General features: G+C 43.4%; 2 protein-coding genes and 1 pseudogene across 3 annotated transcripts; all 3 read left to right on the forward strand.

Moving 5' to 3' along the window:
* Nucleotides 1-2,053, forward strand: part of LOC129034628 (endogenous retrovirus group K member 8 Gag polyprotein-like) — a 9,915-nt pseudogene extending 7,862 nt beyond the window's left edge.
* A 30,064-nt stretch (nucleotides 2,054-32,117) lies between these two features.
* Nucleotides 32,118-41,627, forward strand: TRIM60 (tripartite motif containing 60). Of its 2 annotated transcripts, none has more exons than XM_054485614.1 (3): nucleotides 32,118-32,237; nucleotides 39,406-39,457; nucleotides 39,944-41,627. In XM_054485614.1, the coding sequence occupies exon 3, from the start codon at nucleotides 39,948-39,950 to the stop codon at nucleotides 41,361-41,363; it is 1,416 nt and encodes a 471-aa protein (XP_054341589.1). In that variant the 5' UTR covers nucleotides 32,118-32,237; nucleotides 39,406-39,457; nucleotides 39,944-39,947; the 3' UTR covers nucleotides 41,364-41,627. The 2 variants fall into 2 exon arrangements, 1 of the variants encoding a protein (XP_054341589.1); XR_008502168.1 differs by lacking the exon at nucleotides 39,944-41,627 and adding an exon at nucleotides 39,647-39,815 and having other exon boundaries at nucleotides 32,132-32,237.
* A 12,095-nt stretch (nucleotides 41,628-53,722) lies between these two features.
* Nucleotides 53,723-60,413, forward strand: TRIM75 (tripartite motif containing 75). The gene is made up of 2 exons (XM_054486403.1): nucleotides 53,723-53,805; nucleotides 58,659-60,413. The coding sequence occupies exon 2, from the start codon at nucleotides 59,007-59,009 to the stop codon at nucleotides 60,411-60,413; it is 1,407 nt and encodes a 468-aa protein (XP_054342378.1). The 5' UTR covers nucleotides 53,723-53,805; nucleotides 58,659-59,006.
* Nucleotides 60,414-65,484: the final 5,071 nt, after the last annotated feature.

A 65,484-nucleotide genomic window follows, 5' to 3' on the forward strand; every position in this document is an offset into this window, starting at 1 on the left:
TTAATAGAACACTCAAAACTTAGTTAAACAAAAAGAAGGGCGAGACAGTAAGGAATGTACCACTCCTCAGATGCAACTTAATCTAGCACTCTATGCTTTAAATTTTTTAAACATTTATAGAAATCAGACTACTACTTCTGCAGAACAACATCTTACTGGTAAAAAGAACAGCGCACATGAAGAAAAACTGATTTGGTGGAAAGATAATAAAAATAAGACATGGGAAATAGGGAAGGTGATAACGTGGGGGAGAGGTTCTGCTTGTGTTTCACCAGGAGAAAATCAGCTTCCTGTTTGGATACCCACTAGACATTTGAAGTTCTGCAATGAACCAATCGGAGATGTAAAGAAAAGCGCCTCCACGGAGATGGAAACACCAGCCACATGGATAGATAATCCTTTTGAAGTATATGTTAATGATAGAGTATGGGTACCTGGCCCCACAGATGATCGTTGCCCTGCCAAACCTGAGGAAGAAGGGATGATGATAAATATTTCCACTGGTTATCGTTATCCTCCTATTTGCCTAGGGAGAGCACCAGGATGTTTAATGCCTGCAGTCCAAAGTTGGTTGGTAGAAGTGTACCTACTGTCAGTCCTATCAGTAGATTCACTTATCACATGGTAAGCGGGATGTCACTCAGGCCATGGGTAAATTATTTACAAGAATTTTCTTATCAAAGATCATTAAAATTTAGACCTAAAGGGAAACCTTGCCCCAAGGAAATTCCCAAAGAATAAAAAAATACAGAAATTTTAGTTTGGGAAGAATGTGTGGGCAATGGTGCGGTGATATTACAAAACAATGAATTCGGAACTATTATAGATTGGGCACCTCGAGGTCAATTCTACCACAACTGCACGGGACGAACTCAGTCGTGTCCCAGTGCACAAGTGAGTCCAGCTGTTGATAGCGACTTAACAGAAAGTTTGTACAAACATAAGCATAAAAAATAACAGTCTTTCTACCCTTGGGAATGGGGAGAAGAAGGAATCGCTACCCCCAGACCAAAAATAATAAGTCCTGTTTCTGGTCCTGAACATCCAGAATCATGGAGGCTCACTGTGGCCTCATACCTCATTAGAATTTGGTCTGGAAATCAAACTTTAGAAACAAGAGATCGTAAGCCATTTTATACTATCGACCTAAATTCCAGTCTAACGGTTCCTTTACAAAGTTGCGTAAAGCCCCCTTATATGCTAGTTGTAGGAAATATAGTTACTAAACCAGACTCTCAAGCTATAACCTGTGAAAATTGCAGATTGTTTACTTGCATTGATTCAACTTTTAACTGGCAGCACCGTATTCTGCTGGTGAGAGCAAGAGAAGGCGTGTGGATCCCTGCGTTCATGGACCGACCGTGGGGGGCCTCGCCATCCGTCCATATTTTGACTGAAGTATTAAAAGATGTTTTAAATAGATCCAAAAGAGTCACTTTTACTTTAATTACAGTGATTATGGGATTAATTGCAGTCACAGCTACAGCTGCTGTGGCAGGAGTTGCATTGTACTCTTCTGTTCAGTCAGTAAACTTCGTTAATGATTGGCAAAAAAATTCTACAAGATTGTGGAATTCACAATCTGGTATTGATAAAAAATTGGCAAACCAAATTAATGATCTTAGACAAAGTGTCATTTGGATGGGAGACAGGCTTATGAGCTTAGAACATCGTTTCCAGTTACAGTGTGACTGGAATACATCAGATTTTTGTATTATACCCCAAGTTTATAATGAGTCTGAGCATCACTGGGACATGGTTAGATGCCATCTACAGGGAAGAGAAGATAATCTCACTTTAGACATTTCCAAATTAAAAGAACACATTTTCAAAACATCAAAAGCCTATTTAAATTTGGTGCCAGGAATGGAGGCAATCGCAGGAGTTGCTGATGGCCTTGCAAATCTTAACCCTGTCACTTGGGTTAAGACCATCGGAAGTACTATAATTATAAATTTCATATTAATCCTTGTGTGCCTGTTTTGTCTGTTGTTAGTCTGCAGGTGTACCCAACAGCTCCGAAGAGACAGTGACCATCGAGAACGAGCCATGATGACGATGGCGGTTTTGTCGAAAAGAAAAGGGGGAAATTTGGGGAAAAGAAGGAGAGATCAGATTGTTACTGTGTCTGTGTAGAAAGAAGTAGACATAGGAGACTCCATTTTGTTCTGTACTAAGAAAAATTCTTCTGCCTTGAGATGGTGTTAATCTGTAACCTTACCCCCAACCATCTGCTCCCTGAAACATGTGCTGTGTCAACTCAGGGTTAAATGGATTAAGGGCTGTGCAAGATGTGCTTTGTTAAACAAATGCTTGAAGGCAGCATGCTCCTTAAGAGTCATCACCACTCCCTAATCTCAAGTACTCAGGGACACAAAACACTGACGAAGGCAGTGTCTCGGTATAAAACCCTCTTGTATGTTCCATCTACTGAGATAGGGGAAAACCACCTTAGGGCTGGAGGTGGGACATGCAGGCAGCAATACTGCTCTTTAAGGCATTGAGATGTTTATGTGTATACATATCTAAAGCACAGCACTTAATCCTTTACCTTGTCTATGATGCAGAGACCTTTGTTCACGTGTTTACCTGATGACCTTCTCTCCACTATTATCCTATGACCCTGCCACATCCCCCTCTCCGAGAAACACCCAAGAATGATGAATAAATACTAAGGGAACTCAGAGGCCAGCAGGATCCTCTGTATGCCGAACGCCGGTCCCCTGGGCCCCGTTTTCTCTTTCTCTATACTTTGTGTCTCTTTTCCAAGTCTCTGGTTCCACCTAACGAGAAACACCCACAGGTGTGGAGGGGCAACCCATCCCTTCACTATCAACAGTATAAACAGAAAAACTAGAGAAGGGGAGAAAATTTTTGCAATGTATATATCTGACAAAGGTCTAAAACCCAGAATCTACAGTTGACTTAAACAAATTTACAAAAAACACCCTAACATTAAAACGTTTGCCCCCATTAAATTGTGGGTAAATGAAATGAACAGACAATTCTCAAAAGAAGAAATATATACAATCAACAAGCATATGAAAAAAGCTCAATATCACTGATAATTAGAAAAATGCAAATCAAAACCACAATGACATACCATCTCACACCAATCAGAATGGCTATTAGGAAAAAGACAAAAAACAACAGATGCTGGCAAGGTTGTGGAGAAAAAAGCTTTTACACTGGTGGTTGAAGTGTAAATTAGTTCAACCATTGTGGAAGACAGCGTAGGGATTTCTCAAAAAGCTAGAGACAGAAATGCCATTCAACCCAGCAATTTCATTACTGTGTATATACCCAAAAGAATATAAATGATTCTATTATAAAGATACATGCATTCATATGTTCATTGCAGCACTATTTACAATAGCAAAGACATGGAATTAACCTAAATGCCTATCAATGATAGCCTGGATAACAGAAATGTGGTACATATACACTATGGGATACTATGCAGTCATAAAAAGGAATGAGATGTCCTTTGCATGGACCTGGATGGAGCTACAGGCCATTATTCTTAGCAGACTAATGTAGGAAAAGAAAACCACACTTAAAAGTGGGAGCTAAGTGATGAGAACACATGGAGACATGGGGGAAACCACACACACTGGGGCCTGTCAGAGGGTTGGGGGGTAGGAGGAGAAACAGGATCAGGAAGAATAGCTAATAGATGCTGGATTAATACCTGGGTGATGGGATGATCTGTGCAGCATATCACCATGGCGCATGTTTACCTATGTAACAAACCCACGCATCCTGCACATGTACCCCTGAACTTCAAATAAAACTTCAAAATAAAAAAAGAATGAAATTGTCCTACATTGAAGCATTATATCTAATTTTCAGAACATGTTAGAGAGACATTCCTCTTAATATTAGGTACTAAAGGATACTTAACAACATACTAGAGCAGATCTAGCATAACTGAGAAATTTCACACTCATGTCCCTGTTAGCTGGTGTAAAGAATGACTGTTGAGTCTGCTCTTTTATACTTTTCAACTCAACCCTGAGTGGTAAAACATTTATAGGAGAGAAGGCTCTGTATACAGATTGTCCTCAGGATAGATGGTGGAACATATACTTTTTGCACTTTATTATGGATTTATCAAAAGATTAAGTGCATTTTTGACTTATAATATTTTGAATTTATGATACATTTATTGGGATGTAACCCTATCATAAATCAAAAAGCATTTGTATGTACTGTCCTACATAGAACTCACTCGCTATATATGACTATAGAGGAATTTAAATGTTGCCAATAAAAACTGTGTAAATTTTAATTAATCTTGATTAATAGTACCACATGGACCTGATGGAGATCATTTTGAAAAAATATGCTTCCAGCTGATGAGCTTCCACATCCTGCCTTTATCTCTATTCCTCTTTCAAAATGTATATTGACTGAATTTACCCTATTTTTTTTTTAATCTCCTATCTTTTTGTCTTGCCCTTCTGGAAAAATTTTTCGACTTTATGTTAAAAATAATATGTAGCTAGTGACTACTATGTAGGAAAGTACATACAAATGTTCCTTGATTTATGATACGGTTACATCCCAATACATGCAAACAGTAAACAGTGTTTCATGATTCACTTGATTTGCATTTTGACTCCACTCCTTTATTTTAGCATCTACTAGGATTAAATGGTGGGCCACTCTTTGATAGCACTGCTGGACTCTCTCTGACCAAACACCATGAACATCCTTTGTGTTTTCCTCTTCCCCATATTCTCTCTCTTTCCCCCAAGCATATGTTTTCCGTGTGCCTGTTTTAACCCCTTCCTGTTGTGTTTAGAAACATAACTGAAATGTCTGCTCATGTGTTTATCTTGAAGGACAAAATATTTAAAAAATTAAGTGAAAGCCAGTCAGGTATGGTGGCTCACACCTGTAATCCCAACACTTTGGGAGGCCAAGGCGGGTGGATCATCTGAGGTCAGGAGTTCGAGACCAGCCTGGCCAATGTGGTGAAACCCCGTCTCTACTAAAAATACAAAAAAAAATTAGCTAGGTGTGGTGGTGGGCATCTGTAATCCCAGCTACTTGGCAGGCTGAAGCAGGAGAATCGCTTGAACCCGGGAGGCAGCGGTTGCAGTGAGCTGAGATCATGCCACTGCACTCCAGCCCGGGCAATAAGAGCAGGAAACCTCATCTCAAAAAAAAAAAAAAAAAATTAAATGGAAACCATGAAGTTTTTTATGTATACATTTTTGTTCCACATTGAATTTCTGGATGAATAATTGTTGGGTTAAAGACAATATATTTTCTTTTCTTTCTTTTTTTTCTTTTAAAGCAATATATTTTGAATATTTTGACACACATTGTTAGATTGCCCTACAATATAGCTAATAATTTTATCTCACTTACATATATAAAGAGATTATATGTGTCTCTAAATCAATAAAAACTAAGAAATCATAATTCAGAAACATACATTAAAAAGAGTTCACACTGGGGCAGGGTGATGCAATTGAATTTTAAGGAATGATATTGCCTGAGGCAGAGATGACATAGAGAAAAAACTGATCATATACGTACGTGTATCATCGGAGTTTTAAAATATTCATTTAAAATGTGCAATTTGTGGGTAAACCACTAATTAAGATATTAGGTTAACAAACTAACTTCCCAGACAATATGTGATATTACATCCATGGTGGCTATTCACAGAAAAGTTATTCACACTGGTTTTGTTTATTGGCGTGGTTTATTTTTACTAGGTTGATTGTTTTGGCAACTTTGGCAGTTTACCATATGTTAACATTTTATATATATGAAAAGAAAATGTATGGTGCACTGCCATATATTTTATAGACATACAGATATATAGATATTAGATAGATAGATAGATAGATAGATAGACTCGCTGTGTTACCCAGGCTGGTCTTGATCTCCTGGGCTCAAGCGTGATCGTCCTGCCTTGGCCTCTCAAAGTGCTGGGATTACAGGTATGGGTCACTTGCTTGGCCCATTTTTATTATTAGCTTATGCAACTTTAATTTCTGAACTTCGAGTTTTCCCTTCAATCTGCATTCTTTACTCCCATTCTGTTTTATCCAGGTGGTCACACTAAGGTACTTCACAAATTATGAAATATGTATGTAGCCTTGCAAAATATAAAGTATTACTCTCTGTCATGATGGGTGCTTGATGGCTCCACTTTTTACCACTCTGTGTGGCCTATCAATACGTCATTTGTGAGTAATTTAAGTACACTTTGAGTAAGAATTGTTTTTAAATTCCTGAAAGACAGGACGGTTGTTTTCATTTATAGTACTAAACATCTAGGATATTAGAAGTGATTGGCCAGAAATTATTTGTTTTTGCTTGTCTACAATATGCCAGTATTGTCCAATAACAATATATTGCATTTTAGTTGTTTGATTTTTTTGTCTGGTGTAGCAGCAGAACACTGCCCAAAACAACTCTTAGATTCCTGCTGGTTTCTATTACACAGAATGCTTTGTTTACATGAAGAAAGTGATCTACTTTATATACAAAACTATTTTAAACCACCTTCTATTAATTCAACTGGCTTATGACCAGTTCTTTGGAACAAGGACATAAAAACCATGGTTCCTTTCTTCACGAAAATAGAAGGCAGACTAGTAAAAACCAAACATTGTTTTTCTCAGCCTCCTTGTGGATGGAGGATCAGAACATGCCCTAGTCTTCTCCAGAAAATAGTGTTCTGAGCTGTCACACATTTTTAGGTTTATATTGTAGGCTATTGTGTGGGTAGTGATGGGGGCAAGTCAAGTGGAACTGCAAAAATTTACAAGTTTCTGGAGAAGAGGGTAGAGTACAGTATATAACCTCAGCCTCCTGCTCACAGAAAATAGGTGCTCCCAGAAAGCCCCATCACAGAGCTCTTCATTGCCCTTGAGTGAGAGGCTGAAAATATTCTGGCTGCACTTTTGAGAGCTGAGTAGGATTTTTGTAGGTTGCAATCTCACTCTCCATCTCTTAATATGGGCTACCTGTGAAGGTAGTGATGGGGACAAGTTGTGTGGACCTACAAAAGATCACAGGTTCTGGAGGAAGTAGAAGAGGTAGAGTGCAGGATGTGACCTCAGGCTCCTGCTCACAGGAACAATGTGCTCCGAGAGAGCCCCACCACAGAGTTCTTCATTGCCCCTGAACTGGAGGCAGGACACACTGTGACTGTGTTTTTGGGAACTAAGTAGGATTTGAGGAGGTTGCAATCTCACTCTCCATCCCTTAACATCTCTAGCCATCAATTTTCATCTCTGAATTGGAACCATAACTGCTGTGAGGGGGCGTGCAATGGAGTAGCATGTGTAGTTCTGTGCAGGGCACACATCTTATTCATTTCGTGCACTGAATGAGCCTCCTTCAGCACCCCGACTCCCAGAACAGGTTTTCTCCCTGCCTCTCACTCTAGGTTCACTATGGGAAGAACTGTCACTGTGTGGATAAAGCCCCTAAGACAGTTCATGTCTGGCCACCTTCCATCCACCACTCATCAAGATTTGTGACCTTAAGGACTTCTCCTTGCCAGGAATCTGTAACATGAACAGGCTGGGCATGGGCTGGGGAGTGTTGAGTAGAAGAGCAGGACCTCAGAAGGCAGCATCAGGCAAAGTAAGTACGTGTTTTATTGAGGGCCTAACTCTTGACTCTGATCACATAGGGATTTACAGACAGGACAGATGGGCTTCCTTTCTGGCTACAGCAACACCTATAAAGACACCAGATTCAGCAACGTGGGCTTCCATGCCACACGCTCAGCCATGTGAGTCTCTTAGGAAGCTGCAGATCTGCAATCTTCTGCCTGTAGAATGCTCCATATCTCACCTAAAATATATTCAAAAAAATCTCCTTACACTCCAGTGACAAGGTTTATTTTATAAAAATGAAATTTACTTTTCATAGATTTTCCAAACCATTTTCACTGCTCAGTGAAAGTTGAAAGCAGAGAGATTTGTGAAGCCCCATGCAAAAATTGAGCCATTTACAGATTTGTCAAGCTCAAGATGTTTACTCAGTCTGAGTAGTCTGCCCACCTGATATTTAAATATTTATATTTTATAAGATTAATCTTTTTTATACATTTGTAGCATAAAATTAAATATTCGTTTTTACAAGGTTGTGTGTGAATGATTGCTAAATCATTGCTAAAAAGCAACCAGTTAAGAATCCAAATTTGTTTAATAAAATTCTGCCAGAAATAAACTGTAAGATGTCACAGATTTCAGAGTGCAGAGAATGCTTTCCAGAGAAGGTAACATTAGGTTGGGATATAAAGAAAGAGTGTGTGGAAATAAGGGAGTAAACAATGTGTTTGGGACATGAGAATTCTCATGGACAAAAGCTCCCCATGCAAAGGTCCTGTGGCAGGAGAGTTCCCTGTGCTGAGTGTGGAAATAGAGGTGAAGGGTGAGATGGAGATTAGGGGGTACCAGACTGTTAGGTCCTTTGGGGACATGGTAAAGAGCTTGATTCTTTCCAAGAGCTGTAAAAGCTGCTCCAGTGTATGAAGGAGCATGATTAAAATTGCAATTTGAAATCATCACGTGCAGGGAGTGGAAAGGCGTGAGGTGGAGTGAAGTGGAGCAAATCCCTGAAGGGGCCGTGCCGTGCAGTTGTGTGGAGACGGTCATGTGGAAAATTGACTCAAATGGGACCTGGGATCTGCCTCAGGATGGGGGTGGGGCGGGGCATGGGAAAGAGTGCAGGTCATTCTAATGGCGGCCGCATCTATCAGGTAGGCCAGGCCTCCGCATCGGGCCCTGCTGCCTCCTGGCCCTGGGACTTCCTGCTTCATTGCGGGTGTTCTGGGGTCTCTTTTTCTCCCAAGGCTTCCTTGTGCCCAGGTCATTTCTTGGAGACAGTGATTCCCGGAACGGAAACCGTCAACAGCTGCATAACTCCTTGGCTTGGGACTTTTCAGTTTCTCTTTCTAGATACAGGAGGGCCCTGAGTTGGTCCCTCTGTATCTCCCCCTGCTAGTTGGGGAATTCTGCAGCCACTGGAGTAGGTTCAGCTTGTTGTGAGGGGCAGGGAGCAGGAGGTGGACTCAGCCCAGGCCTTCAGAACTGAAGGGCAAAGTTCATTCCTCGTCCTGCAGTGCTAGAAATTGCATCAGGGAGACAGGGTGAAACTTCTGTGCTCCAAACCTGCACACAGCTGGGTGGCACTTGGAGAGGCCCCATTGAGCCTTTCAGAGGTCCTGAGTCCGAATCTGCGAAGATGGGATTAAAGTGCTTTGGGCGAATTAAGGAGGATTAACAAGGCGTAAATTAGATCATGTATATTCGCGCCACCCGCATCTACCTGCCGAAATTTAATCACAACCGATTCCCACTCACCCATCAGGAGCTCATTTACAGCCTGGCCCCGCCCAGGCCCCTCAGGGGCGGGGCCGCAAGTCCTCGGTGGACGGGGCCCTAAGTGCCACCTTGCTGCTGGTGCATATAAATCTGGGTCTCAGCGCTGACCTCAGTCTGGTGCAAGAGTGTCCTCGGCCGACGCTCTCGGAGGTCCGTGTCCAAGACCCTCCTGAATCATCTGCTCCAGGTAAGCCGGGAGTAGTACCTGGGGAAGATGGATCCTAGAAAGACCCCTGACTCCCTGCGTGCCTGCTCTGCCTAACGGGAGCCGGCAACTTGTGAAGGAATCCAAACTGGTGATCTGGTTATTTTTAAATAGATGCCGTTTATTATGGTTCCCAAGGATTGACACTGCAGAATCACGGTGGGGAGAAGATGGAAGTCACAGTTACTGGGACTGCAGATATCCAAACAGGGGCACATTTACTACAGTCGTAGGGTTAGTAAGACAGTCACGGTACTGTCCCTGCTGCTCTGTAACAGTGTCAGGGAGGTGAGTCCTCATGGACATCAGGGGATGCTTGGGTCAGGAGGAAGTAACAGATGAGCTGAGAGCTGATGACAGCATAGGAGATCTGCTTGTACAAAAGTGCTGGGAGAACGTTAGGGAAGGTGGGAGCTGCAGAGAGCTGGGGCCAGGAGACGTAGGTGGGGGCACACTGTCCTCAGATGGGAGCAGCAGGTCTGTGGGAGAGGGGCATGAGCAGACCCTTGTGCCTGGACAGTGGATCAGAGGCAGCCCCAGTGGGGGCAGGTGGGGTGGGCAGTCAGGGGCAGGGGCAGGTGCAGGCATCCCGAGGGACAAGTTGGTAGTTTGTGAAGGGTGGTATTGGGGATGACCGAAGGTGGGCTCCATGTCAGTGGGATCCTGAGTGTGGACATCCTGGGGTATGATATTAGACACCACTGAGTGTCTTTCTACTGCAAGGAACATCTTCTGTCCTGAATTAATCCTTCCTGGCTAGTCAAGTATCACATAGCCACAAAGGAGCTAGGATTTTGGCCCAGGAAGCCTAGCTCAGCCCCTGCTCTCACCCCACCAGGCTTCCTCTCCTTCCTGCTTCACTGCGCTGAGTCTGCAATCATTTTAACCTTGCCAATCCGATGAGGCACAAAGAAAAATCTCTGCTGTTCTCCACTCTGATGTGTCTGGATTATATAAAATGATCTGCTTTGTTTTTCCAATTGTGTACTGGTTTCTAGGATTTACATTTTTCTTTTTTTTAATGAATCTTCCTCTGTTGCCCAGGCTGAAGTGCAGTGGCATGATCTCCACTCAGTGCAACCTCTGCCTTCCCACCACACGTGGCTAATTTATTTATTTATTTGTTTATTTTTTGTTTATTTTTTTTGAGACGGAGTCTTGCTCTGTCGCACAGGCTGGAGTGCAGTGGCGCAGTCTCGGCTCACTGCAACATCCACTTCCCAGGTCCAAGCGATTCTCCTGCCTCAGCCTCCCGAGCAGCTGGGATTACAGGCACCCACCACCATGCCCTGCTAATTGTTGTATTTTGAGTAAAGACGGGGTTTCACCATGTTTGCCATGCTGGTCTTGACCTCCTGACCTGAGGTGATCTGCCCGCCTCAGCCTCCGAAGTGCTGGGATTGCAGGCTTGAGTCACGGTGCCCAGACAACTTTTCTATTTTTTATAGAGATGGGGATTTGTTATGTTGACCTGGTTAGTCTCGAACTCCTGAGCTCAAGCCATCTGCCGTTCTTGGCCTCTCAAAATGGTGGAATTACAGGCATGAGCGCCCAAGCCCAGCTGATTTACATTCTTAGCAGCTCTGTATGAACCTTCCTGACACACCGCACCTTTAGTTTTTGGCCTCCAGCTGTCAAACCCAGAATGCCCTTATGCCTCCAAGGGTTTTGAGATAATTGAATCAACAGTCTTTAAGGGCTGGCATTATTTTGATTCATTCTTCCTTCTAGTGTGTAGCTGTTCTCTCATTCCAATTTAAATATCGGGATTTAACCATAACATGTTCTCTGTGGGGTGCTCTGAATTTTCCTCTACACTGAAAGTCAGCTGAAAGTTCTAGTAAGCCTCTCAGGCTCTCAGCTTCCATTTCAGAATCAGTACCTGTTTCTAAGAGTAAGCACCAGCCCTTCTCAAGATCTTGTTTGTACAAATCCTTTACTAGGTGATAGTCCATACATTACTTTAAAGACAAGTCATGTGTCTTTAAGTGTGTGTTTCCCAGCTTACTTCACACTGAAATCCTGACCTCCAATTTCATTCTGAGCATTATGTGAAAAATCACAGTTTTCTTACTTGACACTCATCAGAGTTAATCAAATCTCACCAAACTTCTAGCTGTATATGTGCACAATTGAGTGCACAATTGATATATACAGCAAATGAAAAGCTCAGATGACCAAGTAAACATTGGGCTATTATGAATCTAGTACTATCAGAAATATCTGTGGTTTAACCCTAAAAGTTCCAGATGCTATTGTAGGTTTTTCACAGGATTTCAATGATTGAAGTTGGCATTTTTATCCTTCTGTAGTTGATTCTGCTTGAATCCAATATGTTAAGTTACTTTCTCAGGTACCTCACCAAGGATGTGACTAAGACTAGAATCTAACCCAAGGAGATGGCATCTAGTTCACAATACCAGGTCATTTCCACAAAACCATGCAACCCTGTGTGGTTTATTTAGATGTGGGTGGATTGCTGAGAGTGAAGAGAAGAATCAGTGGTTGCCTCAAATGTGGCATTGAGCAGAGCACAAAAAGTAGGAAGTTCTGCTCTAAGGTGGGCCCTCTTCAGCAGGTTGGGCTCTGTGGGTACCAGGAAAATGGCAGCCTTTTGTAAATGAAGAAATATTTTCTCATCCCCAGGACCTCACAGGCATTTTAGAGTCATGTCTGCTTTCTGAACAAGAGAATTGCTGAACTTGGCTTTGAATTCTCTCTCCTTCGCAGCTACTTGCCCAACTGCTCTGTGACCTGCCACAGGTGGAGGCAGAGCTGCTCTCAGCAGCTGAGGCTGGTGACCCCAGAGGACATCAAGGACTGACTTTAACAGACAGGGAGACCTTCAGGACAGGAAGGTCAGGGAGATCTGAGGGAAGAGTAGCTTCTCTGTCCAGACCTTCATTCACAGCCTGATGGCAGAGGCAGCAGCCCTGGCAGGACTCCAGGAAGAGGCCAAGTGCTCCATCTGTCTGGATTACCTGAGCGACCCCGTTACCATTGAATGTGGACACAACTTCTGTCGTTCCTGCATCCAGCAGTCTTGGCTGGATCTACAGGAATTGTTCCCTTGCCCTGTCTGTAGTCACCAATGCCCAGAGGGCCACTTCAGGAGCAACACCCAGCTGGGAAGGATGATTGACATTGCCAAGCTACTCCAGAGAGCCAGAGGCAATGATGTCAGGCAGGACAAGACGCCCCTGTGGGAGAAGCACAACCAGCCCCTGAGCGTTTTCTGTGAGGAAGACCTGGTGGTGTTGTGTCCCCTGTGCACTCAGCCCCTGACCACCAAGGCCACCAGGTGAGCCCCATAGAGGAGGCTGCCTCTCATCACAGGGAGAGGCTCCACAGTTACCTTGAGCCCTTGAAGAGGTGGGTGGCTGATGTTAGGAAGCTGCGAGCCACCCAGGACAGAAAGTTGTTGGAGCTCAGAAAGAAGATGGAAAGCCAAAGGCAGGAATTACCCTCTCAATTGAAGCGCCTAAAGAAGTTTGTTGACCATGAAAAGCAGGTAGCTTTCTGCAGATTAGCTGAGGAAAAGAAGGACATTCAGAAGAAACTTGGTGCAAACATAAGGGCATTTTCAGAACACATTTCCACCCTGAAAGGTCTGCTCACACAGGTGGCCGAGATGAGTGTGATGGCAGATGTGAAACTGCTGATGGATGTAAGGACCGTCCTGCACAGGTGTAAGGCCTGTAGACCCCAGCTGTCCACTCTGCGCGGCTCCAGAAGGAAGGATACAGGCTTCCCCTGAAGTACTCGGCTCTTCAGAAAATCATACAGAAGTTTAGAGAAGTTACTCTGGATCCTGAAAGTGCACATCCTCATCTGCGTGTCTCTGAGGATAAGAAATGTGTGACATTTGTGAAGGAAAGTCAGAGAGTTCACTGGAATCCAAAGAGATTGTTGTCCCATCCAGTGGTCCTGGGTTCTGAGGGATTTGAGTGTGGCCGGCATTACTGGGAGGTGCAAGAGGATGACAAGCCGATGTGGACCGTGGGGGTGTGTAAGGAATCCCTGCCCAGGAAGGGAAAGTGGCCCCTGTCAGGACAGAGCATGTGCTGGGCTATCCAGCTGCAGAATGGTGAGTGTGTGGCCCGAGGCGCTGTTCCTGTCATCCTTCCACTGAAGGAGAAGCCCAGAGGAATTGGCATTTATCTGGACTATGAGTTGGGTGAGATCTCCTTTTACAATTTGAATGACAGGTCTCACATCCATTCTTTCACTGATACATTTTCAGAAGTACTGAAGCCTTATTTCTGTATGAGGCATGATTCAAAACCTCTTAGAATCTGCATAGTGACAGATTATGATGATGGCTGAACTGTGACATTGCTTTATTTTCATCCTGTAATTTATACAATTGTCACTGAATTTAGCATCCATAAGTTTTATAAAATACTTTTATAAGTTTAGTCTTCTCATTCTGTTTTCTCTTATTTTCAAAACTTATTTTGTTTCAATAGCAAGAGATATTGTAGAAATTAACATATGTGAGGATAAACTATTAAGTGTTCTGGAAATCTAAAACTAGAGTGTATGAAATTGTGATCTCATAAGTCTAATCAATTTTGCATACAATACAACATTTTCTGTATCTCTACCTTTACTGTTTCATGTATCATACAAATTTCAGGTGGCAGAGAAGACATGACTGTGGGCGACAGTTCTCTAAAGGTCTCTCCCATTTCTGCATGTGTTGAGAGCAATGCACTCATTGTTCCAGACTATGTATTCAAAGAGGTTTTTGTGGGTAGATGTTATGAAAAGGCTAATATTGTATGATTCTAACTATATAACATTCTTTTTTTTTTTTACAGCCCAGAGGTCTTTTATTTATTTTTTGTTTTAACACCTATTATGCCATGAATTCATAGGGAATATGTTCTAGCAGCTCAGGCTCCTTCCCATTGGTTCTCACAAAGTGTGCTTCTCTGGGTGGAGCACTCTGGCACTTTAGTTAAACCCAGGTACCTTTCTCTTTGGCTTCTTTCTTTTTCTGATCATTTTCCTTCACGTGTTTCAGGAAGCTATCTCGGCTCAGAGTGTTTAATGTGCTCAATACGCACATTAATTATCTTGGCAAGAATCTTGCCCTTAACTTGTTTGTTTACAACAATGCCAACGGCATGCTGGGTAACATTGTAGACGCTTCCAGTTTTGCCATGGTAATACTTGTGGGGCATTCCTTTTGAACAGTACCCATTCCCTTGGTGTCTACAATATCACCTTTCTTATAGATTCACATATACATGGCCAAAGGAACAACTCCATGTTTTCTAAAAGGCCTAGAGAACATATATCGGGTGCCTCTCCTCTTTCCCTTTGTGTTGGTCATTTTGGCAAATTACTGGAAGATGGTGGTTCTGGCTGAAAGGCATAACATTCTTAAAATGGAAAAACTATGAAGACAGTAAAAGAATTAGTGGTTGCCGGGGTTGGAGGGTGGGAGAGATGAACAGGTAGAGCACAGAGATATGCTAAGTGCAGTGAACTACTCTGTGTGGTGCTGTGATAGTGAATACACACCATACATTTTTCATCTGCCACAAAATGTAAAAGTGAAATCCTGTGTAAACTATGGACCTTGTGTGATAATGATGATTCAATGTAGATTCATCAGTTGTAACAAGTACGCCACTCTGGGTGGGATGCTGTTAGTGGCAGAGGCTGTGCTTATATAGGGGAAGGGCATATATGGGATATATCTGTACATGCTGCCCAATTTTGCTGTGCACCTAAAATTTATCTTAAAATAAAATTTATGGAAAATACAAAGAAAAGTGAAAAGAAAAGTGCCTCTGTGAGAAGCACAAAGGATGTTTTTCTGATATTCACTGTGAGAACCTGAGTTTCTGAAAGGTAAATCTCATAGAAATATAGGGCTGGCTCACCAATAACAAGGTCCTCCTGGAGTAGAGATGAGCCTGGACTCAGGGAAGGGGCAGGAACCTTAGGTGGGGTTTGGGGGGTGGGAGGCGACCTCACCAGGCCAGTGGGCCTGTGGAGTGATCCTGCAAGGATGCCTCACAACAGTCCATGAGGATGAAAATGGTTTGGTTTGGGAGGCAGATTTGAGGCCAGCAGTGTGGATAGTGGATGATGCAGGCTCATGAGACAGAGATGTGGTACACCTCAGTTTCCCAAGTAGCTGGAACCACAGGTGTACACTGACACGCCTGGCTAATTTCTTGTATTTCTTTAGGTTTCACCATGCTGCCCTAGCTGGTCTCACTTCTGAGCTCAGGTGATTTGCCTGCCTTGGCCTCCCAAAGTGCTGGGATTACAGGCATGAGCCACATTGCCCGGCCTATACTTGTTTCCTAATGTTCAAAAGCCAGGAATTGCGTGAGAAAATCTACCAGATTTATAATATTAACTGGAGATGTAATCTCAAATAAGAACTGTGGAGTCAGTAGCTCATAGGATGAATGATGTGAGAAGTTATTTGATGGCGACACAAAAAAATATTGAGGGTGCTATGGGAAGATGGAGAAGTGATAGAAGAATCTGTGACATTGGATGAATTACCCATTCTAGGACTCACTTTCTTCTTCTTTATAAAGAGACACTCATAACTACCTCTCAGTTCTGATGTGTAGGTTCCAGTGAATGTTTAGGTGAAGCACTCGGCCCAATGCATGTATCATGGTTAGTAACTCAGTAAATGCTAGCTCTTCTACGGGAAAAAACCACAGGGCTGACTACATTGTGGGAAACACTAATCTGGAAGACCAGATAGCCTACAGTATGTTCAGGACCCATCCATCTCACTTACAGTATTCCCCACAGAAGATTTTCCTCAAATTTTGTAATCCATTTTAAAATATCCTGAAGTATACTTATGTATATTCATATAGGACAAAATAAAGAATAAATAGGCAATTATAGAACATTCAGGTAGCTCCTATTTGGAGATTTTAAAAAAGCAGACTCTTCGTACATAATTCTGAGACTCATGTAAATGTTTCCTTGTACATGCATACTCCATTTGGGAACATTTACAAGAAGCCAATAACAGCAATTAACTTTTGGAAGGTAAATGGATGACAGCAGGTCACTGTGTAACTTTTGTGCCAAGTAGGGTATTCTCTCCTATACAGCATGCAAATTTACTCCTTGAAACCTTTTACAGTGGAGCCTTCTGCAGTGGAAAGATTGGTATTTGTGCTCCTGACAAAAAAAATATATATATATGCATATATTTTTAATTCTTTAAACAATTTTATTATTTATTTAATTATTCTTTAAATAATTTTACTTTAATTCTAAATATATGTGTGTATATATTTTTTATTTTATTTATATAATATATAAAATAAACAATTATTCTTCAAATAATTTTACTTTAATTCTAAATATATATGTGTGTGTGTATATATATATATACATATATATGTTTTCTTATTCTCTTCTCTGAGTAGATGCTCTTCTCATGAAGACGGGGTCAAACTTTTATTTCATTGCTCTTCTCTCTGCCCTGCACTGCAGCTCCCTGCTGGTGAGAAATGTGCTGTTATCTTTGTGTTCTAGGCTTGTAGTCAGAGCCCACAGACAGCTGGCAGTCAAAGAATCTGTTGCAGAGTTATCCGAGTGAATGAGCTCTCAATGAATGAGACAATGGGTAGACAGTGTACATATTAACATAAAGGTCCTGACTGCCATGGGATCTGAGGTGGACATTGTCCCATGTGAGTAGTAGCTGAAACCATGGGCTATGAATGATTTTACTAAGGATCTCACAACCTGCCGGAGTCACCAGTGGAGACTTCTTTAAACTACAGCCCAGATACCTGAAAGGTAACTTTGGAATCATCTCACCTAGGGAAGCCTGCTCCTACACCTGCCTGGCGCTGCCCAGGCATAGCCTGTCTTTTCTCCACACTTCTACAAAGCAACCACCTACAGAATGAGCAGATAAAGTATAAATGTCTCTACTGGCAGGTTGTTCATGTGTCTGAGGCAGTGGAGGCTGAAAACTACTGGAATGAGTTTGTGAATCCAAAAAATAGAGGCAAGGACTGATTCTGAAATACTTCTTTCGGCCGGGCGCGGTGGCTTACGCTTGTAATCCCAGCGCTTTGACAGGCCGTGGCAGGCGGATCACGAGGTCAAGAGATCCAGACCATCTTGGCTGACAAGGTGAAACCCTGTCTCTACTAAAAATACAAAAAAATTAGCCAGGCGTGGTGGCGGGCACCTGTAGTCCCAGCTACTCGAGAGGCTGAGGCAGGAGAATGGCGTGAACCCGGGAATTGGAGCTTGCAGTGAGCCGAGATCGCACCACTGCACTCTGGCCTGGGCGACAGAGCAAGACTCCATCTCAAAAAAAAAAAAAAAAGAAAAAGAAAATACTACTTTCAAGGGGCAAAAAAGAATTAAAATGGCTGAAAAGAAAGAAGCCAACACTAGCCAAGAAATTTTGCATCTACCTCCCTGAAAAAATAAAATAAAATAAATTTTAAAAAAAACCATGATGAGAACTTTCCCAATATTCAATTAACCCAGTACAAAATCACTGATTAACTTAGAGGAGTTTCAATGGAGTAATGAGAGAAAAATCCAGTCTTCAACCCCTAATCCCCTTATGCTCTGCCCACCCCTTTTCCCAGGCCGAAAGTGGAATCAGAGAGGAAGGTGGAAAATGCTCATCCGACCCTGTGATTGACCAGAGGCTAATTGCATCTGGAGTCTGTCCAGTTGGAAAGTAGAAAGAAAACTCTCCACAGGGTTATAAGCTCAAGAGCCAGGCTTAGAACTTAGAAGGAAGAATACGCGCCTGATTGAACATCCTTTTAAAACGAGAATCATCTTCTCCACATGAGCAATAGAGGACTTTCAGTGGTGACTCTTTCCTGAGCAAGAGGACTCACAGTGGACCTTCAATTCCTGAGGACCAGTGAACACAGCGGAAGACAGGAAAGTTACTAACTGGCTACAGAGGGGCTCTTCTTAGAAGTTGTCTCTGGAATTGAAGGAAAGGAGGCAGGAGGACCCTTCAGAAGGTCCAGCTCCATAGGTACTGACTTCCAGAAAGGAGAAAGTTGAGTTATCAGTTTCTCAAGTTCCTTACATGAAGAAAACAAGGCTTTCCTTAAGAAAGAAACCTCAGACACATCCTTCCCGGCACAGGGGTCTCTACAGTGCCCTGGGGCCGACACCAAGCCAAGGTCAGCTGCTACATCTGCCTGGATTACTTGACAGACACAGTGACCACTCTGTGGGCAGAGCTTCTGTCACTCCTGTCACTTCTGCATCCACAGTGCTGGGAGGACCTACAGGACATCTTCCCCTGTCCCATTTGTCCTCACTACTTCCCTGACCAGAACCTCAGGAGCAACACCCAATTGTGCCACATGACTGATACTGTCCAGCAGTTTCAACCCCCAAGAGGAGCAAGAGGGAAGTGCAGGAAGAGGAGCCCCTGTGTGGGAAGCACAGTCAGAGTCTGGCCCTGTTCTGTGAGAAGGATCTGGAGCTGTTGTGTCGGTCAGCTCTGGCTATGGGAGTTACTTTCTCTTACCCATCGAGCAAGCGGCAGCCAGGCACAGGAGGAAGCTCGAAAGCTACATTCATCCCTGAACAAGTAAGTTGAAGGTGCTAAAACGGGGTATGAAACGCTCACTTCAGAATCTTGAAGTTAAAGGGGAAAAGTGAAACAAGGATGTATTCTCTGAGTTTGAATGATTGAAGTGTTTCTTGTCAAAGAAACAAGTTGCACTTCGTGCCAGTTCAATTCTTATTGAAGAGGATGTTGAAGAAAAACTAAAAACAAAAGCCAAATTTCAGACCACATTTTCTCATGAAAAGATGTGCTTTATGAAAAATACTGAGAAGTGTTTATTTTTCTTTTTAAGTTCCAGGGTACATGTGCAGAACATGCAGGTTTGCTACATAGGTAAACATGTGCCATGGTGGTTTGCTGCACCTATCAACCCGTCACCTAGGTATTAAGCCCAGCATGCATTAGCTATTTGTCCTAATGCTCTTCCTTTCCCTACCCCACTGGCTTCCAGGCCCCAGTGTGTATCATTCCCCTCCCTGTGTCCCTGTGTTCTCATTGTTCAGTTCCCCCTTATAAGTGAGAACATGAGGTGTTTGGTTTTCTGTTCCTGCATTGGTTTGCTCAGAATAATGGCTTCCAGCTCCATCCATGTCCGTGCAAAGAACATGAACTCATTCTTTTTATGGCTGCATAGTATTCCATGGTGTATATGTACCACATTTTCTTTCTCCAGTCTACCATTGATGGGCATTTGGGTTGGTTCCATGTCTTTGCTATTGTGAATAGTGCTGCAATGAATATACATGTGCATGTATCTTTGTAGAGATAAGATTTTGCCACATTGCTCAAGTCAGTCTCAAACTCCTGGCCTTAAGTATTCCTCCTGCCTCAGCCTCTCAAAGTGCTGGGACTACTGGCATGAGCCACCATGCCCAGCCCACCCTAAATTTATTATCCTTGAAAACAGAGAAAGTGTGACATCTGCAGCAAGGAATTTAACTGTACTAATAATTTCAAAGCCATTTACTCTCCACAGTCTTGGGTCTGAGGGATTTAATACTGGCAGGAATTTTGGCAGGTAGAATAATGAGGCACAGCTGTATGATCCTTCAGTGTGTGTAAAGAGTCTTTATTCAGACGGGCTCACACAGCACCATCACCAAGATTGGATGTTGGCACCAGGTGCATTTACTCACACCTGTAATCCCAGCACTGTGGGAGGCTGAGGCGGATGGATCACTTTGAGGTCAGGAGTTCCAGACCAGCCTGACCAACTTGGTAAAACCCCATCTCTACTAAAAACACAAAAATTAGCCAGGCATGGTGGTGCGTACCTGTAGTCCCAGCTACTTGGGAGGCTGAGGCAAGAGAATGGCTTGAACCCAGGAGACAGAGGTTGCAGCGAGCCAAGATCATGCCACTGCACTCCAGCCTCGGCAACAAGAGCGAAACTCTGTCTCAAAAAAACAAAAAAAAAAGGAATGGATGTTGGCAATTCCAGCAACTTACTGAAACATGCAGCATATGGGATCTAGCCCCAGGCAAACAGATTGGGCTTTCTCTGACCAATGAGTCAGTAGAGGGTTTATTTTCTAATTTGAATAATGGATCATACTTGTTTTCACTCACTGACATATTTATAGAAAAATTTATGCCTTATTTCTGCTTTCAACCTTTTTCAACATCTCTTACAACCAGAATAGTCAAAGATCAATGGTATCCTACCTGAAAGACTGTGGTGTATGATATATTCTCTTGCTATATTCTTGGCGGGTACTCCAAAATGGAGTGTGACTCCAAAATGGAGTGTGACTCCATTTTTGATGTTTGACTGCCGACGTCTTTTAATCCTCACCCCTCTCTCTTCTTCTGCTCTGCATCCAGGCTGGCTGATAAGCCGGGATTCCTCCCTCTGGCACAGGTGGGAAGTAAAATAAAATGCAGAACACTGAATACAACTTGCTCCCACTGGTATGAAAACAAACTGTAAACGGTTTCTTTGCTTGTATACTGATATATCCATAAGATTTTCCTGGAATGATATGGAAGAAACTTATGAATGGCAACTCTGGAGAGAAGCCTTGGTGTGGGATGAGAGAGCAAATTTGCTTTCCACAGTGTCCTATGGTGACACTGTATTATACCAAGTTCATCTTTATCATAATTTTTTAGTGTCTCAACAAACACTTTTCTATGATTGGAATAGAGAACCCTGGCCAGGCACAGTGGCTCATGCCTGTAATCCCAGCAGATTGAGAGATGGAGGCCGGTGGATCACCTGAGGTCAGGAGTTCAAGACCAGCCTGGCCAACATGGTGAAACCCCCATCTCTACTAAAAATACAAAAATTAGCCAGGCATGGCAGCATATGCCTGTAGTCCCAGCTACTTGGGAGGCTGAGGCAGGTGAATTGCTTGAACTAAGGAGGTGGAGGATTCAGTGAGCCAAGATTGCACCACTGCACTCTAGCCTGGGCGATAGAGCAAGACTCGTTCTCAAAAAAAAAAAAAAAAAGAAAGAATCTGAATACATCCCATGACGTGTGACTGCTGCCAGCTTTTAAATTTTAGCACTCCTCGTCTTTTTCCTTCTGCCCCACATCTGGGCACCATAATAGGAAAACTCAGGTGCTCTCTCTTGGTGAAGGTGACAAGTCAATCCACACAAGCCCCTTCACACACATGAAAACACTCAGTTTCACTCCCACCCTGTAAACAAAATAAAAACCACCAGCTGGTTTCCCTGCTCACAGGCCGTTTCAAGTCAGATAGAGAAACCTGTCCTACTCCTCCCTAAAAGCCTAATCAGACAATTAGATTTCTTTACATAATCTTTTGGTGTGTGTGTGGCATCATCAGTCTCAATATCTGAACCGAATTTTGGATGGGGATCCATTCTACTTCTATGAGATGATATTCATTAGAACCCCAATTTTAGTGCTGTTGATCAGATGAAAACCTTTGTCCTACTCCCTGATAGGACAGATATAACACCTGTAGTTAGTCGAAAAACCATAGAGTTTGCTACCTCTCTATTCTTTGGACTGTCAGTTTTCTTTTTATTATTATTATTATTATTTTTGAGACAAGGTCTCACTCTGTCATCCAGGCTGGAGTGCAGTAGCACCATCTCTGCTCACTGCAACCTCCACCTCCTGGTCCCAAGTGATCCTCCCATCTCAGCCTTCCAAGTAGCAGGGACTGCAGGCATGCAGGGCCACACCTGGCTAATTTTTGCATTTTAGATAGAAACAAGGTTTTGCCATGTTGCCCAGGCTGGTCTTAAATTCCTAGGTTCAAGTGATCCTCCCACCTTGGCCTCCCAAAAGTGCTGGGATTACAGACATGAGCCAGTGCACTAGGGTGCAGTTTTCTGATCGCAGGGACTCTAAACCCATGGGGAAGCCCAAATGCGTTCCCCCCACCAAAGTCTCCCTTGAATATCAGTGCAGTGTCATGAAGAGTGAACCGTCTGGTGGAGCCTGTTCTGTCTGGGAGACTTAGGAGAAAGACCCAATGATGTCACCTGAAAGGAGAGCCAGAGAAAGAAACCTGGGAATCACCCCCATCTAAGGATACTGAATGGGGAAAAAGTAGTAATATCTTAAACAAACTGACAAGGTACAGTCTGAGACCAGTCAGCAATATCAAATTGTTGAGAGATCAAGAAAACTAAATTTAGACAAACTGTTTCAATGCCCTTGGACACCAGATGATTATAAAAGTAGAAAATAGTTGGCCGGGCACAGTGGCTCACGCCTGTAATCCCAGCACTTTGGGAGGCTGTGGTGGGCAGATCACTAGGTCAGGAGATTGAGACCATCCTGGCAAACATGGTGAAACCATGTTTCTACTAAAAATACAAAAAAAATTAGCCAGGCGTGGTGGCGGGCGCCTGTAGTCCCAGCTACTTGGGAGGCTGAAGCAGAATGGCATGAACCTGGGGGGCAGAGCTTGCAGTGAGTGGAGATCGTGCCTGGGCGACAGAGCAAGACTCTGTCTCAAAAAAAAAGAAAGAAAGAAAATAGTTTTAGATCAATGACAGACGAAAATGACGAATCATCTGTTTTTGGGAGGGACAGGGAAAGAGGCAATAATTTTCGTTTTCTTGGACCAGAAGATGTATTTAATCTGGAAGTAACTGTGGGCTTATTTTTTGTTTTTTGTTTGTTTGTTTGTTTGTTAACACACTGTTATGGGTAGTATGATCAGGTTTCTGTATGATCTACTTTCTGTGCCACAATAGAAGCCAAGGAAATTTTCAGCATTCAAAATAGTAGTAACTTGGCTGGACACAGTGGCTTATGCTTATAATCGCAGCATTTTGGGAGACTGAGGCAGGCAGATCACTTGAGGCCAGGAGTTTGAGACCAGCCCGGCCAACATGGTGAAACCCCGTCTCTACTAAAATGCAAAAATTAGCCGGGCGTGGTGGCAGGTGCCTGTCATCCCAGCTACTCAGGAGGCTGTGGCAGGAGAACTGCCTGAACCCAGGAGGCGGAGGCTGCAATGAGCCGAGATCGCACCACTGCACTCCAGCCTGGGTGAAAGAGCGAGACTCTGTCTCAAAAAAGAAAAAAAGTGATAACTAATGTGTATTTTGGGCTGGGAGCGATGGCTCATGCCTGTAATCTCAACACTTTGGGTGGCTGAAGCATGAGGATCGCCTGATGTCAGGAGGATCGCCTGATGGCAAGACCAACCTAGGCAAGATGGCAAGACCCTGTCATTAAACACACACACACACACACAGAGACACACACAAATCAACAAATAAAATGTTTCGATAACATATATTTTGTTCTTACTTTGGGGCAGGCACTGTTTTAAGTACTTACTCTGTATTGGCTCACTAATCTTCACAGCGTTAATATTTTAGTCATCTTCCAGCCTGGCCTGAGATCAACCTAGCAGGTGGTAGATTCAAACCCACAAATATATATGATTGGGAGCTCTGCCATTGGCTTCTCTTCTTAGAGCAAAGTAGCTGTGTGAGTAAGTAGCTGTGCAGGTCTCCAGGATGACTGACAGTCTAGAGAACATGTCCCATGGGGTAAGTACAGGTTACAACACTTTTTGTCCACACACATCTAAAAGGGGTGGGAAGGGATTCAAGACATAAGGTAAATTTTTAGGTACTCTAAACATTTCATCATTTTGAGAATGTATCCTTAAAATCAGTTATCATCAGGAAAGACACATCAAAGGAGTTCACCACCACAGTTGTCTTGGAAACATTTCATCTATGCCATGTTAATTTTTCCTACCTTACCTCTTTTCTAAATTATACAGTTCTTTTTTTTTTTTTTTTTTTTTTTTTTTTGAGACGGAGTGTAGCTCTGTCACCCAGGCTGGAGTGCAGTGGCGCGATCTCGGAGATCTCGGCTCACTGCAAGCTCCGCCTTCCGGATTCAGGCCTTTCTCCTTTCTCCTTCCTCAGCCTGCCGAGTAGCTGGGACTACAGGCGCCCGCCACCATCCCCGGCTAATTTTTTTTTGTATTTTTAGTAGAGACGGGGTTTCACCGTGTTAGCTAGGATGGTCTCCATCTCTGACCTCGTGATCCATCCGCCTCGGCCTCCCAAAGTGCTGGGATTACATAGGCTTGAGCAACCGCGCCTGGCCCACAGTTCATTTTGGTAAGTGCTAGCTTACGAAAAGATTGTAAACAATGACAATGATTTAGTAATTATAAAAGTAGCACATGTATAATTTATGCAAGAGAAAAAGAGGATCAGAACAAATGTCCACTTCACTACAGCGGTCTCCCAGGCAGTACAATTTGGTCCCGCTACCTCTTCAGCTCAGCTGTGCCTCTTTCCCTTGATTGCTCTTCTATAGCCTTGAGGCCTCCTTCCCAGGTCTCTGATAGGCCACACAGGCTCCCGTCTCAAGGCCTTTGCTCTTTGTTGCTCCCTCTGTGTGGACCATGTTTCTCTCAAGTTTTTGCCTAGAATCCTCTCACTTTTTGCCTAGAATCCTCTCACTTTTTCTTCAAGTCTTTGCTCAGATGTCAATTTTGTTTATTTATTTATTTATTTGAAACAGTGTCTCAGTCTGTCACCCAGGCTGGAGTGCAATGGTGCGATCTCAGCTCACTGCAACCTCCGCCTCCCGGGTTCAAGCGATTCTCCTGCCTCAGCCTCCCAAGTAGCTGGGACTACAAGTGTCCGCCACCATGCCTGGCTAATTCTTTGTATTTTTAGTAGAGACGGGGTTTCGCCATGTTGGCCGGGCTGGTCTTGAACTCCTGACCTCACGTGATCTACCCGCCTTGGCCTCCCAAAGTGCTGGGATTACAGGTGTGAGCCACCATGCCCGGCTCATTCTTTATGTCATAGAACAACACTGCAGGGGTCTTCAGATTTTCATACCTACTATGGATACTTTCAATACCTCTCAGAAACCCTGAGTAAGCTTGCAAATACTTCCCTGTTATTTCATAAAGCATTTTTGGAGGGTGGGGGACAGGGTCTTTCTAAATTGCCTAGGCTGGGCTGGGCTCTAATTCCTGTGCTCAAATGATCCTCCCGCCTCAGCCTTCTGAGTAGCTGGGACTATGGTCACCCAACATCCTGCCCAGACACAAAGCATATTTTTTAATGTGAAAATATGGTCTGAAACTTGGCTTTTGTTTTCAGTTGGTTGGGGTTTTTTGTTTTGTTTTGTTTTGTTTTTTGAGACAGAGTTTCGCTCTTCTTGCCCAGGCTGGAGTGCAATGGCGCGATCTCGGCTCACTGCAACCTCTGCCTCCCGGGTTCAAGCGATTCTCCTGCCTTAGCCTCCCGAGTAGCTGGGATTACAGTGGAGTTACAGGCATGCACCACCACACCTGCTAATTTTGTATTTTTAGTAGAGACGGGGTTTTTCCATGTTGGTCAGGCTGGTCTCAACTCCCAACCTCAGGTGATCCGCCCACCTCGGCCTCCCAAAGTGCTGGGATTACAGGCTTGAGCCACTGTGCCTGGCCTGTTTTGTTTTTCCCAACATCCTTCTCTTCAAGAAGAAGCCTGGCACAACTTACAATGTGCTCTTTTCTCAAGAAATACTTTAATTGTTCAAATTCAAAGAATATGTCCCTCCTCCACTTTTCCGCCTTCCCCATCACTTCAAAAGTTTCTGAAATGTGCATTTCACACCCCAGTTCAGCAACTTCAGCTTGCTTTTTCAGAGGCTCAAGGTAGCTTTTGAACTTCCTCCTGTGCATAGCTGCAGCTTCCCCAATGGGCATCAGGGGCTGATCTGGGTGGTCAGAGACCCTGCACCAAGGACAGAAAGGCTCCAGGCCCTTCTCAAGGAACAGGGCCGGATTCTGACTGTGTTCCGCACACAGGGGCTCCTCTTCTTGCCCTTCCCTCTTGCTCCTCGTGGTGGGAAGCTGCTGGACAATATCAGTCATGTGGTGCAATTGGGTGTTGCTCTTGAGGTTCCTGTCAGGGCAGTGGTGGAGGCAGACGGGACAAGGGAGGACGTCCTGTAGGTCTTCGAGGCACTGGTGGATGCAGGACCCACAGAAGTCGTGCCCACAGTGAGTGGAGACTGGGTCTGTAAGGTAATCCAGGCAGATGGGGCAGCTGGCCTCTGCTTGGAGCTCAGCCAGGGAGGCTGCAAAGGCCATTGTGCCGTGAGAGTTTCTGCCTTAGGAATCTCCCTTAGAAAGCCTTGTTCTCTAGGAGCCAAAAAAATTAGAAGCTGATGACTCCTCAATTCTTCTTCTTCCTGAAAGCCAGTAGCCCCCACTTAGCCACAAAGGATATGTCTCAAGACACCCAAACTAAGGATACTATCAAATCCTATATATGCACACTATGTTTTTCCCTATTCATACTTACCTATGAAAAATTCGGCTGGGTGCGGTGGCTCATGCCTGTAATCCCAGCACTTTGGGAGGCCAAGATGGGTGAATCACCTGAGGTCAGAGTTTGAGACCAGCTTGGCCAACATGAGGAAACCTCATCTCTACTAAAAATACAAAAATTAGCTGGGTGTGGTGGCAGGCGCCTGTAACCCCAGCTACTCAGGAGGCTGAGGCAGGAGAATCGCTTGAATCCGGAAGGCGAAGTTTGCGGTGAGCCGCGATTGCGCCATTGCGCTCCAGCCTGGGCGACAGAGCGAGACTCAAAAAAAAGAAAGAAAGAAAAAAAGTTCAATTTATAAACTGCACACAGTAAGAGCTTAGCAACAACAATAATAAAATAGAACAATATAACAATACATTCAATAAAAGTTATGTGAATGTGGTCTTTCTCGCCAAATCTCTCATCGTACTGCAAATCTTAGCAACTTCAGCATTTGATTTTTTTCTTTATTTATTAAATGGAGAACTTTCATCTTTTCATTTAAAGGAAGCACTTTAAGGCTTCTCTTTGGCATACATCAATTGCCAGCATCACTACTTTTGCACACTGGGGCCATTATTAAATAAGTTAAGGGTTACTTGAATCCAAGTACTATGATATTGTGACAGTTAGGTTGAGATAGCTAGGAAGTGACTAGCAGGTGGGGAACATCTACAGCATGGATACGCTGGATGAAGGGATGATTTTGTCCTGGGCAGCATGGAGCAGGATGGCAGGAAATTTCATCATGCTACTCAAAAGTGACAAGCCAGCTGGGCGCGGTGGCTCATATCTGTAATTCCAGCACTTTTGGAGGCCAAGGCAGGCGAATCACCTGAGGTTCGGAGTTTGAGACCAGTGTGGCCAACATAGTGAAACCCCGTCTCTACTAAAAATACAAAAAAAAAAAAAAAAAAAAAAAAAAAAAAGACAAGCCACTTAAAACTTATATTTAGGAATTTTCTATTTAATATTTTCAGACTATGTTTGACCTCAGGTAACTGAAATCATGGAAAGTGAAATGGATGAAATGGCAGATGGGGACTGTCTTTAGAGGTATCTAAAGACATTGCCTCCTCAAGATTACTTTTGCCTCCTTCCCTGTAGGCTCTGAAGAAGCTTCAAGAGCCACTGACCCCAACCAATTATTGATCATCCTGTCACCCTCTCCTCCTGTATTCAGCAGTCCACCCCAGTTGAAGGTTGACTGTGGAGTACTTTAGGTAAGAAAAGAACTCCAAGGGTAAGGTACTCTTGTTTCTGTGGACAAGACGATAGTCCCAGTTTAAAAGGATGTTCAATCAAGCTGATTTTTTTCCTTCCTGACATGAACAGTACTTCAGGTTTTTCAAAGGATAAGAAAAGCTACTACTAAAGCTATATTTCACTAATAATGAAAATGATTTAGAAGACAAAACCATCACAATTTTGCAACCCCAAATTTATTAATAGATTTAGGCAAATCACCGTGTTAACTAACATCATAAAAAGTGAGTAAAACAGACATTATAGTCCTCTTGAAGAAAGAACACAATACTGAGAAATAGTTTCACCAAAAAAACTGAACTCAAATGTAATGAAGCCTCTCTGTCAAATAACCTATTAGAAGATATACAGGGACAGAGAAAACTACTAAGGACCATCTCAGCAGTCAATTAGTAAAATCCAGGCCTGGTGCAGTGGCTAATGCCTGTTATCCCAGCACTTTGGGAGGCCAAGGCGGGCGGATCACCTGAGGTCGGGAGTTCAAGACCAACCTGACCAACATGGAGAAACCCCTTCTCTACTAAAAAAAAAAAAAAAAAAAAAAAAATTAGCGAGGCGTGGTGGCCCATGTCTGTAATCCCAGCTACTCAAGAGGCTGAAGCAGAAGAATTGCTTGAACCCAGAAGGTGGAGTTTGCAGTGAGCCGATTGCACTCCAGCCTGGGCAACAAGAATGAAACTCGGTCTCAAAAAAAAAAAAAAAAAAGAGATCAATTAGTAAAATCCAAACTCTTGCCAACTGCAGGAATATCCACCATGTTTCTTCAACCAAGAAAAGCAAGAAAATAAAAACATGCAGGAGAAACTTGGGGATCTATGTAGATTTAAAAGCCAAACTAATCAAATACAAAATATTCACCTAACTAGGTTCTAATTGCAAGCACATACTTTTATCAAATATTATAATTCAATTCGGAAAGGTAGATGTCTGATGATTATACAATAATTATTGCTAATAGTGCCTCTCAATGTCTTTTAATTTAATGTAAGGATAAATATGAATATAGATTTTTTAAATAGGAGTTTTGTGTGGCACAAATTCAAGATATTCTAAAGATTTTTTTTGTTTCTCATGTTTCTGCTGACTGTAATGATAGATATTCTGTTTACAGAGAGCACCTTTGATAAAATTAGAGGGACCACAAGTAAATTGGTGTAAAGCTCCTTCCAAGAAGTATAATTCTTCAATTCCCATATGATAAACAAAAGAACTTCCTCATTGAAGATTTTAGAGTTAAAAAGTGATGTCCAACAATGATAGACTGGATTAAGAAACTGTGGCACATATACACCGTGAAATACTATGCAGCCACAAAAAATGATGAGTTCATGTCCTTTGTAGGGACATGGATGAAACTGGAAACCATCATTCTCAGCAAACTATCGCAAGGACAAAAAACCAAACACCACATGTTCTCACTCATAGGTGGGAATTGAACTATGAGAACACATGGACACAGGAAGGGGAACATCACACACGGGGGACTTTTGTGGGGTGGGGGAAGGGGGAGGGATAGCATTAGGAGATATACCTAATGCTAAATGACGAGTTAATGGGTGCAGCACACCAACATGGCACATGTATACATATGTAACAAACCTGCACGTTGTGCACATATACCCTAAAACTTAAAGTATAATAATAAAATTTAAAAAAAGAGTTAAAAAGTGAACTGCACATGTTTATGTGTACATATATATGTTAACATAATACCATAAGAAAAATTTTAATTTTCATTAAATAAAATATGCAATTTTTATAGGTAATATATACATATTGTAAAATATTTACATATAATATATACATATCATGCTACTATAATACAATAAAAATGTTTATAATTATATGAAATTTTAAACATATATTAAAATATATGTGTTTCTAAAGTACATAAGTATTGCTAAAAATTAAAATACATGAGTCAGCAAGGTTCTTTCCCATGTGGCTACCCCCAGCTTAGGTCCTACTGAAGGCTCCATGCCTTTTACTGAGTCTCCCTCACCTGTACCCCTAAGGTGATTCTCACTGAGATATTCTGTTCCCAGCAGAGGCTCAGAGATGCCCTGTGTGCACTAGTCAGGGGTTCACAGAGGACTATGAGCTCCTTATGCCCTTGCAGAACAGATTCGTGATCCTCCATCCAGGACAGGAGCACAATACAATCCATCTTTTCTGTTTCTGTTTTGAGTCAGTCTCGCTGTCACTCGGGCTGGTCTTGAACTCCAGGCCTCAAGTGATCCTCCCCATTTGGTCTTCCAAAGTGCTGGGATTACAGGCGTGAGCCACCCGCCCAGCCTTTGGTTTAATGTTATGGTAGAATCTGGCCCCATTCAGCCTTAAGCCTTTAGAGTTTCCTTTCCTTCATCCCATTGGTCAGACTCCAGATCAGTGTCCTCCTGATCACATCCTTTATCATCCTCTCTGATTGCATCTTCTGCACTAAGGTGTGAAGATTTGAAGATTTCACTTATTGTTCCCACTCTTCCATCAAATCTCAGACTTCATCACAAGAGGGTATTTTTCTGGGAAGGTAGCCCTAAGTTATTTTATTTATTTATTTTTTATCTTTATTTTGAGACTGAGTCTCACTCTGTTGCCCAGGCTGGAGTGCAGTGGCCCGATCTCGGCTCACTGCAACCTCCGCCTCCCGGGTCCAAGCGATTCTCCTGCCTCAGCCTCCCGAGTAGCCGGGATTACAGGCATGCACCACCATGCCCGGCTAATTTTTTGTATTTTTAGAGAGATGGGGTTTTGCCACGTTAGCTAGGTTGGTCTCGGACTCCCGACCTTAGCTGATCCGCCCGCCTTGGCCTCCCAAAGTGCTGGGATTACATGTGTGAACCACCGCCCCTGGCCAAGTAGCCCTAAATTTTAAACAGAAAAGGGCGCCGGCCGGGCGCGATGGCTCACGCCTGTAATCCCAGCACTTTGGGAGGCCGAGACGGGTGGATCACGAGGTCAGGAGATCGAGACCATCCTGACTAACACGGTGAAACCCCGTCTCTACTAAAAAATAGAAAAAATTAGCCGGGCGTGGTGTCGAGCGCCTGTAGTCCCAGCCACTCGGGAGGCTGAGGCAGAACAGCGTGAACCCGGGAGGCAGAGCTTGCAGTGAGCCGAGATCGTGCCACTGCACTCCAGCCTGGGCGACAAAGCGAGACTCCGTCTCAAAAAAAAAAAAGTGCTATGCCAATTCTATGATTTCTTCTGCAAATATTAGCCTCTTTCAGTGTCTCATTTACCAAGTTATAAGACTTAAGAGGCTCCTCACAATTACTAATCCTTCAGCCTTGAAGATTTTACCGTCAAGTTTGTCCAACAAACTCATACTCGTCCCTTAAAATCTACTTTAAATATCAATTCCTCAGGCGAGACCTTAGTGAGTCTTAGTTGGTAGGGTGGGGCCTAATTCCAGGGTGGTAACTACGCAGCGTCTCAACCAGAGACGCAAACTGATCCAAAGAGCTGATTATTCCTCTTGCATTTTAAAACTAACCACCCTGGCCCGGCGCGGTGGCTCACAGCGAGGAAGGCGGACCGCTTGAGCCCATGAGTTCGAGACCAGCCGGGGCAACATGGCGAAACCCAGTCTCCACCAAAAAATACAAAAATCAGCCGGGCGTGGTGGCGTGCGCCTGTAAGGTGGGAGGATCGTTTGAGCCCGGATGGTTGAGACTACAGTGAGCCGAGACCGCACCAGGCCCTGTCTCAAAAGAAAAAGAAAAAAAAAGTTGCTCATAGGAATGAAAAATCTGAAAAGATGGCCATTGTGATTTAAATGACCCGCTGAAGCCATCAGGGCCCCCACCACGGAGGGAGCCGCCCCAGGCTCTCCTCAGAATCTTCTCACTCTCCCTGCACCCTGGGGCATTGAGCATGCTCAGGCCTTTCCCGCCCACTTCCGGTGGAGCAGCCAACCACCGCGCGGGTCAATTGTGTGCCTAAAACTCGAAAACCAAGGCGCCCAGGGTTGTGTGAGGGTTTCCGCTCTGCGCCCCGTGGGGTTCCATGGGTCTTGCACAGCATCAATCCTGCGCCGCCGGTCCAACTGCTCCAGGTAAGCTGGGAGGGCCGCAGGAAAGGCGCAGCAGGGCCTGGCGGGAGGCTTACTTAACTGGGCAGGGGCTTCCTGAGTATCAGCTGTGCCCAAACCTCGGGGTCGCGACCTGTCCACGACTGATCCACGACTATGGATCCTTTTTTTTTTGTTTTTGAGACGGAGTCTCGCTCTGTCACCCAGGCTGGAGTGCAGTGACGCAATCTCGGCTCACTGCAACCTCCGCCTCCCGGATTCAAGCGATTCTCCCGTCTCAGCCTCCTGAGTAGCTGGGATTACAGGCGCTCGCCACCACACCCAACTAATTTTTGTATTTTTAGTAGAGACGAGGTTTCTCCATGTTGCCCAGGCTGGTGCCGAACTTCCGACCTCAGGTAGTCCGCCCGCCTCGGCCTTCCAAAGTGCTGGGATTACAGGCGTGAGCCACCGTGTTCGGCCGGGTTCAGTTTTAGCCGCGGAGGCGGTGGGACCCCGACGATTGAACTTTAAAGAAGATTCTGATCTGAACACCAGTTTGGGAAGTGGCCACGTGATCTCCAAAAATTATGGTGGGAGCGTTAAGGAAGGATCTCCCACCCTACAGCGCCAGCACTTCTCTGGCGGATTTCGTCTCCTTCCGTCCTCACAAGGATCTGGCTGTTAGGAAACTGCTACGGATGAGAAAGTTTAGGCTCACTTACGTTTCGTATCATCTAAAGTAATAGAGGTTGAATCTTGAGATCTGGGAATCTCTCACAGGTTTGATTTATATTCATTGAGCCCACACTACGGACCAGCACAAGAATCAGAGTAGGAGCCAGGCGCGGTGGCTCACACCTGTAACCCCAACATGAGGAGGCCGATGTGGGAGGATCGCTTGAACCCAGGAGTTCTAGCTCACGCTCGTGCCTGGGCAACATAGTGAGACCCCTGTCTCTACAAAAAAAAAAAAAAAAAATCTGGGCATGGTGGGGCGTGCCTGTGGTCCCAGCTACTCGGGAGGCTGAGGTGCGAGGATCGCTTGAGCCTGGAGGCAGAGGTTGCAGTGAATGGAGATCGCACCACTGCACTCCAGCCTTGGCGACAGAGTGAGATCCTGTCTCAAAAAGTAAAATAAATAAGGTAATAGAGGTTGACTTTTTCTTTTTTAATGTGACAAGATCTCAAGCAGTAGAGGTTGAATTTTGAGAGTAGGGAATCTGCCACAGGTTTGATTTATTAGCCTAATAATTATTGAACACACACCGTACACCAGCATAAGAATCAGAGTTGGTAATTCAGTTTTGAGGAAAATAAGGAAGAATTCAGACCGTGAACTGTACTCTCCAGTGTCCTTAACCAAAGGTTGACAAAAATAAATGTAAAAATCTCAACTATAATCTGCAGTATGATAGATATGTGGGGCCAGGAAAAGAGTAATGTCCAGATGGTGGTGAGTCTTGTAATACTTAAGAGTAAGAAAAGCCATTCCATTGGAAATCGAAGGTTATAGGATTAGATTTGTGTTTGGAAACTATAGAGTTATGGAATTGATTGAGGGGATAGAGCATGTCAAAAATAAAGCCAGACACTGGGTAGTCATAAGGACAGATTTTAATCAGTACTGTACTATTGCAATAGGGAGAATTCAGCATGAACAGAACTCAACTGTGATTTGTACAGAGGTGACCAAGTGCTTCAAAGGGGAACTGGGGAATGAAGGTAGTGAGTAGGGGCTCAGTAGAGTCAGAGAAGTGAAAAATTACAGAAAGTGGGAAAGGGGTGGTTGGGTCATGTGAAACACACCCAGGTTTGCTCACTGGCACTTAAGGAAGTCAGGCCCCAACTCTCCCATAGATGCTGGGACGCAGGGGCCTTGTCTTCAGGTATCAGAAGATAGTTACTATAGTAGGCTAATGTTTATAGCTTGGACTGGGAAGAGTGGCTTACAATGAAAATGCTGTTCTTTAAACTTCATTGCCTGAGTCTAGAAGATGGGTTAGGGGAAGCTGGAGTGTGTGGGGAAGGACGGACCATTGAGTTTCAGGATCTATGCAGGAATGTTCCGTGCACCTTTTTATTTTAAATGAAATGCCTTTTTTTTTTTTTTTTTAAGACTGACTCTGTCGCCCAAGATGGAGTGCAGTGGCGTGATCTCGGCTCACTGCAACCTCCATCTGCTGGGTTCAAGCAATTCTCCTGCCCCAGCCTTTCTGAAGAGCTGGGACTACAAGCGCATGCCACTACACCTGGCTAATTTTTGTATTGTTAGTGGAGACGGGGTTTCACCATGTTGGTCAGGCTGGTCATGATCCACCCGCCTCAGCCTCCCAAAGTGCTGGGATTACAGGCATGAGCCACTGCGCCCATCCATGAAATACCCTTTTTTACAGCTATGTGGTTCTTTCTTATAATTTAAAAAATTCCAGTCATATTTTGCAATGTATTGGCTGTACAGCTTTGTTCAGAATGCTTAAAACTTCCTTTTCAAATTTACCCAGCCCCAAAGCATCCATTAAACATGATGTGTTAAAACAACGATTAGGAGCTTATGCAATGACATTGTTATTTACGAAAATGTTAAATTACATTATTATTTTATTTTAATTCCTTATTATTGAAAAATATTATAATTTTTAAGATGTAATAATACCTTACTGTCCCTTCAAAATTGGAATGTACATGACATTTTCCGCCCAACTACTGCTATGAGCAGTTAACACCTTTTCTAATTAGGAGCAGTGAGAGATACAGCAGCTTTTAGACCAAAATAGTACTATAATATATATACTACTACAACAGTTAATGACATAAATGTAGGCAGTTTGGCTAGATTTCTAAATGCTCCTTTCACTTGGAAATTTTATAAGATTTTTAAATAATACCGGTATTAGTATCCCCAAGACCACCCCTAGGTTTGGTGATTTGCTAAAATGACCACAGGACTCAGCATAGTATTATTTGAGGTTATAACTTAATTTTTTTGAGATATCTCGCTCTGTCATCCAGACTGGAGTATAATGGCACAATCATGACTCACTGAAGCCTTGAACTCCTGGGCTCAAGGAATCCTCTCACCCCAGCCTTCTGAGTGCTGGGACTATAGGCACATGCCACCATGCCTGGCTGATTTTTATAAAATTTTGTAGAGATGAGGTCTTGCTCTGTTGCCCAGACTGGTCTTGAATGACTGGCCTCAATTGATCCTCTTGCCTCAGCCTCCCAAAGTGCTGGGATTACAGATGCGAACCACCGTGCCTGGCCAACAATTATGGTTTATTATAGTGAAAGGATACAAAGCAAAATCAGCAAAGGAAAACAGTGTGTGGGATGAAGTCTGGATGAAACCAAGCATAAGCTTCCAAAAGTCCTCTCTACGTGATGTCACACAGGACCTGCTTAATTTCTCTGGAAACAAAGTGATAAAAATGAGTGAACTGTTATATACCAAGGATGCTCATTGAAGATTTGTCTTTCCAGAATTTTTATTGAGAAGAGATCATGCAGGCTCCTCTACCTAGCTTATATCAAAATTCTAGTTTCTCAGAAGGAAAGCAGCTATTCATCATAAACCTCATTGTTTGTATAAACACTGTAGGTGTAGTAAGCCACTCTTTTTTCTTTTTTTTTTTTTAGACAGGTTGCAGTGAGCCGAGACTGCACCATTGCGCTCCAGCCTGGGCAACAGGAGCAAAACTCTGTCTCAAAACAAAACAAAACAAAACGAATAGTGTGCTTAGTGATTTAGTATCACACCAGTAGTCACACCAGTTAGTATTAGGACTTTGGATACGCCTATCAAATCATTATACTTTTTTTGTTTTGTTTTGTTTTGTTTTTGCTAAGTCTCGCTCTGTTGCCAGGCTGGAGTGCAGTGGCGGGATCTTGGCTCACTGCAACCTCTGCCTCCCAGGCTCAAGCAATTCTCCTGCCTCAGTCTCCTGAGTAGCTGGGACTACAGGCGCGTGCCACCATACCCAGCTAGTTTTTATATTTTTTAGTAGAGATGGGGTTTCACCATGTTGGCCAGGATGGTCTCCATCTCTTGACCTTGTGATCTGCCTGCCTTGACCTCACAAAGTGCTGGGATTACAGGCATGAGCCACCGCCTCCTGGGCTCAAGCAGTTTTCCTGCCTCAGCCTCCGAAGTAGCTGGGATTACAGGCACCTGCCACTATGCCTGGCTAATTTTTTGTATTTTTAGTAGAGATGGGGTTTCACCATGTCGGCCAGGCTGGTCTCAAACTCCTGACCTCAGGTGATCCACCCACCTCGGCCTCCCAAAGTGATGGGATTACAGGCGTGAGCCACCACACCCGGCCAAATCATTACACATTTAAATTCCATGTTTGTAATTGAAGATAATAACTAAACTTTCAGGGTTTGGGATTTTATCTTACTTGCAAGCTATTAAGTTATCCTGTTAATATTTAATGGATACTTTCAGAAGACATAACACTCTTGGATTGGAGACAAAGAACTGCATTACTCCTGGCACAGCTGGCAGCATGAGCATCATGCTGGTGTTGGTTCCCCACACCTCCCAAGTCCCACAGAGGTGGTGCAGAGGGACCATGGTAGATGTCATACACAATGTAGGTTTGCATCATAGCCAGTGAAACCCAAGCTTGGGAATCTATTTTTTTAGCAAACTGTTCTTTGTCCCAAATTGACACTTTACATCTTCTTTCAAGGATGCTTCCTGCAAACACAACCATGAGAAATATCCTAGATAGAGTGGTCATAGTGGAATTTTTGGCCTATCCAGGAGACCAGAGAGGTACACTCAGGGCCTATGACAGATCTCCTGTGTTGTTGTGAGGGTTTAATTAAGGAGATCGATTATTGTGTGGAAAGCACTGTTCCTGACACATAGTAAACCTTACCAGAGAAGGAGACTTTTGAGCTGTTTCCAAACATCATGAGAGATCACTCTTGGGGAAAAGGTGAGGAAAGGATCCTCTAGGTAAAGGAAATAGTGTTTGCAAAGATGAGACATTTACACAGAATGGTTAAACAAATTCTGAACCCTACTAGATCAGAGGAAGATACAGCTGTGAGTCAGCGTATGTTAGAGAGTGCACTTTCACCAGTCCATTTCTACCATCCACACACTGACCTAGCACAGCTATTTAAGAGCACTCACATGGATGACAGTGGCCAGAAGATCTAGTAAGTAATTCGGAGTCAAAAGGAAAAGGAATGAATTTACCTATAGACTGGGATTACTTGCAAGTGTATCTAGGAAGGCAGGACAAGTTCAGCCCAACTTGCTTTTCACAGTTCCTTCAGGACCCTAAGCCTCATGTAGCTGTGTGTGCTACTGAAGTGTGTTGGATTGAAATGGGTGAGGAATACATGTTAAAATGTGTGACAACTACATATAACCTGTTTCGTTAATTCTTTCGTTCTTTTTTTTGAGACATACTCTGTCACCCAGGCTGGAGTGCAGTGCTCTGATCTCAGCTCATTGCAACCTCACCTCTTAGATTCAAGTGATTCTCCCACCTCAGTCTTCCAAGTAGCTGGGACTACAGACAAGCACCACCATGCCCGATAATTTTTTGTATTTTTAGTAGAGATGGGGTTTCACCATGTTGGCCAGGATGGTTTCCATCTCTTGACCTCATGATCTGCCTGCCTTGGCCTCCCAAAGTGCTGGGATTACAGGTGTGAGCCAATGTGCCTAGCTCCTGTTTCATTAAATCTAAGATGAATGATTCTGTTCATACTAGAATAATTCTGAAATGGGCTGAGTGCAGTGGGGCTCTCTTTTAATTTTGAACAGTTTCCCAACCTAAATTTTATCTTTTATAACATTGACATTATTCTCTATTTGTATTATTTTTGGATTTTATTCATTCATGTATCCACTTGTTCATGATTCCCTTTCTTGAAGATCTTTACTGATTTTCTACTACCTCCCTATGAATAAGGTAGACTAAGTACCTACTTCCAGTCTATCTCATTCACCAGCTAAGGCCAAAAGAGAAACAAATACCTGAAGAAAAGGATCTCAGATTATGATTGAGTTCTATGAAAGTAAAGAGATGGGATAGTAAGAGACTAGAGGGTGGGGTGGGAGGCAGTCAGATTGATGAGCAGCAGATAGGATTTGTGAGGTGACCCAAAGGAAAAGAGAGGTGTTTATAAAGATCATTACCCCTTCACCAGTAAATATTTAAGCATGTATTTCCTAAGAATGAGGACATTTTCTTTTGCAGCTATGGTGCAGTTAGGAAATTCAGGAAGCTTAACTTTGATGTATTACTAATATCTAATAAATAGTACATACTCCATTTTTTCACTTTGTCCTATACTATCTACTTTATTGCAACTTTTTTTTCCCAGTCTAGAATCCAAGCTAAGAGAATGAATTACTTTTTTTTTTTTTCTCTCTCATATATAAGGAAACAGGCTGGGCATAGTGGCTCACACCTATAATCCCAGCACTTTGGGAGGCCAAGGTGGGAGGATCGTTCAAAACCACCCTGGCCAACACAGACCCCCCATCTCTACAAAATATTTTAAAAATTAGCTGGGCCTGGTGGCACAAGCCTGTGGTCGTGGTTACTCTGCAGGCTGAGGCTGCAGGGAACCATGGTCATACCACTGCACTCTAGCTTGGGTAACACAGAAAGACCCTGTCTCAAAAAAAAAAAAAAAAGCCTGCTTTTTTTCCCCAGCACTGTTGTCATTTGTGCTGTTGAGAACCATTTTTGTGTTGAATCTTGTATGATTTGGATTTCTTCATTGTTATATACATACATACATTTTTATATATAGTTTTATATTTATAGGCCAGGTGCGGTGGCTCACACCTGTAATTCCAGCACTCTGGGGAGGCTGAGGAGGGCAGATCACATGAGGTCAGGAGTTTGAGGCCAGCATGAAACCCCGTCTCTACCAAAACTACAAAAATTAGCCAGGCGTGGTGGTGGGTGCCTTAATCCCAGCTCCTTGGGAGGCTGAGGCTGGAGAACCACTTGAACCTGGCAGGCAGAGGTTGCAGTGAGCCAAGATTGTGCCATTGCACTCCAGCCTGGGTGGCAGTGAAGCTCCATCTCAAAAAATAATAGCAATTGTATGTTATATATAATAGAATTTTATATACAATACACAATTGCATATAATAGAATTTTATGTATTTTAGATATATATATTCTGCAAAAGTTCTCCATAGATGGTAATGCTTTGCTCCCCATTGCAGGTCATCAGTTTGCCCCATCATTGGTTAAGGTGGTATTCTCTACATTATAAAGGTACTTATTTTTCTCTTTGTAATTAAAATATAAGCCTAGAGTAAAATTTTGAGAATGTGAATATCATTCCCCCATAAAATTTTACCCAGTAGTTTTTACAGTTAGTGATGATTCTTGCCTGAACCAGTTATTATATTGTAATTCCAAATCCAGGAGATTTTGAAATTAAAAATCTTTTCTCATCCACAGGAATGACCGCTGTATTATAACCTGTGGCTAGTTTATTGAAGAAGAAAATCATTACACTTAGATTCTGACGGGCTCATCCATAATAGAGCTGTAAGCTTTGAATTATTATCCTCCAAGCTAAGGAGCAGGGGACTAAACAAGACTTCAGTGGGTGCCATCAGCATGCCAGGCTAGTGAAACCTAAACCTGATCAATCTACAAGGTCTGGGAGGGGTATCCACTTCTCACTGGGTTGGCACTCTACGGAGGCAGGACTGATCAAAGGGAGGTTACCTTACGCACTACCTTTGTTCGCAGCTTGATGGAGTTTGTGACAGCCCTGGTGAACCTCCAAGAGGAGTCTAGCTGTCCCATTTGTCTGGAGTACTTGAAAGACCCCGTGACCATCAACTGTGGGCACAACTTCTGTCGCTCCTGCCTCAATGTATCCTGGAAGGATCTAGATGATACCTTTCCCTGTCCTGTCTGCCGTTTTTGCTTTCCATACAAGAGCTTCAGGAGAAACCCCCAGCTCCGTAATTTGACTGAAATTGCTAAACAACTCCAGATTAGGAGGAGCAAGAGAAAGAGGCAGAAAGACAATGCCATGTGTGAAAAACACAATCAGTTTCTGACCCTCTTCTGTGTGAAGGATCTAGAGATCTTATGTACACAGTGCAGTTTCTCCACTAAACACCAGAAGCACTACATTTGCCCTATTAAGAAAGCTGCCTCTTATCACAGAGAAATTCTAGAAGGTAGCCTTGAGCCCTTGAAGAATAATATAGAACGAGTTGAAAAAGTGATAATTCTGCAAGGCAGCAAATCAGTGGAGCTGAAAAAGAAGGTAGAATATAAGAGGGAAGAAATAAATTCTGAGTTTGAGCAAATTAGATTGTTTTTACAGAATGAACAAGAGATGATTCTTAGGCAGATACAAGATGAAGAGATGAACATTTTAGCAAAACTAAATGAAAACCTTGTAGAACTTTCAGATTACGTTTCCACGTTAAAACATCTACTGAGGGAGGTAGAGGGCAAGTCTGTGCAGCCAAACCTGGAATTACTGACACATGTTAAGAGTGTGCACCACAAGCATCAAAACCTAAAATGCCCTGAACTCTTTTCATTTAAATTAACAAAATATGGTTTCAGTCTTCCTCCTCAATATTCTGGCTTGGACAGAATTATCAAGCCATTTCAAGTAGATGTGATTCTAGATCTTGACACGGCACATCCTCAACTTATTGTCTCTGAGGATAGAAAAGCTGTGCGATATGAAAGAAAAAAACCAAACATTTGTTATGACCCAAGGAGATTTTATGTCTGCCCTGCTGTCTTAGGCTCTCAGAGATTTAGTTCTGGCCGACATTACTGGGAAGTAGAAGTGGGAAACAAACCTAAATGGATATTGGGTGTGTGTCAAGACCATCTTCTTAGGAACTGGCAGGATCAGCCATCAGTTCTGGGCGGATTCTGGGCAATTGGGCGATACATGAAGAGTGGTTATGTTGCATCAGGTCCTAAGACAACCCAGCTTCTGCCAGTAGTAAAACCCAGTAAGATTGGTATTTTTCTGGACTATGAATTGGGTGATCTTTCCTTTTATAATATGAATGATAGGTCTGTTCTCTATACTTTTAATGATACTTTCACAGAAGCCGTTTGGCCTTATTTCTATACTGGAACAGATTCTGAACCTCTTAAAATCTGCTCAGTATCAGATTCTGAAAGCTAAGGAACTGGTAAATGAGTCTGTTTCAGTTTTTGTAGGTAACTTAGCCAGTAAATTTAATCTCATTTCTGGAATCTTTAAGTTTTACCACTGAAAACCAGAGTCAATTTTTCTCCTAAATTTTTGGCAACTATAACAAGATGTTCATAATGCCACTTTCATATATTCCATGAATATCAGTTGTCAAGTGCTTTGATTTCTAAGATAAAATATTTTAGAATTATATTACTTAATGTGTCCAATAAAATGTTTTCAAATTGCCTATAATTTTTTGTTTTTAGTTAAGCCAATTATTTAAAGTTGCATACATTATTTGAATATCATGCTTGCCACATACCTTTCTTTTTAGTGGATTCTTCTGTTTACCTCCATATTTCTCATAATTTGTTTCTGTTCTTTCGTGTGTGTCAGTTAAAACAATTGACTTATTTTTGTGGGTAATGAGGATTTCACTTTGTTTAAATCCTTTCCCCACATATACTTACCTATGCACAATCCATAAATAATCTCTAACAGCAATTTTTTTCTTTCTGTATATCACCTGCCAATCTAGACCAACTACACTAGGCCAGTACACTTGCATTCACTACCGTTCTAGGAATTGACCTCTGCTCTTGGATTCTTTCTTGGTTTAAGCCTCTGTTTTCCTCTTTATCTTTTCATTTTGGGGTGCCATCAACCCAAATGTTGCAGGGTTGTAAAGTTTGGCAGACTACTAGTTTGCAAATGACCTTGCTCATATTTAGGTGACAGTTAAAGAGAATATTTGGGATCATTTTAATTTTTAAAACTTGATGGTTTTGACAAGTCTGATATCAGTCTGATTCTTGATGCTGTTTTTCATAATCAAAGGATTATGATCTTTTATAGCCCTAGTGTTTGAACTTTGTTTATTTTACTGAGTAATCAAAGTTTAGTTTAGTATCCCTTATCCAAAATGCTTGGAACCAGAAGTGTTTCAGCTTTCTGATTTTGGGGAGGACTTTGGAATATCTGCTTATGCACAATGAGATATCTTGGGGATGGGACCCAATTTGAAACAAAAAATTCATTTTATACACATAGCTTGCAGGTAATTATTTTAATAATATGCATGAAACAAAGTTTGTGTACATGGAACCCTCAGAAAGCAAAGGTGTCGGGTGTGGAATTTTCCACTTGGGTGTCATGGCAGCACTCAATGTTTCAGATTATGGAGCATTTTGGATTTTATGTTTTTTGATTAGGGATGCTCAATGTCTGCCTTCAATTTGGAATTGTATTAGATGAGCAAAACAAAGGTTTCCATCCTTAAGCAGCATACTTCCTGGAGGGAAGAAAGGAAACAATAAAATAATAAACACAAAGAATTGCTATAGTGTGTTAGATGCTGATCAGATACTGTGGTGACAGGGAAAAGTAGGTCAATGTTGCCTGTATGAGAGTGCTGTGCATGAGGGAGAGTTAGCTACGTGAAGTGGGTGGTCAGGGTAGGTGTCTTGGAGAATGTGTAATCAGAGCAAACATTTGAGTTGAGGGAGTAGGCTTGGAAATAGCATCCTCATCAAATTTTATTTCAGAGTGAATGGCTTGAGAAAGTATGGGGAAGGGACTGTCAAGCTGTAATAGCAAGGAAGCCAGTGACAAGTAGTGAGTGAAGAAGAATACTGGAGTAAGGTCAGAGAGGAAGTATATTTCCTCTAATTTGATCTTGGGGTTTCTCCAGAGAGTGGCTATACACTCCAGCCCTGCCCTACCTCAACTCCAGGGGATTTGGTAGTGGATATTTACAGGGTGCCTTTGATGGGATATTTCTTTATCCTGGTGGATGGCCTAATGCCTAAGTGTCCAATCTGTGACCAGGAGTCCCTCTCATAGGAAACTTGTTTATACTGGCAAACACCCTTGTGGCTCTTGTCGGACCTATTTCCAGCTTATTCATGCCAAGACAGCCCCTCTGTAGGAGAGCCCTGACCAGGAGAAAAGTTAAGTCCATGTGTTGGTAGAGTTTGACACAGAGGAGGCAACGCAACAAAAACACATTAAATAACAGAAACAGTTTTATTACAGGTCCATGAGAGAAGATGGTACTGTTGAGGGCTGATGAGAAGGCTGCAGGGACAGTGCTGCTCACCTAGCAGTTGAGGAGCCAGAGAGAGAGACCAATGGGCCAAGGCCTTTATTGGGGTCCAGTGCATTTCCCAAGGGGCATTCTAGTTGGTGGATTTGGGGTAAGCAGGCATGAGTTTTGTGGGGTCACACTGTATGAGAGGTAGTCCTTGCAGCAAATGTATACAATCCCTGGGGGGTGTGCAGGTCAGTGGAGTGAGTCAAGTAGGTTTTATCTACATGTCCCATTAGGGAGGTGGTCACCAGGAGGCTGTCGTGTCATATAAGGAAGATACCTGGATCAAATATACTGAGGAAGAGAAGTAGAAAACCGGTAACAGTATTAAGGGCAACCAAGCCCTGCTTCTGGTATGAGAAAGTTAAACCCTTATTAAAAATGGATGTTTACAGCTCAGGAAGGCAAAAAATTAAAAAAAAAATGCTGAAGGCTGGACACAGAGGCTCACACCTGTAATCCCAGCACTATGGGAGGTCACTTTGCCCAGGAATTTGAGACTAACCTGAACAACATAGTGGGATGCTACCTCTACAAAAAATTTTAAAAATTAGCCAGGCATGGTGGTGAGTACCTGTCGTCCCAGCTACTTGGGAGGCTGAGGCAGGAGGATCACTTGAGCCCAGGAGGCCGAGGCTGCAGTGAACTATAATTGCTCCACTGCACTCCAGCCTGGGTGACAGAGCGAAACCCTGTCTCAAAAAAGAAAAAAGGAAAGAAATCATAGGAAAAATATATTTACTATTCATTAAGTGGAAGTAGATCATAAAGGTCTTCATCCTCATCATGTTCACGTTGAGTAGGCTGAGGAAGAAAAAGAGACGTTGGTCTCAGGTAGCAGACGCAGAATAAAATCTGTATAAGTGGATCTGCTCAGCTTGTACCCATGTTGTTCAAGAGTCAACTATACACTACATCATCTATGAATTATTCTTGTTGCGGTGGCTCACGCCTGTAATCCCAGCACTTTAGGAGGCTGAGGCGGGTGGATCACGAGGTCAGGAGATTGAGACCATCCTGGCTAACACGGTGAAACCCCGTCTCTACTAAAAAAATACAAAAAAAAAATTAGCCGGGCGTGGTGGCAGGCGCCTGTAGTCCCAGCTACTCAGGAGGCTGAGGCGGGAGAATGGCATGAACCTGGGAGGTGGAGCTTACAGTGAGCTGAGATCTTGCCACTGCACTCCAGCCTGGGCGACAGAGCAAGACTCTGTCTCAAAAAAAAAAAAAAAAAAAAAAAAAAAAAAAAGGTTGAATCTGAATTTAGCAAGCCTTTATAACTAGCTCTCAGTTTACAGAAAATATGGGGGTCAAGGAATAAGTTAAGTGACACAGGAAATGACACATAAATGTGTGAAATAATATAGGACAGTTACCTACTCTCCTCAACAAGGCAATGATATTTTTTTAGTTGAAACCGATAAAATTTCTAAATGTAAAACATAAAATTTCTTTCAATCCAGGTTTGAACAAACCAACTTTAAAAAGACATTTTATTTTATTTTATTTTATTTTATTTTATTTTATTTTGAGATGGAGTCTTGCTCTGTCACCTAGGCTGGAGTGCAATGGCACAATCTAGGCTCACTGCAACCTCTGCCTCCCAGGCTCAAGCGATTCTCCTGCCTCAGCCTCCCAAGTAGCTGGGATTACAGGCACGTGCCACCATGCCCAGCTAATTTTTATATTTTTAGTAGAGATGGGGTTTCACCATGTTGCCCAGGCTGGTCTTGAACTCCTGACCTCAGGTGATCCACCCAACTCAGCCTCCCAAAGTGCTGGGATTACAGGTGTAAGCCACGGTGCCCGGCCAAAAAGACATTTTATAAGGCACTTGAGGAATTTTCAATACATATTAAGTATAAAATGATACCAAGGAGGAAGCATTGCTTATTTTGTTAAATATAATAAAGGTTATTTAAGATTATACCCATATTTGTTGGAGTGGGTACTTCCCCCCATTGACAGCAATTAAAGGGAGGAGAAAACAGGAATTAGTGAAATCCTGATGAATGTTGAATGCTGATTGATGGAAATATGGGATTTTTAAATTATGTATTTATTTATTTTTATTTTATTTATTTCTTTATTTTGAGATGGAGTCTCACTCTGTTGCCCAGGCTGGAGTGCAGTGGCACGATCTCGGCTCACCACAACCTCCACCTCCCATGTTCAAGTGATTCTCTTGCCTCAGCCTCCAGAGTAGCTGGGATTACAGACATCGGCCACCATGCCCGGCTAATTTTGTATTTTTAGTAGAGACGGGGTTTCTCCATGTTAGTCAGGCTGGTCTCGAACTCCCAATCTTAGGTGATCTGCCCACCTCAGCCTCCCAAAATGTTGGGATTACAGGCATGAGCCACCAGGCCTGGAGACATTTCTACTAGTACCTTACCAATGAGGTAAGGTATCTCCATGATTACCTCCAGTATCTCCATGATTACCTTCATCTACCCCCAAGAGATTGGGCCTGCCACTCTACGCCTCAGCCGTCCAGAGACTGACAGGCCTCGGGCTAAAGATCTGCAGGGTGAGCGACCTGCAAGACTCACAAGAGGGGAAGCCTACAGAGATACCTACCGACAGAGTGCTGTGCCCCCTGGTGCCAACAAGAAAGCTGAGGCTGGGGCTGGGTCAGCAACCGAATTCCAGTTTAGAGGCGGATTTGGTCGTGGACGTGGTCAGCCACTTCAGTAAAATTGGAGAAGATTATTTCACACTGAATAAACTTACAGCCAAAAAAAAAAAAAGGAGATATTGTCATTTGTGACAACATGGGTGGACCTGGAGGACATTATGCTGAATGAAATAAGCCAGACACAGAAATAAAACTATGGTGGCTGGGCGTGGTGCCTCACGCCTGTAATCCCTGCACTTGGGGAGGCTGAGGAGGGTGGATCACGAGGTCAAGAGATCGAGACCATCCTGGCCAACATGGTAAAACCCCATCTCTACTAAAAATACAAAAATTAGCCAGGCGTGGTGGTGTGCGCCTGTAGTCCCAGCTACTCGGGAGACTGAGGTAGGAGAATCGCTAGAACCTGGGAGGCAGAGGTTGCAGTGAGCCGAGACCACACCACTGCACTTCAGCCTGGGTGACAGAGCGAGACTCCATCTCAAAAGCAAAACAAAAAATAAATAAATAAAACTATGGTGTGATCTCACATATATGTGAAATCTAAAAAAACTGAATACATAGAAGCAGGGAGAATGGTGGTCACTAGGGGCTGGGAGGCGGGAGAGTGGGGAGATGTTGGTAAAACGGCACAAAGTTACCGTTATACATGCTGTACAAATCTAGTCTCCTTCACCCAGATGATCACTACTTAGACCAAGCTTGTCCAACCCGCAATCCACAGGCTGCATGCATCCCAAAACAGCTTTGCGTGCAGCCCAACATAAATTCGTAAACTTTCTTAAAACATGAGATTTTTTGCATTCATTTATTTATTTATTTTTCGAGAAAGAGTCTAGCTCACCCAGGCTGGAGTTCAGTGGCGCGGTCTCGGCTCACTGCAACCTCCGCATCCTCTGCGTCTCGGCTTACTGCAACCTCCGCCTCCCGGGTTCAAGCAATTCTCCTACCTCAGCCTCCTGAGTGGCTGGGATTACAGGCATGCTGCCACCACACCCGGCTAATTTTTGTATTTTTAGTAGAGACAGGGTTTCACCATGTTGGTCAGGGTGGTCTCGAACTCATGACCTTGTGATCTGCCTGCCTCAGCCTCCCAAAGTGCTGGGATTACAGGCTTGAGCCACTGTGCCCGGCCCATTTTTGCATTTTTTTTTAAAGGTCATCAGCTGTTTGTTAGTGTTAATGTGTTTTATGTGTGGCCCAAGACAATTCTTCCAATGTGGTCCAGAGAAGCCAAAAGATTGGTTACCCCTGACTTAGATTGAGGCCTTAGCTTGATCTTAGCCATTTCCCCAGGAAGCCTTCACTGGTCGGGTCACACTAGAGGAGGTAAGCCTGTCGTCTGCTCCTGTAGTCCACTGTTCTGCGGCGTCAGAACACCCAGGACTGCTGGGTGCAACGGTTCATGCCTATAATCTCAACACTTTAGGAGGCCACAGGGAAATCGCTTGAGCCCAGGAGTTGGAGAGATCATCCTGGGCAACATAGTGAGACCCCTGCCTCTACAAAAACATGGAAAAAATTAGCCGGACATGGTGGCCCATGCCTGTAGTCTCGCTACTCGGGAGGCTGAGGTCGGGGGATCACTTGAGACTGGGATTTGGAAGAGGCTGCAATGAGCCCTAATTGTGCCACCGCATTCCAGCACGCAGGTGAGGCGATAGAGTGAGACCCTGTCTGAAAACAAACAAACAAAACAACAAAAAAACACTCAGGACACCTAGTAAAATGGCTCTTGCAGTGTCTGTCCTGTGACTAGATTTATAAATGCCCTCCTCAGTGAAAGCAGAGGCCGAAGCTATCCAACCGTTTGACCAAAGCCTTAGTTAGCACACTATCTTGTACTGTAATTGTTTATAAACAATTGAAACTAATTGAAATTGTAATTGTTTATAAACAATTGAAACATAGTATCTTGTAATTGTTTATAAACAATTGAAACTAATGAAAGGAATGCCACAAGACACAGCCCAGGGCACTGAAGAAAGTGCTGTGTTTTAAAGGAAAGATCTTTGACCCTGGAGGGGAAAACATACAAATAGGACGCTCAGAGGGAAAGGGAAGACTGGCTGCCTAGCTGGCCCTACTATTTCATTTTTGTAGGTGAGAAGATGGCATGTCTGGCCCCCTGCTGGCTCCCCTCCCCCAAAGGCCCCTCTTCCTATCAAGTTAACTACATTTTTTCCCTCCCACACTTAATGACCACCCATCCCTCCAGGCCCCATTTTCTCTTTTCCTCCCTCCCACACCCTGGGCACCTCAAATCACTCTACTTGGGCAGACTGGAGCTGTAAAATAAGCAAACTATTTGGATTCAAGTAGACGTTAACACGGGTTGGAATCTAGACTTACTGCTTACTTCCTACCGGTGTAAGCTGGTTGAGAGAAATCATTTAACTGACAAGGATTCAGGACACAAGGAAAACACCCATCACCTCCTTGCCTTTTTGGAAACACAGGAAGAATGTAGAAAGCTAATGGGATATTTTGGTATTAAATAACACAGATTTCTTTGGACACAAAAATTCAAGATCTTCCAAACATTGATTTGCATTTTTTATCCTTGGGTCTGTTTGGTTTTCGGGCTGCTGATTATACTGAATGTTGTGCATAATGGACCATAGGTAAACCAGGCTGCCTTGGAAGTCTCTTCCTTATATGTAAATTCTATTTATATATAAAACTTAGAGACAGGTCTCTGTTGCACAGGCTGGAGTGCAGTGTCGAGACTGTAGCTCACGCCAGTTGCAGTGGCTTACACCTGTAATCCTAGCACTTCAGGAGGCCGAGGTGGGCAGATTGCCTGAGCTCAGTAGTTCAAGACCAGCCTGACCAACATGGAGAAACCTCGTCTCTTAAAAATACAAAAATTAGCCGGCCTTGGTGGTACATGCCTGTAATCCCAGCTTGCGAGGCTGAGGCAGGAGAACCGCCATTGCACTCCAGCCTGGGAAACGAGAATGAAACTCCGACTCAAAAAAAAAAAAAAAGAAAAAGAAAAAGAAAAAGGAAGGAAGGAAGGAAGGAAATCCTTGCTGAAGTTGCAAGGAATTTTTCCCAAAATTTTAAAACAGGCTAAATATTGAGAGTGATTTAATAAACTATACTGTACTTACATGATGCTGTATGACCCTAAGAGGTACTAAATAGAGTATTTTATATGTATATAATATATATAGAGAGAGTACTAAATATATTCTCTAGAAAAAGTTTATAATGTGCTTTTTGAAAAAATATACTGCTGCTGAGGCTGGAGGATCTCTTGAGCCCAGGAGTTCAAGACCAGCCTGGAAAACTTAGCGAGACTGTCTCTATAATAAAAAAAAAATTAGCCAGAATGGTGGTCCATGCCTGTAGTACTAGCTACTTGGGAGGCTGAAGAGGGAGGATTGCTTGAGTCCAAGAGCTTGAGGTTGCAGTGAGCCATGATAGCACCACTGCACCCTAGCCTGGGTGACAGAGTGACACTCCCTCTCTAAAAAAAAACAAAAAGAATGTCTCAATATACATACTTTAGAATATGATTACAATCATCCTTTGGTATCTGCAGAGGATTGGCTCCAGGACTCCCTTGGATAACAAAATTCAGACAGATTCTCAAATCCCTTACAGTTTGCCTCAGTATGGGTGGGTTCTGCCTCGGCTGATGGAAAATATTCCATCAGTGATTAATTGAATCCTGGGATGCAGACTTTGATTTCCAGATGGTGTAGAAAAAAGAAAAGAGAAGAATCCCAGGATGCAGAACTTGGCAGATACTGAGGGCTGACTGTATTTTTGGGTGATAGTATTATGATTTCCTATTCTGTGTGTTTAGATATTTTTATACTATGATGTTTGTGTAAAAATAATATAGATATTAATTCCATATATTCCATATATTTACATATATTCTTATTTTTTTCCTGTACTTCCTTTTTTTTTTTTTTTTATAAGAAATGTCAAAGCCAGGCAGAGTGGCTTATGCCTGTAATCCCAGAGAATTGGGAGGCTGAGGCAGGAGGTTCACTTGAGACCAGGACTTCGAGACCAGCCTGGGCAGTATACTGAGACCCCTGTCTCTACGAAAAATGAAAAAACATTAGCCTGGTGTGGTGGTGTGCACCTGTAGTCCCAGCTACTCATGTGGCTGAGGCAGGAGGATCACTTGAGCCCAGGAGGTAGAGACTGCAGTGAGTCATGATCGCACCACTGCACTCCAGCCTGGGTGACAGAGTGAGGTCCTATCTATAAAACCAAGTACATAAACCCAATTTTATAAAAAGAAATTTCAATAATATGCACAAGTAAAAAGAATAGCAAAGATCTCTTGAATCACTCATTTTCAACAGTCATGTACATGTGGCCAATCTTGTTTTATCTGTACATGCTGGTCCTAACCTTCTATACTTAGACTCTTTTAAAGCTAATCATATCATTTGAAGACATCATATCATTTGATCCAAAGATACTTCAGCATATGTCTCTAAAGGATAAAGAATCTTTTTAAAAATAACAGTAATATAGCCTGTAGTCCCAGCTGCTTTGGGGGATGAAATGGGAGGATCACTTGAGCCTGGGAAGTCGAGGCTGCAGCAAACGGTGTTTGCACCACCACATCCAGCCTCATTGACAAAAGTGAGACCCTGTCTCAAAAAATGAAATAAAATAAAATAACAGTAATAGGCCAGATGTGGTTGGTGGCTTGTGCCTGTAATCCCAGCACTTTGGGAGGTTGAGATGGGAGTGTCAGAGGTGTTTGAACCAGAGTAACTCCATCTTGAGAAGGGGCTGAGTAAAATAAGGCTGAAGTCTACAGGGCTGCATTCCCAGACACTTACTCGTTCTAAGTCACAGGATGAGATAGGAGGTCGGCACAAGATACAGGTCACAAAGACCTTCCTGATAAAACAGTTTGCAGTAAAGAAGCCGGCCAAAACCCACCAAAACCAGGAAGGCTATGAGAGTGACCTCTGGTCGTCCTCACTGCTACGCTCCCATTAGTGTCATGACAGTTTACAAATGCCATGGCAACATCAGGAAGTTACCCTATATGGTCTAAAAAGGGGAGACATGAATAATCCACCCCTTGTTTAGCATATCATCAGGAAATAACCATAAAAATGGGCAACCAGCAGCCCTCAGGGTGCTCTGTCTATGGAATAGCCATTCTTTTATGCCTTTACTTTCTTAATGAATTTGCTTTTATTTTACTCTATGGATTCGCCCTGAATTCTTTCTTGCACGAGATCCAAGAACCCTCTCTTGGGATCTGGATCGAGACCCACTCCAGTAACAGGAGGATCACATGAGGCAGGAGTTCAAGACCAGACTGGGCAATATACTGAGACCCCATCTCAAATTAAAAAAAAAAAAAGTAACAGTAATATCACAATCACCCTTTAAAAATTAAATGTAATTTAAGTATCATCAAATATCTTTTCTCCTTTCAAATTCCGCAGGCTGTCTCAAAATTTGTGTGTTTTAGAGTTAGTTTGTTTAATTCAGGCTCCAAACAAGATCTATAGATCAATGTATTCTTTTCTTAATACTAATAAGCAATGCCAGGGGCTAACTGTGATCAAATATATATATGCACGCACGTCCTCATATTACAGGTGAGAAAAATAAAATTCCAGGAGATTATAAATTACTTGCTCAAGGTTGAGGAGCTAATAAATGGCACAGCATGACTGAAATCATTTAGAATTGGGAAAGATATTAGTAATCTATTGATGAGATATAGGCTTGGGTCTCCTCTACGGATAAATGGTAGTGTAAGTCCCCGGGGTTTGTCTGAGAGCACACAGGGAGTATGTCAAGAGACAGCCAGAACACAGCACTCTACAATCTTCTGATGGTCTTCATCTCTATTTATTTGTTCTTTTCCCAGAAAATATTAAACATTTAAAATATACTATATTAAAACTCTATTATAGTTTAGAGGATTGAAAACATTCAGTTTCACTTTTTTGTTTATTTGTTTTTGAGACAGAGTCTCTCTCTGTCGCCCAGGCTGGAGTGCACTGGCGTGATCTTGGCTCACTGCAACCTCCGCCTCCCGGGATTCTCCTGTCTCAGCCTCCCGAGTAGCTGGGATTATGGGTGTGCACCACCACGCCTGGCTAATTTTCTGTATTTTTAGTAGAGACGGGGTTTCGCCGTGTTGCCCAGGCTGGTCTCGAACTCCTGAGCTCAGGCGATCCGCCCCCCTCCCTCAGCCTCCCAAAGTGCTGGGATTATAGGCGTTAGCCACCGTGCCTGACCACCCAGTTTCATTTTTAAGACAGAACTCTCACTCATTTTCGCATTAAAACCGCTTTGGAGGAAAAATTCCTGTATTTTGATTATTTCATTTATAATCATAGGGTGGGGCCAAAACCAAATGGAATCAGCTAATGGGTGGGAGGGACAGCATTGAGAAAGGATCACTTACCCTCAGAAATGTAAATTAATCCAAATAATCTATTCTTTTACTTTGACTTCAGGCTCTGGGCTGATTACCTTTAGGAATTATAATGAGTGTTTACCTCTTGTCTCCCATTAGAGCCACTCTGGCCTTTGCCCCTGATACTCCTTGAAATGTTCCCACGCATTTTTATCAGTCCCTTTACAGTTGTCCTGATCCCCTAGGAGCCGGACCCTGCTGCGGGCCCCGGACAGCTGCGCCTCGGTCTCTTTGGTCTCTTGGACAGATGACTCTTTCTCTGCCTGCCCCTTAGGACTCATGGCTTCTTGAGGATCTGTCCACGGCCAGTGTTGTCAATCTCTCTTCTGCCTTCACAGGACACACATGAAGCCAAACACAGCCCCCAAATTAGCATCCCAGGTGACAGCACTGGATTCTGAGGGGTGAGGGATGAGGAAGGACAGCCAGGGTCAGCTAACCAGGTGAGGGTTCCCAGGTGTCCCCAAGGAGGGTGTGTCAGAGCTCAGGGACACAGTGTGGGGCAGGACACCAGGGCTTGATGGTGGATTTGTAGGGAGCAAAAGAAATGAGGGAAATCAGAGACGTCTTCTTGATTTTCTGCTTCAAATGCTAGGTGAACAAAGGTTCCATTGATTGAGGTGGAGAAGACTGGGAGAGGGCCAGGTTTCTGGCTTCAGAGTTGAGGAGAAATCAAGATTCCTGTTTTGTTTTGTTTTTGAGACAGTCTCACTCTGTCGCCCAGGCTGGAGTGCAGTAGCGCCATCCTGGCTCGCTGCAACCTCCGTGTCCTGGGTTCAAGCAATTCTCCCTGCCTCAGCCTCCCGAATAGCTGGGATTACAGGTGCCTGCCGCCATGCCCAGCTAATTTTTTGTATTTTTCATAGAGACAGGGTTTCACCATGTTGCCCAGGCTTGTAAGGAATATCTTTCAGCAGGTAGCCCAGTTGCAGGCTCTGGGTTGAAATCTCCTTTAGTCTTTCTCAACTTCTCTGTTCCTTTTCACTCATCTAAATAAGGTGGGCTCTGGTTATCTGCATGAGCAAATGCAAACCTGCCCTATTCAGTTATTACAAAAAAGACTCCAAAGTTCTTGGATCAAGGCCAAGAACACTTAGGTGCTTACAGGGAGGAAGCCTCCCCCACCCTCTCTTGCCCCTACCCCTCCCTCTTCCAGGTGGAAGCTGGTCTTAGCTGGGTGGAGTCCTCACACCTGCACTTTCCATGTGTGTTTAGTTAGTATCTAGTGTGTGGCCTCTTACACGGATGAAGGACCGCCGCAGAGCTCCCCCTGCTCCAGGTAAGCTGGGAAGTGACACTGTGGGTGCCGGAGGATGGAGTGTAGTGAAACCCGTGGCCTCTTGAGCACCTGCTCTGTGCCTAGAGGGAGCTTGCACCTCACAAGGGAACCCGAACTCGGCATCAGGTGATTTAATGTTTTTATTTTCATTGTTTTTTTTTTGTTTTGAGACGCAATCACGCTCTGTGACCCAGGCTGGAGTGCACTGGGGTGATCTTGGCTAACTACAACCTCTGCCTCCTGGGTTCAAGCAATTCGTTCAAGCAATTCTCCTGCCTGTGCCTTCCGAGTAGCTGGGATTACAGGCACTCTCCACCAGCCAGGCTAATTTGTGTTTTTTTTTTTTTTTTTTTTTTGAGACAGTCTTGCTCTGTCACCCAGGCTGGAGTGCAGTGGGTATTTTGACTCATTGCAACCTCTGCCTCCCAGGTTCAAGTGATTCTCTTGCCTCAGCCTCCCCAGTAGCTGGGACTACAGGCATGTGCCACCACGCCCAGCTAATTTTTTGTATTTTTAGTAGAAACAGGGTTTCACCACGTTGGCCAGTATGGTCTCGATCTTCTGACCTCGTGATCCACCCACCTTGGCCTCCCAAAATGCTGGGATTATAGGTGTGAGCCACCGTGCCTGGCCCATTTTTAGTATTTTTGTGTTTTTAGTCTCACCATGTTGGCCAGGCTGGTCTCGAACCCCTGATCTCAAGTGTTCCGCCTGCCTCGGCCTCCCAAAGTGCTGGGATTGCAGGCATGAACTACCACGCCTGCGGCATAAGGTTATTTTAAAACGCATGCCATTTATTTATTATGGTTCCTGATTTATTTACTAGTTTTGTCCTAAGTCACTGAAATGCTTACTAAAAAAAGTTCAGCTGAGAGCCCACCCTGTCCTAAGGAGTCAGAAAATGAGGTGACTGATATCTGTCTGGGAACATTCCCAGAAATGCTAGTCTGATGGCGAGTGTGGAATTACCTTCCAGGATGTAGCAGTGAGGGATGGTTTGTGTATAGAGTTGGGGGTGGGGTGGGGGGTTAGAGCCCTGATCCAAGGCCCTGAGGTCCCCATCAGGCTGTTTATGGACTTGATCTTCCTTTATTTAACCACTATGTTTGCTTACAAAGGACAGACTAAGGCCAGGAGGGGTTAAGTAGCTCCCCCAAGGCCACACAAGAATCAAACTCAACCATTAAAAAAAAAATTTTTTTTTTTAGTAGAAACAGGCTCTCACTCTGCCCAGAGCTGGTCTTGAATTCCTTGGGCTCAAGCGATCCTCCCAGTTATGCCTCCCAAAGCATTAGTATTACGCGCGTGAGCCACTGTGCCTGGTAAGATAACTACTTTTTTTTTTTTTTTTTTTTTTGCAATGGATTTTCACTCTTGTTGCCCAGGCTGGAGAGCAGTGGCATGATCCCGGCTCACCGCAACCTCCATGTCCCAGGTTCAAGTGATTCCCCTGCCTCAGCCTCCCGAGTAGCTGGGATTACAGGCATGTACCACCATGCCCAGCTAGTTTTGTATTTTTAGTAGAGACAGGGTGTCTCCATGTTGGTCAGGCTGGTCTCGAACTCCCGACCTCAGGTGATCCACCCACCTTGGCCTCCCAAAGTGCTGGGATTACAGGCGTGAGCCACTGTGCCCAGCGATAACTACATTTTACAAAGGAGAGGCGTTTGATACTGAAGCTTGATGCTGGAAGATGAGGCCAGCTGGGAAGCCTGAGATCTGAACAAAGAGGAGGAGCCAAGGAAAGAAAATAGTGGCAGGACCTGAGCTTTGCAGGACTCTGGATCAGCTGTCCAGAGATGCCTCAGGGCAAGAGAATGCACTCTGCTCCAGAAATTTATGCTTGATCAAGAAGTGTGCTAGGCGTGGTGGTTCACGCCTATAATCTCAGCACTTTGGGAGGCCGATGCAGGTGGATCACATGAGCCCAGGAGTTCAACACAAGCCTGGGCGACATAGTGAGACCCAGTCTCTCTCTCCCTTTTTTTTTTTTTTTGAGTCTCACTGTATTGCTCAGGCTGGAATGAAGTGGTGCTATCTCAGCTCACTGCAACCTCTGCCTCCTGGGTTCAAGTGACTTTCCCACCTCAGCCTCTGCAGTAGCTGGGACTACAGGCATCAGTTATTTACACCAATCAACACCCAGCTAATTTTTGTATTTTTAGTAGAAACAGGGTTCCACCATGTTGGCCAGGCTGGGAGACCCCATCTCTTTAAAACATATATATTTTCAGCTTGGTGAGGTGGCTCACACCTGTAATCCCAACACTTTGAGAGGCCAGGAGTTCAAGATCAGCCTGGGCAATACAGCAAGATCTCATCTCTATTAAAAATAAATAAGTTAATAAAAATGAATTTTTTTTTTTTTTTTTTTAAAAGAAATGATTCTTGAGACCCTCCAGTAAGGGTGAAATCAGCAGACTTGAGCTGAGGGATCCCTGCATATTCCAAAGAAAGGTCTGTCTTCAGGACTGTCCCTTCACTAGATCCTGGGAGTAATTTCTGATGCCATGGACTATGCTGTCTGATAAAAGTGTGTTTTTATTACTGAGGCCTTGGACCACAGGGATTGAGTGTTTCCGAAACCTTTTTGGGTATGCTCACATAGTAGACAATCTATGTACCATGCCCTTTTTCTTTTTCTTTCTCTCTCTGTCTCTCTCTCTTTTTTTTTTTTTTTTTTTTTTGAGACAGAGTCTCGCTCTGTCGCCCAGGCTGGTGTGCAATGATGCGATCTCGACTCACCCCAACCTCCGCTTCCCGGGTTCAAGCCATTCTCTTGCTTCAGCCTCCCAAGTAGCTGGGATTATAGGTGCCCACCACCATGCCCAGCTAATTTTTTTGTATTTTTAGTAGAGACGGGGTTTCAACATTTGGGGCAGGCTGGTCTCAAACTCCTGAACTCAGGTCATCTGCCCGCCTTGGCCTCCCAAAGTGCTGGGATTATAGGCGTGAGCCACTGCACCCGGCCAATCCATTTTCTGAAATACAAAATTCTGAATGTGGTGGCCCCTTGGTCCAAGGGGAAGAGATGATAGCTGTGAACAGAGTGAAAAATAGGTGGAAGGAGTAGGAAGACGCCTGCTTTTTTTTTTTATCCTAGGATATATTGTGTGCATCAATCTATTTGGTGCTATTTTGCTTTAAAATCTGCTTGATACTGCCTTGTATAGAATGTATGTTACACACATGTAATATAGTTTATTCTGCCAATACTGACTAGACATTTTCCAATGCTTCCTCTCTTTTGAAGTTCAAACTAGTACTGAAAATAACATTTTCAGCCTGGTGCAGTGGCTCACACCTGTAATCCTCACATTTTGGGAGGGTGAGACAGGAGGATTGCTTGAATTCAGGAGTTTGAGATCAGACTGAGTGACATGGCGAGACCTCTAGAAAAAATAACAAGAAATTAGACTTCAGTGAGCCATGATCACGCACTGAGTGACCAAAAGAGACCCTGTCTCAACAACAACAAAAATCTTTGTATATATGTTTGAATATTTGTTCAAGTCATCTGCATTTTTATAGGATTAGCATTGTCGAATTACAGTGGCAAAGGAAAAACTTTTTAAGTTTTTTTTGTTTTTTGTTTGTTTGTTTATGTGCTTTTGAGATAGCATCTGGCTCCATCACCCAGGCTGGAGTGCAGTGGCGCGATCTCAGCTCACTGCAACCGCCACCTCCTGGGTTCAAGCGATTCTCATTTCTCAGCCTCCCAAGTAGCTGAGATTACAGCATGTGCCACCATGCCAGGCTATTTTTTTTTTTTGTATTTTTAGTAGCGACAAGGTTTTGCCATGTTGGCCAGGCCGGTCTCGAACTCCTGAACTCAAGTGATCCTCCCACCTCGGCCTCCCAAAGTGCTGGGATTATAGGCATGATCCACCAAGCTCAACCTTTGTTTCTACTTCACAGTCTACAGTGTTGGAATGTCTACATAACTGTTGCTCCTATGCTCCTTTGGAGAGCATGTTCCCATACATTGGGAATATGTTCAGTTTTTGTCTGTTTATTTTCTTATCTTGTAGGTATTTTGCATTTAGACATAATGACATTTTAATAGTAAATACTGAAAGTATTTTTGCAAATTTTGTTTATATTCAATGTGTTATCTCGTTGGGTTTCATTTCACAAATAGATAGGTCTTCTGTGGCCTATTCAACTGTAGAGAAGCAAGGATGTAAGAGCAAGGTAAATTTGGTAGATGTGATTTTGAGCCATCAGAAAGGCTTTTTGTTTTCTTTTAATTAGAGACAAGGTCTCACTGTCACCCAGGCTGGAGTGCAGTGCCACAATGGCAGCTCACTGGAGCCTTGACCTCCATGGCTCAAGGAATCCTCCTGCCTCAGCCTCCCAAGTAGCTGGGACTACAGGTGCGCACCATCACGCCCAGCTAATTTTTTTTTTTATTTTTATTTTTTTTTTGTAGAGACGGGCTCAGTCTATGTTGCCCAGGCTAGAAATAACTTATCAAGACAAAAGTTTAAAGGGAGATTGTTATTATTTACCTGATTCCAAGAATTTGGGATGTAAAGCAAATTTCTACAAGTTACAGAGATAGGTAACAAAGGCTGTATTTTAATTTGGGTGGTCTCTATGCCTCAGGGCCTAAGCTGTTCCCACAACCCCAGTTAGGATGACTGGTAAGTAGATGGGATGTGGGGATTGTGGTTCGAAGTATGTGGAATAGCTAGGGCACAATAATAAAGGCACGGAAATAAAAGACTGGGGCTAGGGGAGGATAATTTGTGTTTGGCTAGAATGTGGTGGAGGTTAGGACCACCTGAAATAAATTCAGGTTTGTTTCATCTTGTTTTGTTCTTAAGAAAGAAATATCTTCTCACCCACAGCAACCAATGATTTGAGGCAACAGCTGTTTTCCTAACAGTTGCTTAGCTTGGCATCATTTTCTCTGAGCAGCCAAAGGCTGGAAGAACAGTTGTCTGGCTGAACTGTGACTGCCGGCAGGCTGTGTGTGGGACTCCTTTTGGCAGTTGGAATGAAAGGGTCCGAAGATTCAAAGGACTTCAAGGGCTGCCACCAATGTGAGAAACCAGTGGGACTGTAGTGAGGTCATCAGCTGTCTCCAGGAAGGACAGTGAGATCTGAGAGCATATCTGCTTCTCACTGAAGAGTACCCACAGCACTCAACCTCTTGAAGAAAGCCCACCTTGGTCCAGACCTTCACTGACAGCCCAATGGCAGTGGCAGCAGCTCTGACCGGACTCCAAGCAGAGGCTAAGTGCTCCATCTGTCTGGATTACCTGAGTGACCCCATCACCATCGAATGTGGGCACAACTTCTGTCGTTCCTGCATCCAACAGTCCTGGATGGATCTACAGGAATTGTTCCCTTGCCCTGTCTGTCGTCACCAGTGTCAAGAGGGGCACTTCAGGAGCAACACCCAGCTGGGAAGGATGATTGAAATTGCCAAGCTACTCCAGAGCACCAAGAGCAATAAAAGGAAGCAGGAAGAGACCACCTTGTGCGAGAAACACAACCAGCCCCTGAGCGTTTTCTGCAAGGAGGACCTGATGGTGTTGTGTCCCCTGTGCACTCAGCTCCCTGACCACCAGGGCCACCATGTGAGGCCCATAGAGAAAGCTGCCATTCATTATAGGAAAAGATTCTGCAGTTACATCCAGCCCCTGAAAAAGCAATTGGCAGACCTCCAAAAATTAATAAGCACTCAAAGCAAAAAACCCTTAGAACTGAGAGAGATGGTGGAAAACCAAAGGCAGGAATTATCCTCTGAATTTGAGCACCTCAACCAGTTTTTAGACCGTGAGCAACAGGCAGTTCTCTCCAGATTAGCTGAAGAAGAGAAGGACAATCAACAAAAACTCAGTGCAAACATAACAGCATTTTCAAACTACAGTGCCACACTCAAAAGCCAGTTAAGTAAGGTAGTAGAGCTCAGTGAGCTGTCTGAACTGGAATTGCTGTCACAAATTAAAATTTTCTACGAATCTGAAAATGAGAGTAGCCCATCGATCTTTTCAATTCATTTAAAGAGAGATGGCTGCAGTTTTCATCCCCAATATTCTGCTCTGCAGAGAATTATAAAGAAATTTAAAGTAGAAATAATTCTAGACCCTGAAACAGCACACCCTAACCTGATTGTATCTGAAGATAAAAAATGTGTGAGATTTACAAAGAGAAAACAAAAGGTTCCTGGTTTCCCAAAAAGATTTACAGTCAAGCCAGTTGTTCTGGGTTTTCCATATTTTCATTCTGGCAGGCATTTCTGGGAGATTGAAGTGGGGGATAAGTCAGAATGGGCTATTGGCATTTGCAAAGACTCTCTTCCCACAAAGGCAAGGAGACCCTCATCAGCCCAGCAGGAATGTTGGAGAATTGAGCTGCAAGATGATGGCTATCATGCACCAGGGGCTTTTCCAACCCCTCTGTTGTTAGAGGTGAAAGCCAGGGCCATTGGCATTTTCCTGGACTATGAGATGGGTGAGATCTCATTCTATAACATGGCTGAGAAATCTCATATCTGTACTTTCACTGACACTTTTACTGGGCCTCTTCGGCCTTATTTCTATGTAGGACCAGATTCACAACCTCTCAGAATCTGTACAGGGACAGTTTGTAAATGAAAACCCACCTGTTAGGCTGAACTATTTTACTAGTCGTCGTCGTTGTCGTTTTTTTTTTTTTTAATGGAAGATGCAGAGGCTATTGTATTAACATATGTATGAATGAAAGTGCAGATGGAGCTTGCAAGGGATGAACCAGAACAAACTTACCAATTTTGTCTCCTCTGTATAAAGGTTGGATTGTGCTATTCCTGACACATACTAAGCAGGGAGCAGGTTATAACCCTTAGTTAAACCACAGGACACAATTTAAAGGGATGGAGTGGGCACCACAGGGAGAGGGTAAGCATTTTTAGCCTTTAACATGTGGGGCTTTGACAGTTTTTCTGTTATCCCCAGAAGCCACCTACTGGTGGCACTCACTACATTAGGTTTCTGCTCCCAAAATTTTCATTTCTTCCTGTATTCTTTGCTATTGTGCATAGTACTTTGGAATACAGTGACTTATTATGACACTGGAGAGAACTGGAAAATCTTGTTACTAATGGACATTACCATTAGATACCATGTCAGAGACTAAAAGATGAATCACTGGGCAGGATGGTATACCTATATTTACTCAGAATGTTTTCTTATAAAGACAGCTAACATTGATTGAGCCCTAACTATGTCCCAGGAGTTGCAGTATTTTCAAAACAACTCTGAGATGTAGGCAGTGGGCTGTTAAAAAAAAAGAGTTTAAAATTAAGAAAACAGTTTCAAGACAAAGTATCCTAGTTAAGATGACTCAGACAGTGGTAAAGAGATGTCCAGGGGTGCCTTCAATCACTGACAAACCAGCCCCTTAAATGGTTTGTCAATGGAATGCTTTATTACACAGAAAGTAATAAGGTATTATTTTTCCCTCTGACTATGAAAAAGGAGATGTCCACAGGTCCATGTGTAAACTCTTAGGATGCTACACTAACTTAACCAGAAGGATCTGAGTTTATATCTAGATTCAACTAATGTCTGGTAGTGGGCTTTAACTCGGGCGTAAAATGGACACACTTTATTTTGAATGAAAGTTATGAAGGTGAAGTTATATATGTGTCTGTATGCACCAAAGTTAATTTATATATATGTATATATATATGTGTGTGTGTATATATATATATATATTTATTTTTTTTTTTTTAATGGAGACAGAGACTCACTATATTGCCCAGGTTGTTCTTGAACTCCTGAGCTCAAGTGGTTTCACCTGCCTCAGCCTCCCAAAATGATGGGATTACAGATGTAAGCCACTGCGCCCAGCCCTTATTTACTTTATTTTATTTATTTTTCAATTTTTTCAGAGATGAGGTCTCACCCTGTTGCCCAGGCTAGAGTGCAGTGGCACAATCATAGCTTACCGTAACCTTGAACTCCTGGGCTCCAGGGATCTTCTCACCTCAGCCTCTGAATAGCTCGGATTGTGGGCTCATGCCGTCGCACTTAGCCAATTTTTTTTTTTTTTTTTTTTTTTTTTTGAGATAGGGTCTTGCTCTGTTACTCAGGCTGGAGCACAGTGACAGGATCATGTTCACGGCAGCCTGAACCTCCCAGGCTCAAGCAATCCTACCACCTCAGCCTCCCGAGTAGCTGGGACCCCAAGGCATGCGTGCCACCATGCCCGGTTAACTTTTTTTTTTTTTTTTTTGAGATGGAGTTTTGCTCCTGTCACCCAGGCTGGAGTGCAATGACGCGATCTCAGCTCACTGCAACCTCTGCCTCCAGGGTTCAAGCGATTCTCCTGCCTCAGCCTTCCAAGTAGCTGGGATTACAGGCACCTGCCACCCAGTTAACTTTAAATTTTTTAATTTTTTGTGGAGACAGGGTCTCACTTTGTTGCTCAGCCTGGGCTCAAACTCCTAGGCTCAAGTGATCCTCCCTCCTCCACCTCCCAAAGCGCTGGGATTACAGCATAAGCCACCACGCCCAACCCATCCAGGCAATTTTTATTTATTTATTTATTATTTTATTTTATTTTATTTTTTAGTAGAGACTAGGTCTCACTACATTGACTAAGCTCATTTTGAACTCCTGGCCTCAAGTGACACTCCTGCCTTGGCCTCCCAAACGGAGTGCTAGGAATATAGGCATGAGCCAGTATGCCCAGCCCAAAAAAGATATTTCTGACTCAGCAAGGGAAATGTGAGTATGGCAGGGTGTTAGGTGATAACAGGGAGCTGTTAATTCTGCTAGGTGTGACAGCATTGTGATTGAGGAAATGCTCTTATCCAGAGTAAAATATTTAGGGGTGAAATTGTATTTCTATGATTTTTATTAAAGAGCTCCAGCCAAAAAAAAAAAAAAAAAAGATAGGAATAAACGAAGCAAATATGACAAAATGTCGATAATTGTGAAGTCTAGGTGATGGATGTTTCACTTTATGTACTATTTTTTGTACTTTAAATAAAAAGAACAAGCAAAAATGTTTCCCTTCATCCATATGTTCTGAGTTAAGGTTTCTGTATGACTGCCATTTCTACCTGAAGTTTGATCGGGCACACTTACTTACAGTTGAATGAACATATTTATCCCTACTCTCCTGTCTAAAACTCAGTGAAATTGTGTATTTTGACTAGTTTTAAATTTCTTAAGATTTGAGAAACTAACTATTGAGCTATAAATATTAATAACTGTCCTTTTTCTTAGAATTGGACCCAGTGCAAACTGGATCGCCTTTAAATATTTGTTATCAAGTGGGATCTGTATTGGATATATAAAAAATGTGTATATATATATATATATATATATATATATATATATATATATACACATTTTTTTTTTTTTTGAGTCTCACTGTGTCACCCAGGCTAGAGTACAGTGGCACGATCTCTTCTCACTGCAACCTCTGCCTCAGCCTCCCAAGTAGCTGGGATTACAGGCGCCTGCCACCACGCCTGGCTAATTTTTGTATTTTTAGTAGAGATGGGGCTTCACCATCTTGGCCAGGCTGGTCTTGAACTCCTGACTTTGTGATCCATCCACTTCAGCCTCTGGGATCACAGGCGTGAGCCACCGCGCCCAGCCATATATAAATCTTTTCTAACCACTAGGCAACCAGGTATATATACACATATATATATATATACACATATATATGTGTATATATATGATATAGGTATCATATATATGAATATCATATATTCTTTTAATAAGACAGTGTAAGAAAAAACATGGTGCCTCTTTTTTTTTTTTTTTGAGACTGCTCTTGTCATCCAGGCTGGAGTACAATGGTGTGATCCCGGCTCACTGCAACCTCTGCCTCCTGGGTTCAAGCAATTCCTCCTGCCTCAGCCTCCCTAGTAACTGGGATTACAGGCATCTGCCACCACGCCCAGCTAATTTTTGTATTTTTAGTAGAGATGGGGTTTCACCACGTTGGCCAGGCTGGTTTTGAATTCCTGACCTTAGGTGATCCACCCACCTCAGCCTCCCAAAGTTCTGGGATTACAGTCATGAGCCACTGCACCCGGGCCAGCCTCTTCCATTGTTTAATATCTAGTTTTCGCTGGGCGCAGTGGCTCACGCCTGTAATCGCAGCACTTTGGGAGGCTGAGGTGGGCGGATCACGAGGTCAGGAGATCGATACCATCCTGGCTAACACAGTGAAACCCTGTCTCTACTAAAAATACAAAAAACTAGCCGGGTGTGGTAGCATGCACCTGTAGTCCCAGCTACTCCGGAGGCTGAGGCAGGAGAATCGCTTGAACCTGGGAGGCGGAGGTTGCAGTGAGCCGAGATCGCGCCACTGTACTCCAGCCTGAGCATCACAGTGAGACGCTGTCTTAAAACAAAACAACAAAAAAAGTGAAAACTACAACGTTGAAGTTCCAGAAGCAAAGAGGATGGTATACCGATCACAAGAGGAATATTCATCCTTTGACATGTGGAGAGGTAATTCCTTGATTTTAAAAAAGGTTCCTGGCTGAGGGCCGTGGTTCATGCCTGTAATCCCAGCACTTTGGGAGGCCAAAGCAGGCGGATCACCTGAGGTCATGAGTTCAAGACCAGCCAGGCCAACATGGTGAAACCCTGTCTCTACTAAAAATACAAAAATTAGGCCAGGCACGGTGGTTCACGCCTGTAATCCCAACACATTGGGAGGCCAAGGTGGGCAGATCATGAGGTCAGGAGTTTGGGAGCAGCCTGGCCAACATGGTGAAACCCTGTCCCTACCAAAAGTACAAAAAAATTAGCTGGGTTTGGTGGAGCATGCCTGTAATCCCAGCTACTTGGGAGACTGAAGCAGGAGAATCACTTGAACCTGGGAGGCGGAGGTTGCAGTGAGCCGAGATGGCGCCATTGCACTCCAGCCTGGGCAACAAGAGGGAAACTCCGTCTCAAAAAAAAAAAAAAAATTAGCTGGGCATGGCGGCATGGGCGTGTAGTCCCAGCTACCCGAGATGCTGAGGCAGGAGAATCACTTGAACCCAGGAGGTGGAAGTTGCCCCACTGCACTCCAGCCTGGGTGACAAAGCAAGACTCCATCTCAAAAAAATAAAAAATAAAATAAAATAAAAAAGGTTCCAGTGGAATTGTAAAAACATAAATAATAAAAAATTTAAAAAGGTAAGGAGGAGTGGATGGGATCAAATATAGGTCTCATAAATTCCTTATGAGAAGTTGAGGGATTTCCCATCTTATGACCTCTTTTTTGTTTTTGAGACAGAGTTTCACTCTTGTTGCCCAGGCTGGAGTGCAATAGCACGATCTCGGCTCACAGCAACCTCTGCCTCCCAGGTTCAAGCAATTCTCCTGCCTCAGCCTCCTGAGTAGCTGGGGTTACAGGTATGCGCCACCATCCCCAGCTAATTTTTTTTATTTTAGTAGAGACAAGGTTTCACCATGTTGGCCAGGCTGGTCTCAAACTCCTGACCTCAGATGATCCACCCTCCTCGGCTTCCCAAAGTGCTGTGATTACAGGCGTGAGCCACCACGTCCGGCCTCATGACCTCTATTTTTAATCCTGATACACACAATTTTTTTCAATTAAAAATTTTTTCTTGGTGTAAATTACTACAAAACATTATACATATTGTGGATCTGGTTTCAAGTCATATAGAAAGTAATTTCCTATACAACGATTGTAAAAATGGTCTCC

This window comes from Pongo pygmaeus, chromosome 3 (genome assembly GCF_028885625.2).
Source record: "Pongo pygmaeus isolate AG05252 chromosome 3, NHGRI_mPonPyg2-v2.0_pri, whole genome shotgun sequence".
NCBI classification, from domain to species: domain Eukaryota; kingdom Metazoa; phylum Chordata; class Mammalia; order Primates; family Hominidae; genus Pongo; species Pongo pygmaeus.

What these genes read in the sequence shown, in the direction of transcription:
- TRIM75 (XM_054486403.1), top strand. Translation starts at nt 59,007, where the DNA reads ATGGCAGTGGCAGCAGCTCTGACCGGACTCCAAGCAGAGGCTAAGTGC.
- TRIM60 (XM_054485614.1), top strand. Translation starts at nt 39,948, where the DNA reads ATGGAGTTTGTGACAGCCCTGGTGAACCTCCAAGAGGAGTCTAGCTGT.